At 43.6% G+C, this 67023-nt stretch overlaps 1 long non-coding RNA gene across 1 annotated transcript; it reads right to left on the bottom strand.

Moving 5' to 3' along the window:
• Positions 1 to 31564: 31564 nt before the first annotated feature.
• Positions 31565 to 47301, bottom strand: LOC116974211. The gene is made up of 3 exons (XR_004412313.1): positions 47291 to 47301; positions 38039 to 38046; positions 31565 to 31672 (listed from the first exon to the last, which is right to left on the bottom strand). It is a non-coding gene; the product is annotated as an uncharacterized LOC116974211 (long non-coding RNA).
• Positions 47302 to 67023: the final 19722 nt, after the last annotated feature.

The following is a 67023-nucleotide window of genomic DNA, read 5'->3' as shown; positions in this document are numbered from 1 at the left end:
CTTGCTACTGAGGGAGTGCAGCATAGGTTTACAAGGTTAATTCCCGAGATGGCGGGACTGTCATATGCTCAGAGGATTGAGCAGCTGGGCTTGTACACTCTGGAGTTTAGAAGGATGAGAGGGTATCTCATTGAAACATATAAGATTGTTAAGGGCTTGGACAGGCAGGAAACATGTTCCTGATGTTGGGGGAGTCCAGACCCAGGAGCCTCAGTTTAATAATAAGGAGTAAGCCATTTAGAACGGAGATGAGGAAGTACTTTTTCTCACAGAGTGTGGTGAGTCTGTGGAATTCTCTGCCTCAGAGGGCGGTGGAGGTAGGTTCTCTGGATGCTTTCCAGAGAGAGCTAGATAGGGCTCTTAAAAATAGCGGAGTCAGGGGATATGGGGAGAAGGCAGGAACGGGGTATTGATTGTGGATGATCAGCCATGATCACATTGAATGGCGGTGCTGACTCGAAGGGCCAAATGGCCTACTCCTGCATCTATTGTCTATTGTCTATTATCTATTGACTGTGTGGGTTTTCTCCGGGTGCTGTGGTTTCCTCCCACATTCCAAATATGTGCAGGTGTGTATGTTATTTGGCTTCTGGAAATTACCCATGGTGTGTAGGATTGTATAGTGGATAATTTAGAACTAGTGTACAGGTGATCGATGGTCGGTATGAACTCAGCGGGCTGAAGATCCTGTTTCCATGCTTATCTTTCAAACTAAAACTAAAACTACAGTGCCAGAGTGTCAGTCCAGATTATTGTACGCAGGGCTGTGAATGGGCCAGAGCTCTCTGGCCCAGCGGCAACAATGCTTCCACTGAATGACAACTAACACCACAAATCAACATGAGCAATGTATTCCTCTGGCTAAAAGATTTTGAGGGTTTGATTAATGATTTTTGGCCTGCTAATAAATGTTGTGATGAAAGGGAAGGTCGCTGGCATATTCATCAGTTAATAGTATACCTATCGACCTAACTTAGTTGTAAATGTGCAATTTTCCTGAAAAATTAATCAAGGGTAGATTCAAGGAATCAATTTCACAGACAAGTCTACGGCAGGATCGTTTCACCACTACAATGGAGTACTAAAAGCAAATTAGTGAGCAAGACCAGACTGCTGACATACAAACAAGACAGAAAGCATGCTGCTAGTGCAATTCTTCAGGGGAAACGGCAACATGATCAGAAAATACTGTGCACAATGTGACCCATCAGCATAATATGTAGATAGATAGATAGATAGATAGATAAATACTTTATTAATCCCCTTATTCAGGGGAAATTCTGATGTCCTTGCAGCACACTAATAAAAATACAACACAGTATTCATAAGGAAATTCAACACCAAAACATCCCCCCACAGTGATTCCCACTGTGGGGGAAGGCACAAAGTCCAGTCCCCATCCCCTTGTCCACCCATAGTCGGGCCTATTGAGGCCTCCACAGTCGCCGCCACGGCGCCCGATGTTCTCGCCGGGTGATGGTACTCCGGCGTCGGGAGAACCCCCAGCGGCTTGGGGTGCCAGGAACGGCCGCCTTCCCACCGGAGCCTGCGGCTTCCAAGCCAACAGACCACGCCAGACGGAGCTCCGCACACTGGTGATCTCGGCGAGATGAAGTTCAACGTCGCAGCTGGCCGCTCCGCAAAATCGCGGCTCCACGATGTTTTCCTCGGCGGTACCAAGCATACTGGAGTCCCAGCGCGGCGACCCAGGAAAGGCATCGCCCGCTCCGCAATAGCGCTCCAGCGCTGCGCTGCCACCAAAGCCGATGTTCTGCGCCGCCGCCGCCAACGCAGACGTTATGCTCCGCCGCCAAAGCCGATGTTCTGGCCAGGTCCCCTCTGGGAAACGTCGCTCCAGGACCCGCTGGTAGGCCGCGAGGACAGGTCGAAGACGCTGCTCGGAGGAAGGCAACCCCTCCGACCAGGTAGGGACTTAGAAAAGCAGTTTCCCCCTTCCCCCCCACCACCCCCCACACATAAAAGATTTAGACCCCCTGACTGTACACTAAACGAACTAAAAATAATAAAAACGAAGGGGAAAAAACGGACAGCTGCAGGACAGGCAGCCGTTCAGGACAGCGCCTCCTCCGGAACATGTATGTAGGAATGAAGGGAAAAAAACTGTGAGAAAGAAATATTAGAATCACACCAAACAATATTAATGAACTGTTGTCTTTTAATGTGACGTGGGAAATTATAGAGATATAGAAAATGTAGAAAAATAATTTTTATAGTGAATGATTTCCTTGGGAAAGGGCACCCTTTTTGAATCAGTCCACTACTCTCATGATCACAGGCTAAACATAAATCTTAATGGATGTCATATCAGAAAAATGATGGTAGGACCCAAATATAAAATAGTTAAGAGTTATGAGGAAGGAACTGAATTGAAAAGATCTGCTTTGAATGTAAAAATAGAAATACCCATTTGACAGAATTTCAAGCATTATCACCCTCACTTGAAATGGATTCAATCAGAAACACACATTGAAGAAGCTTCTGGTATAAAATGAAGATAAAGGAGATAAAGAAGCAAAGCGACTCTTTGCAGACATCAGCGTAGGAATCACCATGCATTCTGCAGTACTTTGTTCCTCCTGGGCTCCATTGGGATGAGGAGCTCAACAATATAATTGCACACCTTGGCAGATATAGTGTCAGACACAATAGGAGCTGATTTACACCACACGGGAAAATCTAAAGTGCAATGCCATGGAAAAATGGTAAGCAATGTGAAACAAGGAACACTGTGTTCACCAATGGCTGATATAAACAATTTGAGGGCTAATTCTATGTTGATGCACACCCAGCAAAATCAACGAATAACACAGTTATCTGTGTCATTGAATGAAGCACACATTGTGAATATAAATATTTTCCTTTTAAACATACATGCCAACATTGGCCACAATAACACTCTATTTAGCACTGACACATTCTAAAACTAGATAGTCCTTCCAAAAGAGTGATTCACACTCAATCAACACATTAAAACATCAACATAAACAAAAATTAGCACATTTTATATATTAATAATGAGATTATTTTATACATTAATTACCCTTCAATAAATCATTCACTTCTTCAAACTAAGCATATTAGAATGATTATTTGTTGAGAAAGTAAATAAAATGAAAAACATTTATTGAAACATGTATGAATATTTTAAAAATGTATTTACATGAGGACAACGGTATAACTGACATGGCAGCCTGTGACAATTGACAGTGGGAGCTCATAAATGAGGTGGACACACATGTTAAATGTTCAGCTGAAACACATTGTGCACAAATTTTTCTGGGAGGGGGCGGGTGAGGAACATGGTTCCATTCTAGGAGAAAAAAGGCACAAAGTGCTGGAGTATTTCAGCTGGTCAGGCAGCATTTCTGGAGAAAATAATAGGTGACGTTTCGGGACAGAAGCCTTAGAGTCATAGAGTGATACAGTGTGGTAACAGGCCCTTCGGCCCAACTTACCCACACCGGCCAACAATGTCCCACTATAGAAGTCCCACCTGCCTGCGTTTGGTCCATATCCCTCCAAACCTGTCTTAAACATGTACCTGTCAAACTGTTTCTTATATGTTGGGATAGTCTCAGCCTCAACTATCTCCTCTGACATCTTGTTCCATACACCCACCACACTTTGTGTGAAAACATTACCCCTCAGGTTCCTATTAAATATTTTCCCCTTCACCTTGAACTTATGTCCTTGGGCTCTTCACCTATGAACCTGCTATGTCCTTTCCCCTTCACCTATGAACCTGCTCCTTGGTTTCCTTCCTTACTCTGGGCAAGAGATTCTGTGCATCTACCTGAGTTATGGCAACATCCTCGGACTTATTGTAGGGGGTTGGGGGAATAAAGCTAGAGGAGAGGCAGGACAGTACAAAGTCTGGCAGTTAATAGGATGAATCTAATAGAAACATAGAAACATAGAAATTAGGTGCAGGAGTAGGCCATTCGGCCCTTCGAGCCTGCACCGCTATTCAATATGATCATGGCTGATCATCCAACTCAGTATCCCGTACCTGCCTTCTCTCCATACCCTCTGATCCCCTTAGCCACAAGGGCCACATCTAACTCCCTCTTAAATATAGCCAATGAACTGGCCTCGACTACCCTCTGTGGCAGAGAGTTCCAGAGATTCACCACTCTCTGTGTGAAAAAAGTTCTTCTCATCTCGGTTTTAAAGGATTTCCCCCTTATCCTTAAGCTGTGACCCCTTGTCCTGGACTTCCCCAACATTGGGAGCAATCTTCCTGCATCTAATGAAAGATTAACACCGCCATTAAGAATTTTTGTCATCCAGTCATTCCATATTTTGTACGTAGATACATAGACACATGGAAGGGGTGGAAGATTGCAACCTTCACGTGGTCCGCCCTGTTTCGACTAATGCAATCAACTCGACGTGCACAAATGGAAGATCAAATAGAACAAGTTGTCCAACAACTTTAGGCTGTGCACGCCACACGAAAGAAGAAGAAGAAGAAGACACATGGGAAATAGGTGCAGGAGTAGACCATTCGGCCCTTCGAGCCAGCACCGCCATTCAATGTGATCATGGCTGATCATCCACAATCAGTACCCCGTTCCTGCCTTCTCCCCATACCCCTTGATTCTGCTAGCAGTAAGAGCTAACTCTCTTTTGAAAGCATTCAGTGAATCGGCCTCCACTGCCTTCTGAGGCAGAGAATTCCACAAATTCACAACTCTCTGGGTGAAAACGTTTTTCCTCATCTCAGTTCTAAATGCCCTACCCCTTATTCTTAAACTGTGGCCGCTGGTTCTGGACTCCCCAACACCATATTTTAAGGAATTAGTGGGCATGAAAGTTGTCAAGTCCAATGGCAGGCATATAAAACATGCCCTAATCATTCACCTCAACAGGTTCAAGGAAGATTATAGACAATGATGTCCAATTAGAGTTCAAAGGAAGGAAAAGACAGAATTATTTTCCCCCACAATGCAGAAAAGTGTGAGGTATTGAATTTTGGGTAACCAGGGCAGAACCTTCACAATGAATGGTGGGCCCTGGGGATTGTCGTAGAACAGAGTGATGTAGGTGCAGGTACATAGTTCCTCGAAAAAGGCATCACAGGTAGACAGGATGCTCAAGAAGGCTTTTGGTACATTGGCCTTCTTCAGTCAAGGTATTGAGTATAAAATTTGGAATGTTATGGTACAGTTGTACAAGACATTGATGAGGCCGCATGTGGAGTATTGTGTTTGGGTTTGGTCACCCTGGTGTAGGAAAGATGTTCTTAAGCCCGAAAAAGCACAGAGAAGGTTTTTTACAAGGATGTTGCCAGGACATGATGGCTTGAACTATAGAGATAGGCTGGGCAAGCTAGGACTTTATTCCTTGGAACATAAGAGGAGGAAGGGTGATCTTATAGAGAGACCATGACAGGAATAGATAGAGTATAGAGATAAAGATAGAGCAGAGTGTATTACCCAAAGTAAGGGAATCAAGAAGCAAGGGACATAGGTTTAAGGGGAGAGAGGATAGATTTAATTGGAACCGGAGGGGGCAACCTTTTCACACAAAGAGTGGTGGGTATATGGAATGAGCCACCAGAAGTGGTTGGGGCAGGAATATAACAATATTTTAAAAACATTTGAACAGGTACTCTGGTGCACACAAGTGACTACTGGTGGGAGGATGGGGATCTGGGGGGAAGGGGATAATGCCATATTGTGCTGGTCCTTGTGAAAGGAGGCAGTCCCTTGGATGGCTTAGGCTGAAGGAGGCCCTGATTCCTTTTACAGCAGGATGTACCTGTGCACAGGGCCATTGATAGTAGCAGGGGGAGAGAATAAGTGCAAAGTGACTCGTCGTATGGTCCAGGAAGATGAACAACTGGCCTTCTTGTCCTGAGGCAATGGTGTAGAGCACATACTTCATCCAAAACTTCCGCTGCCCTCTTTGAGTCGGCAGCTTCCTGTGGCTTAGGAATCCTGACTGGAAAGAATACTACATGGAAAACCAACTATTTATAGGCTCAAAACCTCAATGGCTCAGAGTTTTTTTGTTAGTGGTAGCTTGGTATCCTAGTGGATGCTTGACCTGACTTTGTCCTGCCTATCGTGATGTTTCAGAGGCTTTTAGATGGGCACATCTCTCTATAAGATCACCCTTCCTCCTCTTATGTTCCAAGGAATATTTTCGATAGTGCTGTTTAAGAGGCTTTTAGATAGGCACTTTAGTGCATGGGATAGAGGGATATGGATCATGTACAGGCAGATGAGACCAGTTTAACTTGGCATCATGTTTTATGTTGTATGTTCTATGGTCTCTGCCTATCAAAAAAAAGGTTCCACTTGGTCCATGCCAATCTCCATTGACCAATTTGTTTCATGACCACCATTCCATCCTCACTGGCACAGTGCCCATGAGGGGATGTATACACCCTGACATATGGGAAAGCAGAACAGGGCCAGCTATCAGAAGTACTAACAAATAGAAAACATGCTGAGCCGCACCCCAAAGCCTAGCCAACTCTCAAACATGTCCAGCGCCATCATGTCATTAATATTGATTGTCTCTGAATGTTTTTCCACATTCAAAGTAATTTAACATCACTGACATAATTAAAACTATTTTAAAAGTTCCATGATTATATGAATGTGGCAGCCAGACTTACGCACAGCAGCCTGCAAGATTTGGTTCATTCTCTCTTGGGCATTGTTATTCTACAGGTATATCGTGGCTCACAACATCTCACATCCAGATCCATAATGAGGCCCCTGTCCTTGTAGATATTGTAGTGCTGCTGCTAGTGTTGGTTCCTGTTGAAAGGTATGCAGCTAAGTGATTGATGAAACAGAATCTCACTTAACTCCCTGATGAGGGAGCACAAAAATATGTGCATTGGCTGGCAAGGGTTCCTGTAAGAGGTTGCCAGAAGCAAAAGCATTGAGATCTTTGCTATCTTGATGCTGATATGTGGCTACTTATTTCATTCTTGGTGGTCCAGGTGGCATGCCTTAGCTGCGATTTCACTAGGTCTGCACATGCGATGCCTCTCTGAGATGACTAGCTTAGCACGCTTGTTGTACGGGCTGGTTCCTAACAAGACACTTACTTACATCCTCTGCACTGCGAAATCATCTTCTCCTGTGAGAATATGACTAGTCCATTTGCCCTCTCATCAAAAACACCAGCAATGTGTTTTTAAAAAACTACTTTCATAATTTATTCTGCTCTTCTGGCATGTGAAACCCACTCACACCACAACAGCCTTGGAGTTAACCATTCTTTACTTGCTCTCTCAGCTCTATAATTATGCACAAAAATCTTATGATTAATCTTCCATACAATCATTAAAAATTAGAAATGTATATTTTTTAGATGTTGGGTTCATGCTCATTTCAGTAAATGGGTTTGGCAATTAAGGACTGAAGAACATGGCACTGCAATTTGTTCATGTTTGTTCATTAGTTAGACTTAATGAGCACAGAAACCTGTAATCTATAAGCTTTAGTGTGAATTTAAGACCTCAAAGATGAGAAGCAGAGAAGTGATAAGTTTTACTCTGCTTGAATCCAGCGTGTATCATTGCAGGCTCTGGATCTTACGAAGCTGCAACGTGTGAGTAGCTGCAATGTGTGCCAGCCTTTTATTAATTATTTAAAAACAAAAAGTTCTGGAGCAACTCAGTGGGTTAGGCAGCATCTCCAGAGGACTTGGATCTGTGATGTTTTGGCTTGGGACCCTTCTACTGTCTGAAGAAGAGTCTTGATCCAAAACATTGCCTATCCAAACCCTCCATAGTTGCTGCCAAACCCGCTGAGTTACTCCAGCACTTTGTGTTCTACACAAGATTCCAGCAGCTCGACTTCCTTGTGTCTCTGATAATTATTTTATTTGTCTACCATTGTAGAAAAATCCCTATAGCATGCTAAGGTACGTTTGTGGAAAGGTTCCAACCCGAATTATCACCTATTCCTTTTCTCCAGAGATGCTGCCTGGCCCGCTGAGATACTCTAGCATTTTGTGGCTAACTTCAGTGTAAACCAGCATCAACAGTTCCTTCCTACAAGTGAGTGGTTTGATCTACTCTGAGATACTCCAAAGAATTTTCAGGACATTTCCTTAAGCAATACTACAAGGTTGGTTGGTACTTCATTGAGCTGCACCTGGAATTCATGCTTACTTCCCACTAAACCTGTCTCTTCTGCAGGCAGCACAGGACTTACAGATAAAAAAATCATCATAAAACAAGAGAAAGAGATCCAAGTCCCATACAAATTCCTTACCACTCCAGATTTAATCTGTTTAGCAACAGGAATGTGTGATCACTTAGCTCCAAGCTGATTTCTGTGCTCAACAATAAATTCCAGAAATGGTGGCTGTTCTCCAGAGACCAATGAAAAATGGATTTAGGTTTGGAAAGTTTAAACACAGAGAAACAGCAGCAAACAAATGACAAAAAGGGTTCATCATTACTGACAAGCCCAAATTACATTTTAGACAATAGACAATAGACAACAGGTGCAGGAGTAGACCATTTGGCCCTTCGAGCCAGCACCGCCATTCAATGTGATCATGGCTGATCATCCCCAATCAGTACCCTGTTCCTGCCTTCTTCCCATATCCCCTGACCCCGCTGTTTTTAAGAGCCCTATCTAGCTCTCTCCTGAAAGCATCCAGAGAACCTGCCTCCACCGCCCTCTGAGGCAGAGAATTCCACAGACTCACCACTCTCTGTGAGAAAAAGTGTTTCCTCATCTCCATTCTGAATGGCTTACTCCTTATTCTTAAACTGTGGCCCCTGGTTCTGGACTCCCCCAACATCAGGGACATGTTTCCTGCCTGTCCAAGCCCTTAACAATCTTATATGTTTCAATGAGATATCCTCTCATCCTTCTAAACTCCAGAGTGTACAAGCCCAGCTGCTCCATTCTCTCAGCATATGACAGTCCCGCCATCCCGGAAATTAACCTTGTAAACCTACGCTGCACTCCCTCAATAGCAAGAATGTCCTTCCTCAAAACTGCACACAATACTCCAGGTGTGGTCTCACTAGGGCTCTGTACAACTGCAGAAGGACCTCTTTGCTCCTATATTCGATTCCTCTTGTTATAAAGGCCAACATGCCATTTGTTTTCTTCACTGCCTGCTGTACCTGCATGCTTACTTTCATTTGCTTTGAATATGTTAACCTTAAAGTGAGATAGGAGTGGATGCTGTAAATATGCTCTACTTTGGGCATAATTCATTTGTGTGAAGGGCAAATGAAAAGCTGTGAAATATATTCAGAAATTATTACTTTAGTTAGCAGCTTCTGCTGTTGATGGATGCTGAAGGCCAGTGGCATTTTTCTTATTTTTGGCTTTGATGGGATGACAAGTCTGCAGAAAAATATCTCTATCCTATAAATCATTTAAAAAAAAATCAGAATCTCAGTAAATGAATTTGTTTTTATCTTGCGTCATTTTTTAAGGTAAAAGACCAAAAGATTCCAAGCCCGGAGGGAGCAATGATATTTTCCCCTTGCTGGGCATTTAATGTCTGGTGAGTTTATCCCAGACTTAAACTGAGTGCTGGGTGAAGTATTACAAGGCATCAGGCTGTTGCCACCCTGGAAGCTACAGGCTGTGGAACTGCAGATTGTAAAATTAAACCAGAAATCAGCCAAGGACAGGGTGGGGACGAGGCCCAGCCACTGCGGAAAAAAGAGTTTACTGTAAAGAGCAGAGTGGAGAGTAAACCAATGCTAAACACTGGAAGGAGTGATATACCTTTAATGACAAAATTGTCATAGTAATGCATCACTCATTTCCCATTTTCCTGCTGCACCCGTTTTCCTTTCCATGTTGTCCTTCAATCATTGCTAACCTCATATCTGTTTAATTCATCAAAGTCTATGTTTAGACCTGAAATGTGCTGAATATTACAATCAACTGTGCGCCCAATATGTTACAAATATTGTTTCTTTGATGAAGAAAGCTCGGCAAAGACCACAAAACATTAGACACATAAAGAGATTGTGCCCCAGATATTGCAGTGTGCGGGATAACATAATATATGATCATAGCATTGTGCACAAATGCTGCTTTGGTCCCCTTTACTTTACTTATTTCCTGTTGCTTGATAAAAAATGCACGGAGGAGAAATTGCCATTTGAAATCAAGGTTTGGGATTCAATTAGTACAAGTGTGGACGAGTGTGGATGATGGGTGATGTGGGGGAGAGGTTTGTTATTCAGTTCAACCACTCAAACATTAGAGCAAAGACGGCCATTGGAAGTTGGGAGTCAGGGGCCATTCGAGGGTTATGTAGGAAAGAACTGCAGATGCTGATTTAAATCAAAGATAGACACAAAATGTTGGAGTAACTCAGCGGGACAGGCAGCATCTCTGGAGAGAAGGAATGGGTGATGTTTCAGGTCAAGACCCTTCTTCAGTCTGAATTTTGTGTCACATTTTGTGTCTATCTGCCATTGGAGGGTTGATGCCAGTGAAGTCAAGGGGATGTGTTCAATAGGAAGTAATTTCCATGATAGACATGCACAAAGAATAGACAGTAAACTACTTACCACAATAGGGTCCCAATTTAGGTGGCAAAAACTGATTATTCTGGAAGTGATCAGGGAGTAACTCCAACCTGGAAAGACACAAAATGCTGGAGAAACATAACGGGTCAGGCAACGCCTTTGGAGAGAGTGGGTAGGTGACATTTTGGGTCGGGACCCTTCTTCAGACTGACTGTGGTCGGGGTAGGGGAAGAGAGCTGGAAGAGATGAAAGCAGGACAAAGCATGGGGAGTGATAGGTGGATACGGGTGATGGAGGGATGTTGATAGGCAGGTGGGGGGGCAGAAGACAAAAATGAAAAGAGAAAAGATGTTAGGGATAGATGTTTCAAATTGTGAAGCCAGAGGAAGGGATGTAGGAGGGATTGGGGGCAAGGAGAGGAAGGGGTGCTGGTCCAGGTGAGGCACAGAGAAGAAAAGGGGGGAAAACAGGAGGGGGGGGGGGGAAGTGCAGGGCGCACCCTGGCAATAGAGGAGGCCCTGGACAGAAAAGTCAGTATGAGAATGGGAATTAGAATGGTTAGCAACCGGAAGATCCTGTAAGCCTTGACAGACTAAGCACGTGTTTGGTGAAACAGTTGCCGATGTCTTCACTTGGTCTCAGTGATTTAAAGGAAGTCACATCGAGATCACTGGACGTAGAAGATGAAATTAGAAGAGGTGTATGTGAACCTCTATCTCACCTGGAATTAGTGCTGGGGTTCCTGGATTGATGTGAGGGAGGAGATGTAGGGACAGGTAGGGACAGGTGCCACAGAAGGCTGTGAAGGCCAATTCACTGCATATTTTTAAGGCAGAGACAGATAGATCCTTGATTTGTTTGGGTGTCAGGGGTTATGGGGAAAAGGCAGGAGAATGGGGTTAGGAGGGAGAGATAGATCAGCCATGATTGAATGGCAGACTAGACTTAATGGGCTGAATGGCCTAATTCTGCTCCAATACCTATGGCCTTATGACCTTATGACCCCTGCAGTTGCAAGGAAAAGTGCCCGGGGAGGGGATGTTTGGGTGGGAAAGGTTGAGTAAATCATGGAGTTGCAGAAAGAGCAGTCTCAGTGGAAGGGAGAAACTAGTGGGAATGGGAAGATGTGACTGGTGGTGAGATCATATTGGAAATGTTGTTGAATGCAGAGGCTGGTGGGCTGAAATGTGAGGACCAGGGATATTGGAAACATAGAAACATAGAAACATAGAAATTAGGTGCAGGAGTAGGCCATTCGGCCCTTCGAGCCGGCACCGCCATTCAATATGATCATGGCTGATCATCCAACTCAGTATCCCGTACCTGCCTTCTCTCCATACCCTCTGATCCCCTTAGCCACAAGGGCCACATCTAACTCCCTCTTAAATATAGCCAATGAACTGGCCTCAACTACCCTCTGTGGCAGAGAGTTCCAGAGATTCACCACTCTCTGTGTGAAAAATGTTTTTCTCATCTCGGTTTTAAAGGATTTCCCCCTTATCCTTAAACTGTGACCCCCTTGTCCTGGACTTCCCCAACATCGGGAACAATCTTCCTGCATCTAGCCTGTCCAACCCCTTAAGAATTTTGTAAATTTCTATAAGATCCCCTCTCAATCTCCTAAATTCTAGCGAGTATAAACCAAGTCTATCCAGTCTTTCTTCATAAGACCGTCCTGACATCCCAGGAATCAGTCTGGTGAATGTTCTCTGCACTTCCTCTATGGCACTAATGTCCTTCCTCAGATTTGGAGACCAAAACTGTACGCAATACTCCAGGTGTGGTCTCACCAAGACCCTGTACAACTGCAGTAGATCCTCCCTGCTCCTATACTCAAATCCTTTTGCTATGAAAGCTAACATCCTATTCGCTTTCTTCACTGCCTGCTGCACCTGCATGCCTATTTTCAATGACTGGTGTACCATGACACCCTTTTCCCCTTTTCCCCATTTCCTAATCAGCCACCATTTAGATAATAGTCTGCTTTCCTGTTTTTGCCACCAAAATGGATAACCTCACATTTATCCACTTTATACTGCATCTGCCAAACATTTGCCCACTCACCCAGCCTATCCAAGTCACCTTGCAGTCTCCTAGCATCCTCCTAACAGCTAACACTGCCCCCCAGCTTAGTGTCTTCCACAAACTTGGAGATATTGCCTTCAATTCCCTCATCCAGATCATTAATATATATTGTAAATAGCTGGGGTCCCAGCACTGAGCCTTGTGGTACCCCACTAGTCACTGCCCGCCATTGTGAAAAGGACCTGTTTACTCCTATTCTTTGCTTCCTGTTTGCCAGCCAGTTCTCTATCCACATCAATACTGAACTCCCCAATGCCGTGTGCTTTAGGTTTGTATACTAATCTCTTATGTGGGACCTTGTCGAAAGCCTTCTGGAAGTCCAGATACACCACATCCACTGGTTCTCCCCTATCCACGCTACTAGTTACATCCTCGAAAAATTCTATAAGATTCGTCAGACATGATTTACCTTTCGTAAATCCATGCTGACTTTGTCCAATGATTTCACCACTTTCCAAATGTGCTGCTATCCCATCTTTAATAACTGACTCTAGCAGTTTCCCCACTACCGATGTTAGACTAACTGGTCTGTAATTCCCCATTTTCTCTCTCCCTCCCTTCTTAAAAAGTGGGGTTACATTTGCTACCCGCCAATCCACAGGAACTACTCCAGAATCTAAAGAGTTCCGAAAGATTATTACTAATGCATCCACTATTTCTGGAGCTACTTCCTTAAGTACTCTGGGATGCAGCCTATCTGGCCCTGGGGATTTATCAGCCTTTAATCCATTCAATTTACCCAACACGACTTCCCAACTAACCTGGATTTCACTCAATTCCTCCAACTCCTTTGACCCGCGGTCCCCTGCTATTTCCGGCAGATTATTTATGTCTTCCTTAGTGAAGACGGAACCAAAGTAGTTATTCAATTGGTCCGCCATATCCTTGTTCCCCATGATCAACTCACCTGTTTCTGACTGCAAGGGACCTACATTTGTTTTAACTAATCTCTTTCTTTTCACATATCTGTCCTTGTTCTATCTGGGGGGAGAATGGATGAGAGCAGAACTATGGGAGGCAGATGAGATCTAGGTGAGGGATCCAGCTATGACTGCAGGGGGGAAACTACATTTACTAAAGAAAGAGGACGTCTCGGGTGTCCCACAAAACTCCAACATAGTCGACTTTTCCCAGCAAAATTGACATTATGTGATCTACATTGAAATAGTGATAACTGAATGAAAGCAACTCATAATTGGAAGTGCCTAGTCAAATTTTTTTTTGAGTGACCTGAAATGACCTGGATATGGATTGCAGTTTCATTTTCAATTTTTTTGCACAGAAATAAACAGAACCTGCATTATTGAATCTCTTGGCCTATGCGTAAGAAAGAATGTCTGATGAAGGGTCGCGACTCTAAACGCCACCCATTCCTTCTCAAGTGAAGGTAGTTCTGATTGTTTTGCTTCACCAACATGGTGGTGATAACTTATGTCCTTTAATCAATGAATGAAATGTCTTCAGGTTTTACGGGCAGCCGGGAGAGTGGAAAGAAGAACTTCCCACCCACCCAGCCACCCATAACCCCACCCTCCGCAATCCCATCTTGATCTCTATTTATCTTGGTAAAGTGCAACCAGATATATTTGTGAAAGTTAGCCCTGAGAATCATAGAATCATAAGGCACAGCCCACCTTATCTTCGATGTGCAGTTTGGACTTGCACTTTAGACTCTTACTGTTTTACTGTTCTTTTTTTAATATAAATCATGTTTCTCAGGGTATCTAAATTTTATCAGTAGTTTAAGTTATGACATCGGATGGAAGCTGCATACCAAATCTTGTTGCACCTATGTGCAATGACAATAAAATATATTATTATTATTATTATTATTATTATTATTATTATTATTATTATTATTATTATTATTATTATTATTATTATTATTATTATTATTATTATTATTATTATTATAATATTATGATGACCGCGATGCTCATCTACTCTAATCCCATTTGCCTGCATCAGGCCTGCAACCATTTATGTATTCTTTATCTGTCCAAATGCCTTTTAATTGTTGTAATTATACTTGCTTCCACCATCTCATCTGCCAGCTCTTTCCAGATAGCCACTACCCACTGTAGGAAAAACATATCTCTCTGATCACCGTTAAATGTCTCCCCTGTCACCTTAAACCTAGTTGCAAACTTCTCTGCTATAGGAAAAAAGGCTCAGACTATAGAAACATAGAAACATAGAAATTAGGTGCAGGAGTAGGCCATTCGGCCCTTCGAGCCTGCACCGCCATTCAATATGATCATGGCTGATCATCCAACTCAGTATCCCGTACCTGCCTTCTCTCCATACTATCTATGTTATCTGCACTCCTCATTATTTTATAAATGACCATAGAAACACTCTTTTGCCTCCTATTTTCCAGTTTAAACACTGCTCATCAAATTTCTCCTCATAATCACGCAATTGCTTTTGCTCCTATTGCTCCCACATTCTTCCTACAGTCATAGAATCATAGTGACACAGTGTGGAAACAGGCCCTTCGGTGCAACTTGCCCACAGCGGCCAACATGCACCAGCTACACTAGTCCCACCTGCCTGCGTTTGGTCCATATCCCTCCAAACCTGTCGTAACCATGTACCTCTCTAACTGTTTCTTCAACGTTGGGATAGTCCCAATCGTAACTACCTCCTCTGGCAGCTTGTTCCATACACCCACCAACCTTTGTGTGAAGAGGTTACCTCTCAGATTCCTATTAAATTTATTAAATTTTTCCACTTCACCTCTGGCCCTCTGATCAATTCCCCTACTCTAGGCAAGAGACTCTGTGCATCTACCCGATCTATACCTTTCATGAATACTATAATGTAACATAGAAACATAGAAAATAGGTGCAGGAGGAGGCCATTCGGCCCTTCGAGCCGGCACCGCCATTCATTGTGTTCATGGCTGATCATCCCCTATCAATAACCCGTGCCTGCCTTCTCCCCATATCCCTTGACTCCACTAGCCCCGAGAGCTCTATCTAACTCTCTCTTAAATCTATCCAGTGACTTGGCCTCCACTGCCCTCTGTGACAGGGAATTCCATAAATTCACAACTCTCTGGGTGAAAATGTTTTTTCTCACTTCAGTCTTAAATGTTCTCCCCTTTACTCTAAGACTGTGGCCCCTGGTTCTGCACTCGCCCCACTGTGCCTTCTAGCTTTAGAATATCCTCCTCCCTGGGAAAAAGACTGTGAACATTCACTTGTCGCTTCACACCTGCCTGAATTACATTCCATTTGCCATTGCTCCATCCAACTTGCCAGCTGATCCATGTTGACCTGTCGCATCATTAAACAAATGTTGTCGCTACTGCTCCACCAATTTTTGAGTCATTTGCAAATTTACTAATCAGACCACCTACTTTCTCATCCAAGACATGTATTTCTATTACAAACAACAAAGGTCAGAGCACCAATCATTTTAGTACAGATTTCTGGTCGGGTAAACATTAGCTGCCCTCCAATTTTCTGGCACCTTGCCCATGGCTATTAATTGCTGGCACCTTGGCAACCATGGCAATCAAAGATGTAAACATTTCTGTCCAAGCCCTGGAAATCTCCTTTCTTACTTCTTTTAGCATCCTGGAATAGATCATCAGGCTCCGCGGATTTATTCACCTTACTGTGTGCCAGTATTTCTAATACTTTGTCCTTTCTGAAACAGACATGTTCCCGAATATCAGCGTGTACTTTCTAACCTTCCCTGCTTCTTACCCTTGTAGGGACACTCAGACTGAACTTGGGGGCGCTGCAAGCCGGCGCCCTGTCAGCAGCGTGTCTGTTTTTTTCCAACTTTTTTTGTTTTTTTTAGTATGTTTTAAAGTATGTTTTTTGTGTTTCTTTGTGTGTCTTGTGTCGGGGGTGGTGTGGGGGGGGGTGAGGGGGAAACCGTTTCAATCGCCTCCTCCATGGAGAGGCGACTTTTTCCAGGTCGCCTCCCGCGTGGCCTAACAACGAGGATCGGGCGGCCTTTCCCGGAGACGCGCCCGGGGCTTCAGCGGCGGGCGCAGCGTGGACTCTCGGCGTGGAGCGGGCGAGCCCTCGCTGGGGCTTGCCAGAGGGGAGCGCTCTGTTTCGCTGGCCCGCGGCAGCCGGCAGCCTGAAGTCTGCAGAGTTTCAGCTGGCGTGGCGTCCGCAGCCCGGGATCCCTCGTGGGGGACCCGGGAGAAGAAGGAGCTTCCACCGCCAGCCCGCGGCCAACTTCTACTGCGGACCCGGCGTGGACTTATCATCACCCCTAGAGGGGAGCTTCGACCGCTGGCCCGGCGGTCTGCGGTGCTTCTGGCTGCGGCGGGGACTTTAAATCTTCGATACCGGCCTGTGGCCTACACCAACCTAAAGCCGCGGTCTCCGGTGAGGAAGAGCTGATCCTGGACTGATTCTGGACTCTGGTCCCGACCACAGGGGGAAATGGAGGAAGACTGGCCAAATTTTGTGCCTTCCACCACAGTGATGAATGCTGTGGTGGATGTTTGTGTTAAATTTTTATTGTGTATTGTGTGCTCTTTATCATTGTACCGCTGCTGACAAATTCATTTCACTTGCACTTTATGTGCAATGTGATGAATAAAACTGATTGTATTGTATTGTATTGTAACTCTTACTCTCTTGCTTTTGCCTCCCACTCATTGGATGTTGTTTTACCCTCCAGCATCTGATCCCAATCCACTTTTGCCAGGATATGTTTTGATTGATTGAAGGATACCTGTGAAAACAGGCTCGTCAGCCCACCAAGTCCATGTTGACCATTGATCACCCATTCACACTAGTTCTGTTATGCCACTTTCCCATCCACTTTCCACACGTTACGGGCAACTATAGAGGCCAATTAACCTATAACTCGCACATCTTTGTGATTTAGGAGGGCCATTCTTTGGAAAATGAACTAATAGAAACATAGAAACATAGAAATTAGGTGCAGGAGTAGGCCATTCGGCCCTTCGAGCCTGCACCGCCATTCAATATGATCATGGCTGATTATCCAACTCAGTATCCCGTACCTGCCTTCTCTCCATACCCTCTGATCCCCTTAGCCACAAGGGCAACATCTAACTCCCTCTTAAATATAGCCAATGAACTGGCCTCGACTACCCTCTGTGGCAGAGAGTTCCAGAGATTCACCACTCTCTGTGTGAAAAAGTTCTTCTCATCTCGGTTTTAAAGGATTTCCCCCTTATCCTTAAGCTGTGACCCCTTGTCCTGGACTTCCCCAACATCGGGAGCAATCTTCCTGCATCTAGCCTGTCCAACCCCTTAAGAATTTTGTAAGTTTCTATAAGATCCCCTCTCAATCTCCTAAATTCTAGAGAGTATAAACCAAGTCTATCCAGTCTTTCTTCATAAGACAGTCCTGACATCCCAGGAATCAGTCTGGTGAACCTTCTCTGCACTCCCTCTATGGCAATAATGTCCTTCCTCAGATTTGGAGACCAAAACTGTACGCAATACTCCAGGTGTGGTCTCACCAAGACCCTGTACAACTGCAGTAGAACCTCCCTGCTCCTATACTCAAATCCTTTTGCTATGAAAGCTAACATACCATTCGCTTTCTTCACTGCCTGCTGCACCTGCATGCCTACTTTCAATGACTGGTGTACCATGACACCCAGGTCTCGCTGCATCTCCCCTTTTCCTAGTCGGCCACCATTTAGGTAATAGTCTGCTTTCCTGTTTTTGCCACCAAAATGGATAACCTCACATTTATCCACTTTATACTGCATCTGCCAAACATTTGCCCACTCACCCAGCCTATCTAAGTCACCTTGCAGTCTCCTAGCATCCTCCTCACAGCTAACACTGCCCCCCAGCTTAGTGTCATCCGCAAACTTGGAGATATTGCCTTCAATTCCCTCATCCAGATCATTAATATATATTGTAAATATCTGGGGTCCCAGCACTGAGCCTTGCGGTACCACACTAGTCACTGCCTGCCATTGTGAAAAGGACCCGTTTACTCCTACTCTTTGCTTCCTGTTTGCCAGCCAGTTCTATATACACATCAATACTGAACCCCCAATGCCGTGTGCTTTAAGTTTGTATACTAATCTCTTATGTGGGACCTTGTCGAAAGCCTTCTGGAAGTCCAGATACACCACATCCACTGGTTCTCCCCTATCCACGCTACCAGTTACATCAATATGCCACGCACGTGACCAGATGGCATCACATAAATTAATACATTTAAAATTATTGTAAGAGATTAACCTTATTCATTGCTATTTTCCTACCTACAGAACTATAATGCATGACTGCTAAAGATATGAACATTCTAGCATTTTAAAATTGACAGTTTGTAAGATAAAACTGAGTTATGAGAAAAAAGCTTCCGTGAGGTCACACACGTGTGATGTTTGACCTCTGACCCTAAACAAATATTATCCACCGGGTGGCGACAGCAATGGCTGCCTCGCCAGCAGTCTGTCATGACCCAGCTCTGTTTTTTATTATTGTAAGTATGTTTAAATGTGTGTTTCAATGTTTCTTGGTTAGCTTATGTATTATGTGTTGGGGGGGAGGGGGATAGGGGGAAGCTTTTATCAGTCACTTACCTCCCTCTCCACCCCCCCCCCCCCCCCATGGCCTAACAACTGGATTGTTGCGGCCTTTCCTGGAGACCGGCCTGGAGGTTCAAACCACAGGCCCGGCACGGAACATCGCGGAGCGGCAATCCTTTGCCGAGGATCGCCAGAAGAAGTGCCCGGACCGCGGACCCCTGTGGACTTTTAACACCGTGAAGCTGCAGTCTCCGGTAAGAAGTGGCCGACTTGGGATATCCATGTCGCGGAGTGTTCCAATCGGTCCCGACGTTGGAGTTTTGATCAACCCGATGAGAGGGCCTCAACATCGGACCGTCCGTAGCGGTGAACAGCCGAGGGTTCAAAGGCCCCAACCACAGGTGAATAAAGGGCCTATCCCACTTGGGCCGACACTTACGCGACAGGCCGGTAGTGATGGTCACGCGACGGTCCCGCGAGAGTCGCGTGCGTCATCATGCACCCGCACAGCCGTCTGGAGTGCATAACGTCATTTGAAGATGGACACAAAATGCAGGAATAACTCAGCGGGACCGGCAGCATCTCTGGAGAGAAGGAATGGATGTTTCGGGTCGAGACTATTCTTCAGTCTGAAAGAAGGGTCTTGACCTGAAACGTCATCCATTCCTTCTCTCCAGAGATGCTGCCGGTCCCGCTGAGTTGCTCCTGCATTTTGTGTCCATCTTCAATCTTCTTGGCCCCGCTCTGGGAGTAGGAGTAAGAGTGGGGGCGGATCCGGATCGGCAATGGCCGTGAGCCCCAGGCCGAGCTTGACGATCGTTTGCCTGCTTCTGCTGCTGTTGGAGGTGAGACGTTGCGTCGCGTCAGGGTCTTGGGCCTGTCCCACTTTGGCCGTCAGTTACGCGACAGGCTGGTGGCGCGAGAAGATTTAGTGCAGGACGAAGTCCACACTCCTCCATGCCACTCCACACTCCTCCACACCACTCCATGCGCCCGTCCCCGCGCTACCCACACGCTACCCACATGCTACCCACATGCTAGCAGGTCGCGTAAATGGCGCACGAAAGACAGCCAAGTGGGACAGGCCCTTAATGGAGGAAGATGACTGAAATTTATTGCAGTGAGGAATGTTGATTCCCCTGTGGTGGATGTTTATGTTACTTTTTATTTTATGTGTGTATAGTGTTCTTTTCACTTAGTATGGCTATATGGTGACTCAAAGTTCACTGTACATTTATGTGAACTTGAACTTGAACTTGAACATTATCTGCATAACATAAAAATTTTACTTGATAAACTTCGAAAAAAATATGAGTCATATGTATAGTACAACACAATATACCTGTAATGCTTTCAGAATTAGAAGAGATGTATTCAACAATTTTCCATATTTTTGGTCGCACACGTGACAAATAATGGGCCAGGAAGAAGCCAGAGCATCCAGAGAAAAATCCACGCGGTCACAGGAGAACATGCAAACTCTACAGGAACAGCACCAGGATTGAACTTTGGTATTTTGCACTGTGAGAAAGCAAATCAATCAGCTGTTCTGCTCTGGGTTCATACACAATTAAAACCAGCCAAATCAAATAATGATATAACATTGTTTTATGACCTAGCTGTTTCATGTCTGTTACCCAAATGTGTTCTTCTTGCTTTTTGCCAATCCATTATTTTGATTATTTTCTCCATTCAAAATTAATTCCTTTCAACAGGGTATCTGTATTATGAAGAGGAATAAAAACAACTTTTGAGCAAAATGGTAATTGACGCAAGTGGACCATTCTCATCTCAGCAATAATGTAAGTCACGTTCTTAAAGTGTATGAAAGCACACACACATACATATATATATGTATATATTAAATATATCGTTCAAATTTTCTACATTAAAGATGTTACATAAATACACAGTCTGGCTTTAGTTTATGTTAAATCTCCAGCTGGGATATTTACTATTACAATAGCAGTAGTAAAATGAGTCATTTGTGAAGGGATTCATTTTGAGGGTTGATATTCATTGCTTATTCATTATTCCATACTTAATCGTATTCAATATGTTTGCTGCAGAACCAGAATCATTCTTTTAAATTGTCTACTTTTATGATCTAATAATGTTTTGTACATCCATCCAGTCACTTTTCTAAATGTTTCAATGCTAGAGGTAAAGTACTACTCAGAAAGATTTTAATTTTCTCCCGGTCATTTACATAGCAGCCTTCTGGCATTCTCTGGTTATTATATTTTTCTTTCCATTGAGAATGCTCTCGGTTGTATTTTACTGCCGGGTGAATGGTCTGAATTGTCCAAATCAGTTCCCTTAAACATGGCTGCGTATAATGTAATAGAACCAATAAAAATGTGGTCCCCACTTTCTTTTAGACCACTATCACCCTGATGTCAAACAAGGTAGCGTGCTCTAATGACTACGATCCCGTGTCACTGGCATTCACCATCATGAAGTGCGTCAAGAGGCTGGTCATAGTGCACATCATCACAACTCTCCCAGACAGCCATCTTCTTGGTTCTACACTCATCACTGGACCATCTGGATAACAAGGACACCAACAATATATTCCTATTTGTTGACTATTGCTCTGGTTTCAACGCCTTAATTCCAACCAACCAAATCCTGGACCTAGGACTCAGCACCCTTCTCTGTCCTTGACTTCCTAACCCAAAGTCTGCAATCAGAGTTGAAAGGCAACAGAACATCCTCTATGATCATTTCCACACCGGTTCTCTCAACACCAGCAACCAAGGAACTGATTGTGGACTTTGGAAGGAGTAGGATGGGGACCCACAGCCCCGTTTATATCAACGGGTCGATGGTTGAAAGGGTCAAGAGCTTCAAATTCCTGAGCGTGCACATCTCTGAAGATCTTTCCTGGTCCGAGAACACTGATGCAATTAGTAAGAAAGCACATCAGCGCCTCTACTTCCTGAGAAAATTACGGAGTGTTGGTTTGTCAAGGAGGACTCTCTCTAACTTCTACAGGTGCACAGTAGAGAGCTGTACGCAATACTCCAGGTGTGGTCTCACCAAGACCCTGTACAACTGCAGTAGAACCTCCCTGCTCCTATATTCAAATCCTTTTGCTATGAATGCTAACATACCATTCGCCTTCTTCACTGCCTGCTGCACCTGCATGCCTACTTTTAATGACTGGTGTACCATGACACCCAGGTCTTGTTGCATCTCCCCCTTTCCTAATCGGCCACCATTCAGATAATAGTCTACTTTCCTGTTTTTGCCACCAAAGTGGATAACCTCACATTTATCCACATTAAACTGCATCTGCCATGCATTTTCCCACTCACCCAGCCTATCCAAATCACCTTGCAGCCTCCTAGCATCCTCCTCACAGGTAACACTGCCCCCCAGCTTCGTGTCATCCGCAAACTTGGAGATGTCGCATTCAATTCCCTCATCCAAATCATTAATATATGTCGTAAATAGCTGGGGTCCCAGAACTGAGCCTTGCGGTACCCCACTAGTCACTGCCTGCCATTCTGAAAAGGACCCGTTTACTCCTACTCTTTGCTTCCTGTCTGCCAGCCAGTTCTCTATCCACATCAATACTGAACCCCCAATACCGTGTGCTTTAAGTTTGTATCACGGCCATTGCATTTTTTTTAATCTGCATTTTCTCTGTAGCTGTAACACTATATTTCCATTTAACTTCATTTATATTTCTAAACTATGGTTTCTGAAGTTGGTTTCAAGATTCACACAGTCTGGCAATCAATCTGTTTCTTCGTGATTAGACAAAAATGCTGGGGAAACTCAGCAGGTGAGGTAGCACCCTTGATGCTGCCTCGCCCGCTGAGTTTCTCCAACATTTTTGTGTACCTTCGATTTTCCAGCATCTGCAGTTCCTTCTTAAACATTTTGTCTACTCCACTGCAAAATCTCCTCAAGGTATGCCTACTTTGAAGAAGTTCTCCTCCTCTCTCCGATGCTGCCAAACCCGCTGAGTTTCTCCAGCATTTTGTCTACCGATTTTTCAGCATCTGCAGTTTCTTCTTAAACAAATGTTTCTTCGTGATGGTAACCATCTTGCTAATGGTTGCTTTTAAGGTGATTACCTTCCCTCTTTCAAACCCACTTTCCCACACATTTGGCCTATATTCCCGTATCCACGTACCTGTCCAAGTGTCTTTTAAATGCTGTCATATTACTCTCTCAACTACCTCCTCTGGAGGCTTGTTCCATATACCCATGACCCTCTGAGTGAAAAAGTTGCCCCTCAGTTCCTATTAAATCTTGCTCTTCAAACCTTAAATATATGTCCTCTGGTTTTTGGTTCCACTCCTCTGGGTAAAGGACTGTGCATTCACGCTATGTACTCCCCTCATTATTTTATACACTTCTATCAGATTACCCTTCAACCTCCTGCATTTCAAGAAAAAAAGTAATCCAAGAAAGTATTCATATCCAACATTTCTGGTGGAGATATTTGCGAGGATATGGTTAATTTTATGTTGTTGTTCAGTAACTTGCCCAAGAGGACACTAAATCCTGATTAAACAGAATATGAAATCTCAGAAAAGCTGCCAGAATTGTCTCATCCTGGCCCTGCTTCAGAAATATCATCTGAGCTAACACAATGGTGTAAAATGTTCAACATCAGCTTGGCTGCCCATTTAAACAGCTCTTCTGATGCCTTGGCTTCTGAAGTTAATGGTGCTGAAAATTTATAATACTGCTAAATGGTTGGATAAACAATGGACAAGCCAATTTTACATATTTGACACTATTGCCTAAAGGCAAAATTGCCTTCAATATCTATGCGTCTAAATTGCTGGTGATGCTTGTTAAATGGTGATCAAAAGCCTTGGCTGATTTTCTCTTTCAAGATTAAAGAACATTTGAAGAGCACTACTTCCATTTGTAACTTTGAATAACCTGTTCTAAATGTAACAATACCTAAGTGGCTGGAGTAATCAAATCATTTCCTTTGTTTTGTATCTGAGGAAGAAAATAAAAACAAGACAGGAGAAGAATGGTTAATTGAGGAAGGTAAGTCCTGGACTAGAATTCAACTAATAAAGGAAGGCCATCATATGCAGAATGTCTGCGGTGAAACTAGGTCATATTAAACATATGCCACATCCCTACAAGGCAGAAAGATATATATATATTGCTCTCATTTACTTCACTCTTCAAGCTTTAATATGTGAGAATGCATTTTATGAAAATTATTTATATATATATAAATATTACATCAGGGACTGCTATAAACAGATCCATTAAAATGCCTTAGTGAGTTCGATAATTTCTTTTGTCAGAAGTCTGGCTAAATGTTGAGTGCAAAAATCATTAAGGGACAATTATTGCAAATGAATTCATTAGTAAAGCTTCTTAATTCCAAAAAGAAATTCCATTCTCAGGCATAAAGACCAGAAGAAAAAACCCCACAAAAGATAACATGAAGGTGCTTGTACTGAAAGGCACCTTGAAGTAAATGTAGACAATGTATTTATTGGAGGATTGCACATACAATGCTGCATGGTTTAAGTATTTCCCACTACAATATTATTTTAATTGCTACCTTCGGAAATGCAAGTTCTTTTTAATCCTTTGTTTGAATTTATTTCAGAAACTAATGGTTCTGCTTCAGAGGTTTTTAATATAAAATGTACCAATGAGGTTCAACCATGTTTTAAATCCTACTTCCATTCAGGAAGCCAAAATTGCATGTAAATGAATAACGCAGAAATGTAATTCCTTCTCGAAGCAGGATTGGGACGAAAATTCAAAAAAATCCATAAGATATGCGAAAACTCTAAATTAACAGACTAGATGTTGCAAATTAGAGAGAAGTAGAGGGACAGTAGGTGGAGTGGGGGAATAATGTGGTGGTTTGTATGTGGGATAATAAGGATATGATTGGAAATGTTATCCTTTGAGGAGAATCAGAATGTTGCTCAAAAATGTCTGGAATGATAACGATACGATAAACTTTATTCATCCCCAGGGGGAAATTGGTCTGCCGACAGTCACAACACACAACAAGGTACACAGAAACTTAAAATTAAAAGTGAAAACAAGAAAAAGACAAGTGCCATCGAGGCTCAAGCTGCCGCTGAGGCTCCCATCACCGCTGCCACTGAGGCTTCTTCAGCCCAGTCAGGCCTCGCCACACGGCTTCTCCGCAGTTCACTGGGAGGCCTGTGGGGCGAGTCAGGCCTACAAGGGCGCGTTTCGGTCGTCGCTCCGGTCATTGGTGCCGTTGTTGGTCGGGCGAGTGGATCGGGCCCATGCGGCTCCCCCGGACACACCCGCCACGCGCGTGTCTCCCCGGGGCACCCCCGTCATGCGTACAGCTCCCCGGAACTTGTACAGGTGTAAAGTGGAGAGCATACCGACTGGTAGCATCAAAGCCTAGTTTAGTAACTCGAAGCCCCAAGAGCGTAGGAGGTTACAAAAAGTAGTGAACAGGATGGCACGGTGGCACAGTGACAGTGTTGCTGACAGTGTGGCAGAGCCAGACACCCGGGTTCGATCACAATTACGGGTACTGTACGGAGTTTGTACGTTCTCCCCGTGACCACGTGGGTTTTCACCGAGATCTTTGGTTTCCTCCCACACTCCAAAGATGTACATGTTTGTACGTTAATTGACGTTTGCAGGTTAATTGGCTTGGGATAAGTGTAAATTGTCCCTAGTGTGTGTAGGATAGTGTTAATGTGCAGGTATCGCTGGTCGGTCATGCTCGGTGGGCAGAAGGGCCTTTTGCACACTTTAACTCTAAACTAAACTAAACTAAATTGCCTGGTTCATCACAGGTATTAAGCTCACATGAGAAAATAACCTCACAGACCCATACCATCCTGGCCATGCTCTTATCACACTCCTACATTCTGGAAGAAAGTACAGGAGCCTGAGAACTGTTAGAACCTCCAGGTTCAAGAATAGAAACATAGAAACATAGAAACATAGAAATTAGGTGCAGGAGTAGGCCATTCGGCCCTTCGAGCCTGCACCGCCATTCAATATGATCATGGCTGATCATCCAACTCAGTATCCCGTACCTGCCTTCTCTCCATACCCTCTGATCCCCTTAGCCACAAGGGCCACATCTAACTCCCTCTTAAATATAGCCAATGAACTGGCCTCGACTACCCTCTGTGGCAGAGAGTTCCAGAGATTCACCACTCTCTGTGTGAAAAAAGTTCTTCTCATCTCGGTTTTAAAGGATTTCCCCCTTATCCTTAAGCTGTGACCCCTTGTCCTGGACTTCCCCAACATCGGGAGCAATCTTCCTGCATCTAGCCTGTCCAACCCCTTAAGAATTTTATAAGTTTCTATAAGATCCCCTCTCAATCTCCTAAATTCTAGAGAGTATAAACCAAGTCTATCCAGTCTTTCTTCATAAGACAGTCCTGACATCCCAGGAATCAGTCTGGTGAACCTTCTCTGCACTCCCACTATGGCAATAATGTCCTTCCTCAGATTTGGAGACCAAAACTGTACGCAATACTCCAGGTGTGGTCTCACCAAGACCCTGTACAACTGCAGTAGAACCTCCCTGCTCCTATACTCAAATCCTTTTGCTATGAAAGCTAACATACCATTCGCTTTCTTCACTGCCTGCTGCACCTGCATGCCTACTTTCAATGACTGGTGTACCATGACACCCAGGCCTCGCTGCATCTCCCCTTTTCCTAGTCGGCCACCAATAGTTTCTTCCCATCAACCCGCAGGATCTTAAATCACACCGCACAACCCAAACCATAACCCTCAATAACAAACTACTATAGACTTTGTATAAGGGTTGCCCTACATTGTTCATCTTGCACGATTATGTCTGCTTACCTGGTCCAACTGATAATTTAATTTTGACCCAGAAAAAAACTCACACAGATCATGGGTAGACCGTACAAACTCTGTACAACCAGGATCCGTAGTCAGGATTGAACCCATGTCTCTGGCTCTGTGAGGCAGCAACTCTACCGCTATGTCACTGTGCTGCCCAGATCAGTTTAATATTCAGCAAAAACAGCTATAAAACACAGAAACCAGGAAGGTGCCCCTGTCTATTTTATCACCAAGCTCTTTGGAAGTTAAAAAAACTTACTGCAAATAAGTTGGCTTTCAGTGGTGGGAAATTGAATGGGTTGTTTGGCAATTATATTCAAATGATGCCAGACCAGTAAAATGATGTATGTCTTTCACTGAATCCACCAGAATGAAAGCTCACTCATCTTAACCGGCTGAATATGCAAACTGCAGGAGGAATGAGAATCCAAGCCAGAAAACTTTTGGAGAAAGTTATAATTTTACCTTGAAATGGTTTATTTAGAAAATGGTTGCACTTTTACATCGAGCCTCTTTATCAATTGAAAATGTCTTATTAAAATGAAAGTCTCTGTGAATTTATAATATGGCAAAGTTCCCCTTGGGGATGCCCATTTCATGATTTCTTTGTTAAGGGACGAGGAAGTGAAGGAGAAAAATTTGCACAGGATGACAAGAGACTTTGTTGTGATTGGTGACATCTGCCACATTCCTGAAAGAAGCAATGCAGTGCACTCATGTGGCTCTGATACTCTGTATGCGATTGTCTTTTCATGCCAGGGCCAATTAGATTGTCATCAAATATCCCAGCAGCCAGACACTCACATACCCCGAGCTTTTACTCAAGTGCTCAGCCTGCACCTCCAGTCCCTGCTGCACTGCTTCCGACCAGACGTTTGACACAATTCCAAGCCCTTCAATTCCATCTTCCAGCTGTTTCATAGGAATAACATTAAACATCCGATTTTTTGGGCAATTTCCATCAAAGGAACTAAGTTTGTCAGGACACAGAAACAAGTGCAGGAGTCACCATAGGTTACTCGTCGGCATCCATTGATTTTAGTAGCAGGCTAATTTAATGGAGTTCGTTCAGGTTAAGGACTTTAGCTCCCAAATAACACCGACCACAATGCTGACTGGCAGGATGGGTGAGCTGTGGGCCAACATTCTGAATGGCTAGCTCCTGCTAAAGTTGATTGCACTTTTTAGAATCAAGTTGCAATGGGGCTAGAGCAGTTGTTAGTAGTTCCGCATGAAGCGAATTTGACCCAGGCAGCACCGACAATGGCAGAGAGTGGTTGAGAGCAGGATTCAGCATCTGTGGTAATTGCATTGGCAGCTTCCTGGATCTTGTGCCAAGAGGAAAAGGTGCCAGTTTTTAACCCACTTCATTCCCATCTCCTGAGCAACTCACAGATGAACCTTCCTCTCTCTTGTGAAACAAGTTTTGGGAGCAGCTCTTACCAATATGTTCACATGCCCAGTGCCAATGAGAAGATGGCACTGCCCATGACAGCACTGGTGATAGCTAAAGGCATTGTTAATATTCCCGACCTCGTCACACATCTATTTCTCTCTCTCCCCTCTCCACCTACATTCCTTCCTCTGGGTTCACAATTCTCAACTCTTTAAGAATTTTGCCTTCTGTCTTTTCAACTCTGGACTTTGTCCAACCATCTGCTATCCCAACCTGAAACATAACCTGTCCATGTTCTCCAGAGATGTAGCCGATCCACTGAGTTGCTCCAACACTTTGTGTCCTGAAATCATTAAAAGCGATTTACGTAATGGCATGTAATTGCCATTCTCACTTCCCATTTCTCTCTCTTCTAATCTAATCTAGAGTTTGTATGTTCTCCCTGTGAGTGTGTGAGTTTTCTATGGGTGCTCCAGTTTCTTCCCACACTCCAATGATGCACTGGTTTGTAGGTAATTGGCTTTGGTAAAATTGTGGTAAAATTGTGAATTGGCCCTAGTGTTGGTATCTCGAACAAAAAGTAAAGTAGAGCCTGGTACCTCCTGAATTCGAAACACCCAAGAACAACAACCTGGCCAGAAGGTGGAGAGGAAAATAGTGATGAATGTGGAGAAAGGACAGTGATGATGATGTAGCATCGCTCAAGGTAACAGCTAACCTCGGACACCAAAACTGTGCATCATTTAGTGGACTTTGTAAAGCCAAGATCTGCAGATTTCAAGACACTTAGACTGCACGGCCGGGTGAGCTAGTGGTGATGGACAGGTACCATCCTGCTGCTTGGTGGTGTACCCTGCTGTCCCGCAAAACACCTCTACACAGAATGCTAAAACCCACCCCATCATACGATACAATACGATACGATAGAACTTTATTTATCCCAGGAGGGAAATTGGTCTGTCAACAGTCATAAACCGTAACAAGATACATGAAATGTGAAATTAAAGTGACGAGTGGAAAGTTCAGGATTGAGGATGTGAAAAGATTGGGGAGGAGGGGGAAGGGGAGTCAGTCTACCCCACGACAGAAGGGGGAGGAGTTGTACAGTTTGATAGCCACAGGGAAAAAGGATCTCCTGTGGCATTCTGTGCTGCATCCTATAAAAAAAACCCTAAATATTATTTTCATACAAAATGTATAAAATAAATTAATATGTCTGAATTTCATTATCTGGTAGTTTCAAACCATATGCAACATTCTGCACCATTAGCATTTCAAATATAACTGCTTTGCAATTATGTTCCAGGATTTTTTTGAGAAAAATGAGCAGAAACCTTACCTGCCAAGACCAATTCACAGTTGATGGAATTTTTATGGTTGACTTAGAATAGTTGGCCAATCAGCTTCTGCCTGCAAGTTCTTTATAAGCTGGCAAGTAATGTAAAGCTCTACTAATCAGTCTGTCCTCAGCTTGCATGTAGGCTTTTGTTGACTGAACACTTATACCACCCATGTCTGTAACTGTCGTCTCCCATTCTCGGCAGGATCTTCAGCCGCTTGTTAGCTGTGAAAGCTCGAAGAAAAGATCTCATCCTCTATTAAAAGTTGTTTTAGCCAGTTCCATAGTTCAACACGATGTATCCCTCTTGCGATCACATCACCACAGGCCCGAACAAAGCTTATCAAAAAGGGGGGTGGCATGACAGGATTACAAAAAATGTATGTGAAATAATGTGCACGCAGCACACATCACGAGCGCAAAGCTTGAAGCCCACTTAAGGGTCCTGGAATTTCTGGGGTTTTAGATGCTCTCTGGTGCATTCTGAGCCTTATTTTGGAGCATTTCTGCACCAGATTTATGCCCAATATTTCAGAAATAATTTTGGTTGAGTCAAGAGTAATGAGTGGGTGGAATGGAATGATTGGGGTCATTGTTGTATACATTTTTTTAAATCAAGAATTGAAGTTGTCCTTGTTTTAATAATCAAGTTGTACTGTTGTAAAATGTTATGTAAAATGTTATAAATGAGCATGCAAAAATTACACTTAAAATACTGTATGTTTTTGCAGTAAAGAAAACCTTTATTTAGAAAATGTTTTGTGGGTTGATTTGATTTCCTGTTACTGTTCGGCTGTGTTAGTGTGTGCAGTGCACCTTTAATGGTCCTCCTGATCTAACAACTTCACATCACATCAATTTCAACATGGAATAGTAATGTGAATACAACATTTAGTTCGACTTCAATTCCCATCATGAAAATTGAAGAAACTAAATGGTGCATTTACATTACTATGGTTGCTTTCAAACTAACCTATTTTACAGTCATACTATTATAACAAATTCTAGTTCCATGATGACTCATAAACAAGACCACAAATCACATTTTGAATTCTCAAACATAATGTGATTGTGAATTGCAGAGCTGCCAAGTTTCACCGGGCATTTCCGTATTTTGACGGCTGAAAATCAGTATTTCGTTGAGGAAATTGGTATTTTTCACATAAATGAAATAGAAATTACTACACAGGAACTGGATATTTGATAATTAGTATTTTGCATGAAACCTCATGTATTTTCAAATATCAGTATGGAATACTGAAAATCAGTACTACTGAATTGTGAAACTATTTTTGAAATGTGAATTTATAATTCTTGATTTTGATTCCTTATAACTATAAAACTCTGGTTTGATTTGATTTGATTTGATTTATTGTCATTGTCTTCAAGAGACAATGGAATTCATTTTCCCTTAGTCATACAAATAATTAAAAAAACACAAAAACACAGAACACAGTAGTCCACAACACAAACATCCTCACAGCAGCACCAAAGTTCCCCACTGTGAGGGAAGGAACCAAAGTCCAGCCAACCTCCTCACTGATGTTCCCCAATGTTCACCCGTGGTCGGGGCCTCCCGAGCACCCTACAGTCGCCGCTACGGGTGACCCGATGTTCATGCCCTCTCGCCGGGAACAATGGAAGCCCGACGACGAATGGGAGAACATCCTCAGCGGCCTGGACCTCCGAACCAGCTGCCCTCCACCAGAGTACGCGTCCACAGGCCGTGCTCGGCGGAGATTTGCACTGGCGACCCTCAGCAAAGGGTCCGCACCCACAGCCCCACGATGTTGGAGCGGCGACCCAACACTCCAGAGCTCCAAGCGGCGATCCCAGGTAAGGCCTCGCCCACTCCGCGATGTTTCCAGTGCCTCACCGCCATTGCTGAAGCTCTGGTCCGGTCCGGCAGGGAAGGCCGTACCAATCCAGTTAATAGGACGTGATGAGGGGGTGCGAGGGCACGACTCAGATAACAGTCGCGTCCTCGTCAGGAAGTGACTGAAGGAAGGTTCCCCCTTATCATACCCTCTTCCCCCACTTAAGATACTGAAAAAAACTAAAAAGAACATACTTTAAATATTTTTTTTAAAAATTAAAAAAAAGACAACCAGACTGTGGGCGGAGGCAGCTAGCAACAGCACACTGGATGTCATCATATCCATATAACTATAAATCATATCCATATAACTATAAAACTCTGATCTTGGATGTGTGTGTGTATTTATTTATTTGCTTGTGTGGTTTCACATCTTCTCGAAAAACGACGCACGAACGGGAACATTTTAAAATATTCTGGTAGAGATTTAACCCCTGGAGTCCGAAATCGGCTTACCTGAAAATGTTGTGCTTTATTTCTTGCTTTATTTCTCCCCCTCCCTCCCTCCTCTCTCTCCCCTCTCTCACCCCCTCTCTCTCCCCTTCCTCTCTCCCCCTCTCTCCCCCCTCTCTTTCTCCCCCCTCTTTTTCCCCTTCTTTCTCTCCCGCCCCTCTCTTCCCCCCTCTCTCGCCCCTCCCCTCTCTCACTCTCTTCCTCTATCCCCCATCTCCCTCCGCCAACCCCCCCTCTCTCCCCCCTCTCTAGCCCCCCCTCTCTCCCCCTCCTCCCCCCCTCGGCTCGGCCCGTTCCTCCCCTCCTCTCTCTCCCCCCCTCTCTCTCTCCCCCTCTCTCCCCCCCTCTCTCTCCCCCCTCTCTCCCCCCCTCTCTCCCCACCACTCTCTCCCCCGCCTCGCTCTCCCCCCTCTCTCTCTCCCCCCTCTCTCCTCCCACCTCTCTCTGCCCTCTCTCCCCCTCCCACTGCCCCCCTCCTCCCCTCTCTCTCCCCTTTCTCCTCTCCCCTCTCTCTCCCCCTCTCTCCCCCCATCTCTCCCCCTCTCTCTACCCCATCTCTACCTCCGCTCTCTTCCCCCCCCTCTCTCTTCCCCCCCTCTCTCTTCCCCCCTCTCTCCCCTCTGTCTCCCCCCTCTCTCCCCCCACTCCCTCACTCCTCCACCCTTGGCTCGGGCTTTCCCCCTCTCTCTCCACCCCTCTCTTTCCCCCCTCACGCTTCCACCCTCTCCCCCTCCCCTCCCCTCCCTCCCCCCCTCTCTCTCCCCCCTCTCGTTAGTCATGAAAATATTCTAAAATCGAACAAATGTTGAGGTCTGCGCCATCTTGCTCTTGCTGCAAGTGTCGTCACCCCTCCATCCTCCACTCCCCGCTGCTCCTCTCCCCCATCCTCCCTTCCCCTCCCCTCCTCCCCTCTCCTCCTCTCCCCTCCCCTCCTCTCCTCTAGCCCACCCTCATCTGCCCCCACTCCTCCCCCTCCCCTCCTCTCTCCTCTCAACCCCCCTCCTCCCTCCTCTCTCCCCCCACCCCCTCCTCTCCCCCCCAGTCGCCACGCCAGCAGCACCCCGAGAAGCAGCAGCAGGTCGCCTCAAGGAGCTGCTCAAGCGGCGGGTTGGTGAAGGTGGATTGTGCCACTCGCACTCCGACCTCAGCTGTCGCTTTCCCCGAGCCTGCTCTGGCTTGGACAGTTTCGTCAATCACTGCGAACTCGAGCCCTAGGTGATCGAAAATCTGACCAGGGAGAACTTTGCCGCCGACGCCGCTTTCGAAAGCTTTGCCCTCAAGTTTTGCAGCGTGAGCTGCCCAGACTCGGAGAGCGAACGGTCCTGGCACAGCAGCAGCGATAGCGGCAACAAGCCACTCCGGGGGAAGAACAAGCCTCTGCCCTCTCAGTCATCGAGCGCAGCGCCAGAGTCATCCAGTGGCTGTACAGCTGCAAGATGGCCAAGGAGCCCAAAGGCAAGGCTCCCTCTGTCCTGGTGTAGAATAACAAAATATTGCACCCCAATATTTTTTTTCACTCTGGATTTATTTTTACTCTGGAAAAAAAGGGGGGTGCGACCACACCCAGGACACCCCCTCTTCGGATGGCCATGCATCACCAAGCCCACAATTGGCCTATCAGTAATCTGCTCTGCCTGAGGTCATCTTTCGTCAGCCCTGATTTGTCCTGGTCTTTCCTTGCTTCCAGTTCCCCTTCCCTCCACTCACCCACAATCAGTCTGAAAAAGGGTCCCGACCCGAAATGTCACCTATCGATTTCCTCCAGAGATGCTGCCTGACCCGCTGTTAATCCAGTATTTTGTGTTTATTTTATGAAGGATCCCAACTTGTATTGAGCTCAATAGACTTGGATGGAGTTGACATTTGTGCCCTTGAGCTAATAAAGGGAAAAACAAATCAGCTGAATTACTACCTGCTGATCACATTCCAGTACCTCATATTGCATGTGCAAGCACCTTTGCAAGGTTGAGGTAGAGTTCTAATGTCTCGTGTTATTCAATAGTTAGATGGCAGTTACAATAATCACCAATGTAGAATAGCTGCCTGGGTGAGTCTCAAGATTGAAGGGTCACCCTCCCTGCAACTTGTAACTGAATTTCTCTATCTTTCCCAGTTTTAAAATGTTTAGTTTAGTTTAGTTTAGTTTAGTTGTGAGATACAGCGCGGAAACAGACCCTTCAGCCAACAGTGTCTGCGCCGACCAGTGATCTCTGCACACTCACAATATTCTAGACACACTAGGGACAATCTATAATTTTACCAAACCAATTATTCTAAAAACAGTGGGGAGGAAACAGCAGCTCATGCAGAACCCATGCAGAAACCCTGGTCTCTACCGCTGGAAGGCAACCTTCTCCGTGGATTGTCACCTTGTCTTGGTGGAGAAGCTTGTGCGGTCCTGAGATCCTGAGAGCGATGCCGTCTGGAGCTATGCTCCTGGTAGGGCCACACATGGCGGTAAGGTCGAAGGGGAGGTCTCTGACAAAGAGCAGTCCAACCAAGACCTCAACGGTGAAACAGGCGGAGGATGATGGCACACTTTAGTGGAGCGTCACAACGGCTGGGAAAGCGGATGAAGGCTGCAGCAGAAAAATGTCTCTGGTCGTCTTGGACTCCATGCCACTGGATCCTGACCCAGATCTGTCAAGGACCGTGTGGCGGCTGTCTGTGCACCAGTCTCCCCACATTAAACAAGTCACGCACAGGCATCCTCCGTACAGGGAATCTACCCTAACACCCTGGATTAAGTCCTATGGTGATCAGCAAGTGGTGATGGGGGCAGGATTGTGAGAGCTGGAAGTCCCTTGTCATGAGCTGGCACATCAGGCAGTGGGTGCCAGATTCAGTCGCCCCTATGGAGAGGAGAGGACAATCATATTTGTTTCGAGTGACCGCCGATGATGATGATGATGGAAGGCTGTGCCACCATGCCGCCCATGTGTGTTTAACATGTTTCTCCATTCACCGATACTGCCTGACCTGTTAATTATTTCAACCTTTTTTCTGCATGTTTTCTCTCCTAATCCATTCAAGTCGAATAAGGCACTCATTTTGGGCTTTGAATCATTTCTCAGTGGAAGCGGTAATATGCCAAATTTCTTCTATTGTAAAAACAAATTGAGGAGAAATTGGTTATTTTCCAAGGACGTAATGCATTGAAAGGCAAAATTGATGTAAATCTAAAGAGGCGATTTGATTTGGACTGAAGGCATAAAACTAGAGGACATGACAATGTAATTAAGAATCTTCAAGCAAGACCCGCAATGAGAAGTTCTACCTTCCCTGCTGAGAGCTTTGGATATTTTATTCTGTGCAGCATCTTGTTATTTCTGTCCCAATTTATTTCCACACCCTTCAATATCAATCCTAATCAGATCGACATCCATTTTTTTCTGAAAAAAATAAATAACATCATTAACTACAAGACTCTCTGTGGATACATTTTACTTTGTATGTAACAGCTCAAAGTGGGTTGGGAACTCACACCTCAAGATACTTATTTCCATTGACTTCAAAGTAAAAAAGAATGGAAAAAACCGTGTTGCTAATCTGCTTCAGTCAGAAATTGCTTTTATAAAGTCTCCTTAATAAAAGGCATTTAAAAGTTTTTCTTTCATAGGAATGATTATCATTAAAGAATTGTCACTGAGCTACATAAAGAACTATTGGCAATTGACCAAAAGCTTGCTTGAAGTGGAAGCTTGAAGGGTTCGTGGGGCAGGGAGATTCAAAGCCAGATGAATGCTTGGCGGATGGTGGAGCAAACCAAAGTGCAGCTGGGGGTCGCAGAGATGGAGAGAGGCAAGACTAACAAGGGACATGGAAACAAGAACGAGGATATACATTGTGAGCCAGCAAGTACAGGTTTGATGGGCGAGCATATCTTGGTGCAACTGATGAGAAAAGCAACAGAGTTTTTGACATTCTATCAACTGTGCGGATTAGGCAGTCAGATTTGACAACATCTAAAAATAACATGGGCAAGGAAAATATACAAATCAGTCACAGAAGTAACCCATATTCCACCCATCACCCCCCCCAACCCCTGCCAGCAACAAAATACATAATATTAATCTCAATCCCAACCATAGATAATCAATGATCTGATACTGTACGTCAGGGTAGGCAAGGTAGGCACTGCCTACCCTGACTAAAATTATAAAATGGTAATAACTAAATATAACTAGTAAAGGCATGGGAGAATTATCTAAGAGATCAATCTCTTAGATAGGCATAATTCTCTGTGCCTTTCATCCGCAGCGCTTGTGACCCTTGAAGGTCCGTGCAGCCCACGTGCCGTCAGCGCTGCTGGATCCGTCAATGACAAGCGGGGCTGAAGGCAGCAGAAATTCAGCCCTTGCAGCCTACTGCACATGCACCGCGCTAGTTTCTTGGCGGGGTTTTCAAATATTGATTGGCATTATTTTAAGTGTACCTTAGGAAACAGAGAGAGAAGAATGGAGTTTGTGTATCGATAATGTGGTAAGTACATTTCTTGGTGATGTTTTTAAATACCGTATTTCCCGGGGTGTGGGGGTGGGGGGAGATCTCCTTTCAGAGCTCCCTCACTCATGTCCCGCAAATCCTTAAATTCCGACAGCGCGATTGAGGTTACTCGGCTGTGGGAATTTAAGGATTTGCAGGAAGTGGCTGACATGAGCGAGCGGCAGGTGAGAGGTGTTCAGACGGAGAGCACTGCCAGAGGTGAGCGGGCCAGCAGAAGGTGCTGAAGTGGCGGCCTGTTCTGCTGTGGGGTCCCCTAGCTGCTTCTATCCCCGGCTACAATGCGGTGGCTTCGCGCCCGGAGAGCTGCAGTAGCGGTGAGTGAGTGAGTTACTGGCATTATCCCCGACCCCCTCCTTGTCAGCACTCCTGCCCTCCCCGCAACTTTACCCCTGGCACAGACTCTCCACACGCTGTGAAAAGAACTCTCCCCCAATTGGTCCCTTGAACAAGTATAGTCATTCAATAAGATGACAACTGATTCAACTTTTCCCTGTACTCCCGTTTTCCCCACCATCTCTCCACCTGCCATCACCCTTCACCACCCCCCCCCCCCCCCTCAACCATTCAGTAATTAAGAATAAAGGAGACTAGGAAGCCTTGAGAAAATTGAATTGTTAGTGTTTTTATTTTTATTTTACATTTTTAAAGAGAGAACAATCTGCGCATGCGCGGTTTAATTTTTTTTTTAAAGCCAACTGACTGCCTACCCTGAGTAATTACTCACGGCACGTGCCTGCTCCTGGTATTGTTCCCTTTTCCAAAGGAGATTAGATGGTTGTGCCATTCTCGTTGCTACTTTACTCATAACATTTTGAATGATACTACCACCAGTACCCTCTTCATCTATTAGTATTTCTTCTTTACATGTTGCAGTAACCTTTGATTTCTGAACACTCACAAATGATCCTTTCAATATCCCCACTAAGGTTTCTGTCTCAATGTGATTTCCTTTCAGATCTCGTGGACGCAGTGTTTATGTAGGTAGAACAGTTAGGTTTTTTGTCAATGGTGACCATACCTTCACAAAGTAATGTGAGGATTGTTGATGGAGATAGTTGGTCATCAGTGGTAAAGCCATCGAATGTCAAGGGGGTAAGTAAGGCATTCTCATGTTTGAGATTGCCTGGCCCATGCAGAACAAGTGTTATTTCCCACTTATCAACCCATGATTACATGTTGCATGGAAGAATGGGACATCTCATCTGAAGATCCGCCAATGGCATTGAGTAGCAACAAACACTTTTGAGATATAAACTGATGAAGGAATGAGGGCGATTGCTGAAGCAGCTGTATGTGCCTGAGGAACTCCTCCATAGATGGAGATACAAGGAACTGCAGATGCTATTTTACAAAAGAAGACACAGAGTGCTGGAATCGCTCAGTGGGTCAGGCAGTATTTCAAGAGAACACGGATGGGTGACATTTCGGGTTGCGACTTTTTTTCAGACTGAAACTGATGAGAATGATCGACCGATTGAATGGTGCCAGAACAACTTTATTCTCAACATCAGTGAAATCAAGAAACTGATTGATGGCTTTAGAAAAAGAAAGCTGAGGACCCACAAACCTGTCTTCATCAGGTCGGTGATGGAGAGAGTCAATAACTTCAGGTTCCTAGCGTGCATATCTCTGAAGATGGATGCAATCATAAGGAAAGCCCATCAATGGCTCTATGTCCGCAGAAGGTTGAAGAGATTTAGTATGTCGACAAATACTCTCTTGAACTTCTAACTAGCTGAGGACAGGGAATCAACTTTTCCGACCTTTTATTTGTCAGACGGTCCTCTTGCTGTGTGTGAGGAAATTAAATACTTAGGTCATGTCATATCCGATGACTGGACGGATGACAAAGACCTCTACCGACAGCGCCGTAAAATTTATCTTCAAGCGAACATGCTTATAAGGAAGTTTTATATGTGCTCTGACTCTGTGAAGTGTTCCCTGTTCAGAACCTACATCACACCGTTGTATACAGCCCAATTGTGGTCGAAGTATAAGAAAAAGAGTATGCAGAGGCTCAAGGTAGCATACAATGATGCAATGAGGTTGCTACTTCGTGTCCCTAGGTGGCATAGTGCCAGTCAATTATTTGTGTCCACTAGAGTGCCAACCTGTGAGGCACTCTTACGACAGCTGATGTTTAGTTTTATGTGTCGTCTGGACAAGTCAGAGAACCATATAATTGAAGCCCTAGTCAGCCCTCTGAAAAGCTGCTATAGATTCACTTCTAGGCTAAGACTGCATTGGTGCAATAGCTTGTATATTTTATAGGCTAATATGCAATTTTTTTAATGTATTTTTGTAACTTCTTTTTTTTCTCTTTTTTTCTTCTGTTTGATGTGTTATATGGACCTGTGTCTGTAATAAAGCTTTAATAACTGGTTTCCAGTAGAGAGCATATTGACTGGTTGCATTATAGCCTGCTTCAGCAACTCAGATGCCCAGGAACAAATGAGATCACAAAAAATGGTGTACACTGCCAAGTCCATCACGGGTACTGACCTCCCCACTAAAGGAGGCGCTGTCCCAAAAATGCAGCCAGCATCAGCCAGGACCCGCACCATCCTGGCCACACCCTCATTTCTCTCCTGCCACTGGGAAAAGGGTAAAGGAGTCTGAAAACTGTAACATCCAGATTCAGGAAGAGCTTATTCCCAACAACCAACTATACACCAAATTCCAAACTGCTTTGATTGCATTAAGGACTCTGGCCTTGTTTGTTTTTTGCACTATGTTTTTTGTCTATGTATAGAAGTGTATTTTTATGGTTCTTTATTATATGATCCATTGAGTACTGTGTTTAACCTGTTGTGATGCTGCAGGTAAGAATTTCATTGTTCCATGTTGGTACATATGACAAGAAAACATTCCTGACTCTTAACTCTTGAAGTGCAGCATCGTGGCGCAGCAATAGAATTGCTGCGTTAGAGCCCCAATGACCCGGGTTCGATCCTGACTACGGATCCTGTGTATGGATTTTGTACATTCTCCCTGTGATCACATGGGTTTTCTCTGGGTGCTCTGGTTTCCTCCCACACTCCATAGACATACAAGTTTGTAGGTTAATTGGCTTTGGTACATTGTTAAATTGTCCCTAATATGTAGGATAGTGTAGTGTATGGGGTGATTGTTGTTTGGTGTATACTCGGTGGGCTGATGGGCCTGTTTCAGGCGCTGTATCTCTCAGACCTAAAGTCTCTCTTGAGTCTTGAATAATAAATCCCCCTCCTGCACAATAAAAGATTTGAGCTGCCTGATGTAGGCGATGCCCATACTAGCCTTTCTCCTACCTAGATTACTTATTCACACTGCAGATTCCTTCTCTGTCTTTACATTTGTAATTTGAACAGTGGCACTGTCTCAGCATTTGGCTATATGTAAAATACAACAGCATTGCCTCTTGAATTTAAATATTTTCTTTCTCTTCCTCGTCTTACTGAGAAAGTGTAGTTCTCACCCACTTAGGTTTAGTTTTACACCCACCACCCTTTGAAAAAGTCATCCCTGAAATTCCTATTATCTTTTCCCCTTCACATTAAATCTATGTCCTCTCGTCCTCGATTCACCTACTGTGGGCAAAATACTTTGTGCATCTACCCGATCTATTCTCATAATTTTATACACCTCTATAAGATCATCCCTCTTCCCTCTAGGAAGTAAGAATATCCATGATGTGACAATACACTCGTAAATGGAACAATTGCCTCTAATTATTCATCATACATGTGCCAAGACCCTCACAGAGAGAAAATGTATTAATTTGTATTGGCAAGATAAGCATGTTGCAACTTGCTATTACGAAGATAATCACTCATTGCTGAAATTAAATCATCAAAAGCACAATAAAATAATCGCTGGAAATATTTGGCAATCCAGGCAGCATCATCCGGAACTGAAACATGGAATTTGTCTCTACCGACACTAATGCTGCCTTACCTGCCGTAATAGAAACATAGAAATATAGAAAATAGGTGCAGGAGTAGGCCATTCGGCCCTTCGAGCCTGCACCGCCATTCAATATGATCATGGCTGATCGTCCAACTCAGTATCCTGTACCTGCCTTCTTTACATACCCTCTGATACCTTTAGCCACAAGGGCCACATCTAACTCCCTCTTAAATATAGCCAATGAACTGGCCTCAACTACCTTATGTGGCAGAGAATTCCAGAGATTCACCACTCTCTGTGTGAAAAATGATTTTCTCATCTCAGTCCTAAAAGATTTCCCCCTTATCCTTAAACTGTGACCCCTTGTTCTGGACTTCCCCAACATTGGGAACAATCTTCCTGTATCTAGCCTGTCCAACCCCTTAAGAATTTTGTAAGTTTCTATAAGATCCCCCCTCAATCTTCTAAATTCTAGCGAGTACAAGCCGAGTCTATCCAGTCTTTCTTCATATGAAAGTCCTGACATCCCAGGAATCAGTCTGGTGAACCTTCTCTGTACTCCCTCTATGGCAATAATGTATTTCCTCAGATTAGGAGATCAAAACTGAACGCAATACTCCAGGTGTGGTCTCACCAAGACCCTGTACAACTGCAGTAGAACCTCCCTGCTCCTATACTCAAATCCGTTTGCTATGAATGCTAACATACCATTTGCTTTCTTCACTGCCTGCTGCACCTGCATGCCTACTTTCAATGACTGATGTACCATGACCCCCAGGTCTCGTTGCATATCCCCTTTTCCTCATCGGCCACCATTCAGATAATAGTCTACTTTCCTGTTTTTGCCACCAAAGTGGATAACCTCACATTTATCCACATTATACTGCATCTGCCATGCATTTGCCCACTCACCCAGCCTATCCATGTCACCTTGCAGCCACCTAGCATCCTCCTCACAGCTAACACTGTCCCCCAGCTTTGTGTCATCCACAAACTTGGAGATGTTGCCTTCAATTCCCTCGTCCAAATCATTAATATATATTGTAAATAGCTGGGGTCCCAGCACTGAGCCTTGCGGTACCCCACTAGTCACTGCCTGCCATTGTGAAAAGGACCCGTTTACTCCTACTCTTTGCTTCCTGTCTGCCAGCCAGTTCTCTATCCACATCAATACTGAACTCCCAATACCGTGTGCTTTAAGTTTGTATACTAATCTCTAATGTGGGACCTTGTCGAAAGCCTTCTGAAAGTCCAGATATAACACATCCACTGGTTCTCCCTTATCCACTCTACTAGTTACATCCTTGAAAAATTCTATAAGATTCATCAGACATGATTTACCTTTCATAAATCCATGCTGACTTTGTGCAATGATTTCACCACTTTCCAAATGTGCTGCTATCCCATCTTTAATAGCTGACTAGCAGTTTCCCCACTACCGATGTTAGACTAACTGGTCTGTCATTCCTCATTTTCTCTCTCCCTCCCTTTTTAAAAAGTGGGGTTACATTAGCTACCCTCCAATCCTCAGGAACTACTCCAGAATCTAAAGAGTTTTGAAAAATTATCACTAATGCATGCACTATTTCTGAGGCTACTTCCTTAAGTACTCTGGGTTGCAGCCTATCTGGCCTTGGGGATTTATCGGCCTTTAATCCATTCAATTTACCTAACATCACTTCCCGGCTAACCTGGATTTCACTCAGTTCCTCCATCTCATTTGACCCCCGGTCCCCTGCTATTTCCGGCAGATTATTTATGTCTCCCTTAGTGAAGACAGACCCAAAGTAGTTATTCAATTGGTCTGCCATGTCCTTGTTCCCCATGATCAATTCACCTATTTCTGACTGCAAGGGACCTACATTTGTTTTAACTAATCTGATGACTAAGAGTTGATCTAATCAGCTGTCAGTCCTCCCAATAAGCCAAATATAAGCAGATGTTGGACTTGGGAATGCTAAGGAAATGCTACACCTAAGATGTGTTTTATTATCCTGACCCCATTGTTACACTTTGTCTTAATTTGGTTCATACACAAATTCAATCAAATTCAATTTTTTTGAAATGCCCCTTTGATTATCGGGCTTGAGGGTCCCTCATCATGTCCACCACCGTGAAGGTAATCAGGTAGTTATGTCAAACAGCCATTACCTTCCCAAAGACGTGTGGGTTTGTAGATCAATTGGTTGCTGTAAATTGCCCCTAATATGGGGCATGGGTGCGGATGTGGAATAACATAAAAGTAGTGTGAAGGGGTGATCGATGGTCAACGTGGACTTAGTGGGACGAAGGACCTGTCTCCATGCTGTATTTCTAAACTTATGTGTTTCACGTACACTCTAGGTTTCTCTCCTTCAATGTCTTCCCCACCCAGCTAGCCTCAGAATAAATTACCTGGCACTTACCATCTGATGTACATTGCCATATCTTTCAACTTCATTTTGAACATAATTTCAAAATTTCTGACCATCTGGAGTGTTCTTCTTGATGGAGCACCTGCAATATATTTTTTGGCAATTTTCTGCTTTGTGTGGGGGATTGTTCTCATCACAACTTGTCATTATTCCAAATATAATTTTATTCAAAAGATACATCAATTTTCTTTTGCTTCACAATATTTCATTGGCCTAATTTAGTGTCTGCAATCATGTTAAAACATACACCATTGCCATTTAATAATGCATCAGTAATTTTGCCTCATATACTTTATTATCAAAACTGTATTTTAGTGCTACCTGTCTGACAATAGATGATCAAGAGTAAGGACAGTCAAGAGTGTTTTATCGTCATATGTCTTGGCTCCTCTACCTTCTTCCCGATGGCAGGAGATTACTATCTAAATGGCGTCTGGTTGGGAAAAGGGGAAGTATAACGGGATCTGGGGGTCCTTGTACAACAGTCTATGAAAGTAAGCATGCAGGTACAGCAGGCAGTGAAGAAAGCGAATGGCATGTTGCCCTTTATAACAAGAGGAATCTAATATAGGAGCAAAGAGGTCCTTCTGCAGTTGTACAGAGCCCTAGTGAGACCACACCTGGAATATTGTGTGCAGTTTTGGTCCCCTAATTTGACGAAGGACATTCTTGCTATTGAGGGAGTGCAGTGTAGGTTTACAAGGTTAATTCCTGGGATGGCGGGACTGTCATATGCTGAGAGAATGGAGCAGCTGGGCTTGTACATTCTGGAGTTTAGAAGGATGAGAGGGCATCTCATTTTATTATTAAAGCTTTATTACAGACACAGGTCCATATAACACATCAAACAGAAAAAAAAAAGAGAAAAAAAAGAAGATACAAAAATACATTAAAAAAATTGCATGTTAGCCTATAAAATATACAAGCTATTGCACCAATGCAGTCTTAGCCTAGAAGTGAATCTATGGCAGCTTTTCAGAGGGCTGACTAGGGCTTCAATTATGTGGTTCTCTGACTTGTCCAGTCGACACATAAAACTAAACATCAGCTGTCTTAAGAGTGCGTCACAGGTTGGCACTCTAGTGGACACGAACAATTGACTGGCACTATGCCACCTAGGGACACAAAGCAGCAACCTCATTGCATCATTGTATGCTACCTTGAGTCTTTGCATACTCTTTTTCTTATACTTCGACCACAATTGGGCTGTATAGAACGGTGTGATGTAGGTTCTGAACAGGGAACACTTCACAGAGTCAGAGCACATATAAAACTTCCTTATAAGCATGTTCGCTTGAAGATAGGTTTTACAGCGCTGTCGGTAAAGGTCTTTGTCATCCGTCCAGTCATCGGATATGACATGACCTAAGTATTTAATTTCCTCACACACAGCAAGAGGACCGTCTGACAAATAAAAGGTCGGAAAAGTTGATTCCCTGTCCTCAGCGCTCCTAACTACAATTATGCGGCTTTTCTTAGTGTTATAATTAATGTCATAATCAAGGCCATACTGAGAGCACACCTTCAACATCTGCTGCATCCCAGCACTATATGGACAGAGCAGGATCATTGAAACATATAAAATTGTTAAGGGCTTGGACACGTTAGAGGCAGGAAACATGTTCCCGATGTTGGGGGAGTCCAGAACCAGGGGCCACAGTTTAAGAATAAGGAGTAAGCCATTTAGAACGGAGACGAGGAAACACTTTTTCTCACAGTGTTGTGAGTCTATGGAATTCTTTGCCTCAGAGGGTGGTGGAGGCAGGTTCTCTGGATGCTTTCAAGAGAGAGCTAGATAGGGCTCTTAAAAATAGCGGAGTCAGGGGATATGGGGAGAAGGCAGGAACGGGGTACTGATTGGGGTTGATCAGCCATGATCACATTGAATGGCGGTGCTGGCTCGAAGGGCCAAATGGCCTACTCCTGCACCTATTGTCTATTGTCTATTGAAATGAAAGTGTGGTCAGGGTGGTGTGGGTCATATATTTATTGAGTACATATCAACAGGATGATGTTGATGTAATTAATCCCAAGAAGGTTAAAACAGTAATTGTTACTGCAGTCATTAAGAGACTATTTAGGGTTGACAGTCAGAATCCTTTTCCCAGGGTGGAAATGTCAAAAACTAGAGGGTATAGTTTTTAAGTAAGAGGGCGAAGTTTAAAGGAGATGTGTTGGGCAAGCTTTTTGCACAGAGTGGTGAGTTCCTGGAATGGGTTAAGGGGTCAACCAAGATACAATAATGGCATTTGAGGCTTTGAGGTAGGCAGATGCACACACAGGGAATGGAGGGATACATGCAGGCAGAGAAAATTAGTTCAACTTGCTATCATAATAATAATAATAATAATAATATATTTTATTGTCATTGCACATAAGCGCAACGAGATTTGTGTATGCAGCTTCCATCCGATGTCATAACATAAATAACTAATAACATTTAGATTTAGATATCCCGAGAACATGGTTTGTAAAAGAACAGTAAAATAGTCAGACTAAAGTGCAGATGTGTCTGTGCAACGTGACCATCCGAGGGAGACAGTCCGGGGGGGGTGGGGGGCACTCAGCAGGGCCGTTTCAGAGCCGCTATAGCTCTGGGAATGAAGCTGTTCCTGAGTCTGGAGGTTCGGGTGTAGAAGGCCTTGTAATGTCTGCCGGAGGGAAGTAGTTCGAACAGTCCATTACAAGGGTGTGAGGAGTCTTTATGGTTGCTGACGGCCTTCCTGAGGAACTTCCGGATGCCCTCCAAGGCTGGTAGCTGTGTCCCAATAATCCTCGGTGCTCAGTGGATGACGCGCTGAAGAGCTCTCCTCTCCGCCTCCGTGCAGCTGAGATACTACACAGAGATGCCATACGTTCATATGCTCTCTGTGGTGCAGCGGTAGAAGGTTGTCAGCAGCTGTTGGGGCAGACCAGTCTTTTTTAATGTCCTCAGGAAGAACAGTCGTTGCTGTGCCTTCTTGACCAGCGCAGCGGTGTTGGTGGACCATGTGAGGTCCTCTGAAATGTGAGCGCCCAGAAACTTAAAGCTGGACACTCTCTCCACACTGTCCCCGTAGATGGAGGTTGGGGCGTATTCTCCATTATGTGACCTCCTGAAGTCAATAATCTGCTCCTTGGTCTTGGAGGTGTTTAGTGACAAGTTGTTACGTGCGCACCAGTCCACCAGGTTCTGCACCTCCGCTCTGTATTTTGTTTCATCACCGTTGGTGATCAGCCCAATCACTGTTGTGGCGTCTGCAAACTTCACAATGGTGTTGGTGTCGAATGCTGGAACACAGTCATGTGTGAAGAGGGAGTAGAGCATGGGGCTCAATACACAGCCCTGTGGTGTGCCGGTGCTCAGGGTGATAGTGGAGGACAGGTGCGGGGATGTTCAACAGGGATATTGTGGGCAGAAGGGCCTGCTTCTGTGCTGTACTTTACTATGTTCCATTCATTGGTGGTGTCATAAAGCACCTTCACTCTTGTCTTTCACTGTGATATGTCATCAAATTTCCTATTGAATGTTGAACGCTAATGATGTTGCTAGCGACATTCCATTTGATGCAAAATTAATAAAGGAAAGTCGTGGAGACACAAGGAACTGCAGTTGTTGGAATATAGCGGGAATACACAAGGTGCTTAAGGATCTCAGTGGGCCAGGCAGTATTTGTGGAGGGAGTGGAGAGGCAATATTCTGACCTGAAATGTTGACTGTTCATTCCCTCCACAGTTCCCAGGACTTGAGGATCTGAGCTATCGGGAAAGGTTGGGCAGGCTAGAACTTCATTTGTTGGAGCATAGGAAGAGGAAGGGTGATCTTATGGAAGTGTATAAGATCATGCAGGGAATAGATCAGGTAGATGCACAGTCTTTTATCCAGAGGAGGGAAAACTATAGGACCTAGGTTTAAGGTGAGGGGGGAAAGATTTAATGGGAACCTGAGGGGAAACATTGCGGTGGAGATATAGAACAAGCTGCCAGAGGGGGATAGTTGAGGCAGGTAATAATAATAATAAATTTTATTTATGGGCGCCTTTCAAGATACTATAACATCATTCAAAAGACATATGCATAGGTACATGGGTAGTAAATGTTTCGAGGGATTTGGGTTAAAAGCGGGCAGGTGGGTCTAGTGCAGATGGAGCATCTTGGTCGGCATGGGCAAGTTGGGCCGATGGGCCAGTTACTATGCTGTATGACTCTATGAGACTCTATGACTGTACATGCTGCCTGACATTCTGAGTTCCTCCAGCACTTTGTATGTTGCTCAAGGAAAGTCATATCTTTATTTAGTGGCTTCAAAACTTAATGAAGAACATTTTTAAAGAATTGTCTTTATCTGATTGCAGGAACAAATAGCAGCCTGTTTATTCATAACAAGGTGTCACGAGCAGGAATATAACAGAATATCTGTTTTTGTAGAATTGTTTAGGGATAGGGAATCAGATATAACTTCCACATCTTTATGAATGCTACACTGAAGTGGTAACCCAGACCTTTGTGACCAAGTCTCTGGAGTGTGACAACCCTGCAAATCCTCCGACTTTAAGACAACACTGACCATGGCTGAGTTGAGGATAAACTATTGCCAAATTAATAACAAAATTGTACATTTTTTCTGAGTATCATAAACTATGGATTGGATTGTTTTCTCTAGAACGTCGAAGGTTGAGGAGAGACTTGGTAGAAATAAAACAAATTATGAGAGGCATAGATAGGGCAAATTGTCAGAACCTTTTCACCATGGTGGAAATGTCAAAGACTAGAAACCATAGCTTTAAGGTGAGCGAGGCAAAGTGGGCAAGATTTTTTTTTTACACAGAGTGTGGTGGGTGCCTGAAACATGCTGCTGGGCAGATACAATAGTGGTGTTCAAGAGGCTTTTAGATAGGCACCTAGTTATGCAGGAAATGGAGGGGTTTGGATCATGTGCAGACAGATCAGGTTAGTTTAACTTGGCATTATGTTCAGCACAAATATTGTGGGCTGAAAGGTCTGTTCCTGTACTGTACTATTATATGTTATTTTCTATGTAAACAGTGTATAATCCCTGAATATGGAGCCCTGAAAGGAACTAAAGTGCTCCTTTTGAAGTCATGGCCACACAATACAATTGTTGGTCCTTAATCATCCCCTTTCAATTGTCTCACTCGCCCATCTTGCTCAGCAGTTCTGTCTCTCCCTTTCACTGCTTCCAAACATTCCCTCTCCTTTCCCAGAACCATCTGCCGGATGTTGCCAGGGTGACAGTCGGTCCAGCTTTGCTTTTTGTGGAAGCAGGGAGCTGCCTCAAGGACTATTAACCCTCACGGCTCACCAGCGATACACCACTGTTGGTTGGGTTCCAGTACCAGGTGAGCCCTCACCTTTTGTGTATTCACTCGGTTCACCAAATATTTCAAGCTCAAAAATGTACAAAACTAATTTCCTCCCCCAAGTCAGTTATATAGTCAGTTACATTTTTTTTAAATAATGGAGAAACACGGCAAGAGGAAATAAATGCTAAGCAGAAAAAAATACTGCTCTTATCTACAGCAGCAGAGCTGTTTATCCTTCCTGTAGAAAGTCAGGCTTCTGGCAATATTTTTTCCATTCTAAAGCAGATGCCTTTTAAATTATATGATGTTGCTCTGTGAAATTTGAGGGGCCTGATTTAAGTAACTTAATTGCTTCAGTTTGATTCTTTGAAGAGGAAATTTGAGTACATTGGTTATTTTGAAATAGCATTCATGTAAAATCTCCCTTTTAAAAATAGAACAGTACTGGAATATTTCCTAATGATGAAGTGCATGCACCTTATTAAATCACACTTTGAAGAAAGGTCTTGCCAGTTTTAAAACAAAACATCTGTTATGGAGCTTCAGCTTTAGGATATTATATGCAGAATAGGAATGGTGGTTCGGTAGTACAAACCAAGGTCAAGATGTCATGCATTTGAACCCCAACACAGTACAACCTCCATGGGCAAAACACAAAATACTGGGGTAACTCAACAGGTCAAGCAGCATCTCTGGAGAGCATGAATAGGTGATCCTTCTTCAGACAGATTGTAGTTGGGGGGAGAAAGCTGGAAGGGGGTGGGGGGGGGGGGGCAGGAAAAAGCATGGCAAGTAATAGGTAGATACAGGTGAGGGAGGTTTTGATTTGTGGATGATTGGAAACAGTATTTAATTTTCTGTGGCCTTTAAATAAGATTGCTCTAGTAAAAGTGGTTAAGTTCCTATCTCATTCTAGAATAGAAATACCACAATAAATAAATCTGCACCAGCTTACAACAGATCAACGTACTTTGTATGAAGGCCTGAAAATGTGGCTCCATGACATGGGTTTTTAGGCAAATCAAAATGGAGTCTGTGGTATATTTGTAGTAAGTCCCATCCCTGCCATATTGATGAGGGCAATAACATCTGCACAACTGAAGCCTACCTTGATGTTGCACTGCTAATGAGGCAAAATAAAATAATTTACTTTCACAGCCAAGTCTTAAATATTCCGCAGGAATCATATGAAAATCAGGAATGTTTGTCATATGGTCAACCTAAAGGGCCTGTCCCACTTACGCGACTTTATCGGCGACTGCCATCACCCGTCATAGGTCATTACAAGTCGTCGAAAATTTTCAACATGTTGAAAATCCAGCGGCGACCAGAACAAGGTACAACTCTTTGGGCGACTACTCATGACCATATAGGCTTCATCATGTCGTCAGGGTGTCACCTGTATGGTCGTGAGTAGTCTCCTGGTTACCCAAAGAGTCATAGCGTATTTCTGGTCGCCGCTGAATTTTCAAGATGTTGACATTTTTCAGCGACCTATGATGGATGCCGGCAGTCGCTGAAAAAGTCGTGTAAGTGGGACAGGCCCTTAAGTGCCTTATGTCCTGGAAAAAGGGATTATAGGAAATTAAGGCATCCTAGTGATGGTAGTTTAACAGTTATGTTAGAAGAGACAGTACAACAATTAGAGGAGAGAACAGCTTAGACTGCAATGGCTGAGTTAATTAGAACAAATGTACTCCTATGTTATTGGAGTTAGAATAGACGATTGTGCATAGAAAAGCCAGGATATAAAATATGTTAAACGATGATAATGACAAAAGAACGGGCATACAAATCTTTCTGTACATACAGAATGCCAAAGGAAGAATCGCTATCTGCAAGAAGAATGGAGGAACCATTGTCAGGCCAGTCTAGCATATCAATATATCAATAACTAATTATCGCAATCCACAAACAACAAAAAATAAAACCTTTTATGGTTGGTGATTTATTGTGAAATTTGGAATCCACATGCAACCATTGTAACGCGTGCAATTAATTGCTGGAATTTCTTTGGGTCAATGAAGCATCTTTGAACCCCCACTAAGGTGCTAATCAGTGTACACTGCAGGTAGGACCAGAGGAAATTGACTTATTGGAGAACCTCACCACATGTTTGTATTCAGTGCCGTCTTGGTCAGAGCCATTATAAAGAGGGTGACTGGTCCCCACTTGAAAGCCAGACCTTGAGTGTGTGAAAACACACACATTTCCCCCAACACAGGCTTTGCACATTCAGCTTAGAAGCTCTGTACCTTTGGATACACTCCTGCAATATTAGCTTCTCAGTGCTGGTTACAGAGTCAAGGAAAGAGCGTTCACGTCGCGGCCCTATTTCCACCAATCGTTCCACTACCATTCACAATAAGCTCAAGAAGCGACAAGACAGACGCCATTGTATGCAGATGCAGAGAAGTGTGTTCAGCTCTGGCTGAACAACTTCTAATCTTGTGTGTGGACTCGACAAGCAGAAGAAGAGCTGATGACTATCAGTTTGCCTCGGTACTGGCCTATGGTTTAGTTTAGGGATACAACTTGAAAAACGCCTGCCGGGCCATAGACTCCACTTCAAATATCATTCACCTTTTCACATTAGTACTATGTCTGAGTATGTTTTGGCAGAATGGAAACCACTTAAAAATAGTGTAATGTATCTTTTTACCAGCATTCTTCACCTACACATCTCTGCACTTGTGCATATGTCAATAAACTCGACTTGACGGTTAGGATTCTGTTTGGTATTCTGAAATATCATTAACAATTTAAAACTGTGATTACAGAATTTATTCAACTTTATTAAACAATTCTTTAAGAATAGTAGTCAGGGAGATATCAGGGACTCAATAGCATTCTAATTTTAAAGATTTAAAATGTCATAAAGTAGAGGGGGAGAGGGTAAGGGAGGGTGAGGGGGTAGAGAGGGAGGGTGAGGGGGTAGAGAGGGAGGGTGAGGGGGTAGAGAGGGAGGGTGAGGGGTAGAGAGGGAGGGTGAGGGGTAGAGAGGGAGGGTGAGGGGTAGAGAGGGAGGGTGAGGGGGTAGAGAGGGAGGGTGAGGGGGTAGAGAGGGAGGGGAGGGTGTAGAGATGGAGGGGGAGGTTGTAGAGAGGAACGGGGAGGCTGTAGAGAGGGAGGGCAGGGGGTGTGAATAACCTGGGGCGGGGGGGGGCGGGAAGTGTATCATATCAAAGGGGTGGCCTACAGACCCGTCCAGCAACATGACATCGGAGGGGAGGGGGAGGAGAGGGGGGAGATGGGGGAGAGGATGGGAGCAGGAGGAGAGAGGGGGGCGAGGGGTAAGATGGGGAGAGAGTGGGGAGGGGGAGGAGAGGGTAGGGAAGGGGGAGGGGGGGGAGAGAGAGGAGGACGAGGATGGGGGAGGGGAGGAGAGCGTGGAGGGTGAAGGGGGAGACAGGGGTAGATGGGGAGAGGGGGAGATGGAGAGGAGGAGGAGAGAGGGGTGATGAGAGAGGGGTGAGGAGAGTGGGGTGGGGAGAGTGGGGTGAGGAGAGAGGGGTGAGGAGGGAGGGGGAGAGAGGAGTGAGGAGAGAGGCGTGAGGAGAGAGGGATGAGGAGAGAGGGGTGAGGAGAGAGGGGTGAGGAGAGAGGGTTGAGGGGAATAGGGAATGGGGGAGAGAGGGTGAAGGAGAGAGGGGCGAGGAGAGAGGGGGAGGGGAGAGGGGGGTGGGGAGAGGGGGGTGGGGAGAGGGGGGTGGGGAGAGGGGAGAGAGGAGCGAGGAGAGAGGGGTGAGGGGTGAGGAGAGAGGGGTGAGGAGAGAGGGGGAAGGAGAGAGGGGCGAGAGGAGAGAGGGGAGAGAGGAGTGAGGGGTGAGGAGAGGGGTGATCACGCGCTTCGACGCAGGTGGGGCTGGGGCTGGAGCAAAGGCATATGTAAATGAGATCCATTGTGACTGGCCATCTGTGAGGGAAGGCATTGTGACATCACACAATGGAACGTGCAGCGACATCAGACGGGGGGGGGGGGGGGCGGGGCTGGAGCAAAGGCATATGTAAATGAGATCCATTCCGATTGGACATCTGTGAGCATTAGGCATTGTGACATCACACGATGGAACTTTCAGCAACGTTCCATGGGTGAGATGCAGTTTGATTTTTTTAACATTTTGAATTTGTTTATGTTTTTTACCGAATAAGCAGGGTGTCAGAACTGAACGAGGAGGAGGACACAAATGCAGGCTCAGACACAGGGTAGATCAGTCTTCGGCGTTTAATCGGTCCAAGTCAGTACACAGGTAGGCAAAACAGAGGCAACAGTACCATATAGGAGCAGGCAAGAACCAGTGGTCGAAAATACAGGCAAAGGTCGAGATCACAAGGTCACAAGATTTCGAGAGCTGGAACGAGGTGATACCAAGTAGCATACACCACGAACTGGCAATGGGAACTAAAACACAAAAGGCTTAAATACAGACTAGCAGGGGATAACGAGACACAGGTGAAACACATCAGGGCGTGGCCAACAATCACATGAGGGTAAACGACCTGACAGGAAATGGGACCTGAAACAAGAGGAGATGTGAGACCAAAATAAAACAAGAATGCAAACTCTAATACTAAAAACCAATAAGAAACAGAAACTAGATCAAACGCGAGACCTGACACAGGGATAGGTTGTTCTATCCGAATGTTCTAATTTTACAATCATAAAGAGGAGGAGGAAAACCCCTATCGAATTATGAAAAAAATGGTGTAGTTCTTCATTAAAGCCCATTTAAATTTCATTATCTTCTAAAAAACAAATATTCATATGAAACTAAGTGCACACCCCCTACATAATCTTTCTCTGAAGTTTGGGCATTGAGGAATGAGGACTCTCTTGGAGGGCTGACTAATACTCTGTTTGTACACATACCTATCCAGCCAATCCACTGGAAGCTTTGTAGTGCAGAAAGTGCAGTTGAATTAAGTGAAAAGGAAATTAAATAAAATCTTCCCTTATATTTGTTCGAAGGAACTGCAGATGCCAGTTTATACTGAAGATAGACACAAAATGCTGAATTAACAGTGGGTCCGGCAGAATCTCTGGAGAACAGGAATAGGTGACATTTTGGGTCGGAACCCTACTTCAGACATTCTGACCCAAAACGTCACCTATTCCTTTTCTCCAGAGATGCTGGCTGACCCGCTATGTTACTCCAGCATTTTATGTCTCTTTCCTTATATTTGATTGGACCACCCAGAAGAAAGAAAGGATGACTGTTAATACCACAATATGTGTTGAAAACTGAAAATTAATTCTAGAATTGATTTCCAATGTAGCCGTGACAAAATGACCCTCAGACATAATAGCAACACTGATAATAGCGATGTTACAAAACTTACCTTCAGCGGCGCTGCAGTTCTGCCACTGGCCGTGTGCTCGACTTTGGCGCTGTTTTCTCCTGCTTATCGGAGGCGGCATTTCTCGGGCTGCTAAGCCGCTGAAGAACAATCGATCGGACTTCCATTCCCGATTTTTTAATTTATTTAATCGCGAGACAATTCAATAATTACATTAAAATAAAAAGTGACTTCTAACGCCCTCAATGCCTACAATGGGACGGATCACATGAAGGGGACAAAACATAATGTAAGTCGTTTATTTTACATATAAACTTGTTCCTCGGGATGGCTTTAATCTAATTTTCATTCGCGAAAATGTGATTTGCACCCCATACGAACCGGCAGTGTTTTTCCTGCCGATATGGGGTTCAAATTCACCGCAAATGCAATGTTCCAATCGATCACGTTCCAGAAAACCCCACTCGCAAGATGATTTATGCTCTTTTTTTTGGACAAATGTCATAAGAGCATCTAAATCGTCTATATTTTGTGTTATTGTCTACCCATAGTCATTATTTTTAGACTAAATATCAGTTTTAGTCCCATGTATTGTGCAAAAAAAGAATAATTTAAATTATATTGAGTGGAAGTTTCTAGATTAATTTATAGGAATTAAACATTAAATTCCTTCCATCTGGGATAGAAATTCATGACAGTGAGATTTAAAAATCATGTTAGGAGATTGAGAGGGGATCTTATAGAAACTTACAAAATTCTTAAGGGGTTGGACAGGCTAGATGCAGGAAGATTGCTCCCGATGTTGGGGAAGTCCAGGACAAGGGGTCACAGCTTAAGGATAAGGGGGAAATCCTTTAAAACCGAGATGAGAAGAACTTTTTTCACACAGAGAGTGGTGAATCTCTGGAACTCCCTGCCACAGAGGGTAGTCGAGGCCAGTTCATTGGCTATATTTAAGAGGGAGTTAGATGTGGCCCTTGTGGCTAAGGGGATCAGAGGGTATGGAGAGAAGGCAGGTACGGGATACTGAGTTGGATGATCAGCCATGATCATATTGAATGGCGGTGCAGGCTCGAAGGGCCGAATGGCCTACTCCTGCACCTAATTTCTATGTTTCTATGTTTCTATGTTATATTGTGAATTCTTGTGTGAATGGGATTAGTTTATTATTTGGATACTTAAGCTATTTAAAAAAAATTATCCTTCTCTTAAGAAATGGAATCTACAGGACATTGTTAATGGGAAAGTAGTGGGCAGAAAGGCATGTCATGTGTGGTTTGAAGAGCAAAAACTTGTTGTTTACAATGCCAAAATTGAAAAGTTGAGGAAAAAGAAGGTGGACAGAGTTGCTTAATGGTTACAATCTGAGGAGTATGATGATGCTACTGATTATGATATGTAAATGTACCAACTAGCAACTGATCTTCTCCATAAAGACTTGGTCTATTGCTAGAAATTGTAATTTATTTACCTATCTGTTACGGATTTACAGCACATAATACAATAATATTAAAGTTCTGATCTTGAGAATATCACATTTTTGAATTTTCAAGGCACTCTGGGTGTTTATTACTATTTCCATCACAACGGTCAATTTTGTGATTAACTACAATTAGGTAATTAACTAATTATATGCTTTAATTTCATTAAGGTCATCCAAGTTTTATATTTGTTTCAGAATGCTTCACTGAAAATTAACTGAAAATGTCATTCAGTTCTCTTGATTTTTAAGAAAGTTATGGGCTTTTGACTGTCCTCGATCACAGCTTTTGTGTTAAGTCAATGGAAAATCAATAGGGAACAAGATGCTAATTTCCAAGTATGAAAATGGCCATAACTTTTTTTAATACTGAAGATATGAAAGTGAATTAGGTGTCAAATTAAACTTCTTTTTATGATTTATCTGATGGGATAAATTGCAGACTTGATTTTTTAAATCTCAAAATTTATAACATTGCTACTGATAACTTTTTTTAGAAGCATTTTTATTTGGCTTAATTTCTTCTCTTCTCTTCATGTTCTCCATATGCCTCTTCCCATTTAGCCAATGTCGCTATTTGAAGTGTATATGGTATTACCATTAGGATAAGCAAGATTGATGTTGCTCTTCTTTTGCTCAGCAATTGTTTTTTTATGTTTTTTAAATGTTTTTTTAAAATATTTTTTCTGAAACACATCAAATGAAAATGTCACCCCAGATTCACAAATTGAATTTCTGCTCCAATGCCATTTTATGTGGCAGATTCTCCACTCAATTTCCATTTGCTAGATCGTCTTGGATGGGATATGGAGATAGAGTAACAGAGACATGCTGCATAGAAACAGTCCCTTCGGCCGACCAAGTTCATGCAAACTGTCAACCATCGATTTACACTAATCCTAACTTAGTCTCAATTTTTATTCTGCCCACATTCTCATCAACTCTCCTAAAATTTCCCAACATACTAGAAGCAATTTACAATGGCCAATTGACCAAATAATTCACATATCTTTGGATGAGAGAAGAAGATGGAGCACCCAGAAGTAAACCTCATGGTCATAGAGTCATAGAGTGATACAGTGTGGAAAAGACCCTTCAGCCCAACGTGCCCACATTGGCCAACATGTCCCAGCTATACTAGTCCCACCTGCCAGCATTTGGTCCATATCCCTCCAAGCCTGTTTGATACATGTACCTGTCTCTTTCTTAAATGTTGGGATCGATCCTGCCTCAACTACCTCCTCTGGCAGCTTGTTCCATACATCCACCACTCTTTGTGTGAAAACGTTACCCCTCAGATTCCTATTACATCTTTCCCCTTCACCTTAAACTTATGTCCTCTGATCCTCGATTCACCTATTCTGGGCAAGAGACCCTACCCAATTAATTCCTCTCATAATGTTATACACCTCTATAAGATCACCCCTCATCCTCCTGCGCTCCAAGGAATCGAGTCCCAGCCTACTCAACCTCTGCATTTAGCTCAGACCCTCTAGTCCTGGCAACATCCTCGTAAATCAGGGATCATCATAGGGAGAACATGCAAGCCTCACACAGACTGTCCCTGAAGTTGCGATTGAACCCAGGCCTCTGGTATGGTAAGGCATCGACTCCACTAGATGTGTCACTATGCTGCCCAATAGGCAGGTGCAACTGAGATAGAAGGAAAGCCGATAAACTTTTGAATACTGACAATCCACAATCAGTTTAGATTCAGCAGTTCCCGACAAAAAAACATTGACCTACATGAAGACTTTACTAAAAAACTAAAGATGATGACTTGAGTTAAGAATTATTGCCACATGCTGACAGTGTTAAAAACCACACCATTATCTCTAAAAGTATAACATAGAAATGAAAGCCAATTACTCTAGTCAGCAACGTGGTTTGGAAACCTGCTTGACTATGGGACAGTTAAAAAAAGTACTGAAATTGAAGAAATGTGTCAAAATGATGAATGAGATGAAGCATGAAAAAGGTACTTTACAAAGTTACAATTGATGTCAATCTATAGGCAAGAAATGAGGGCTCTTGCTCCCTTAGTACAATTGTGTGTACTGTTCTGGTATTGAATCCAATATATGACTTCAAGATGGTGGCGCTGCCTTAGCAGCTGCGGCTCGCCTGCAGTCGTTTGTTTTGGGTTTTTTTTGTTTGTTCTTTTGTCCTGTTTTAGTTAATTTTTGGTTTTATTTTTATTTTATTATGTTGTGTATGGGTGTGGGAGAGGGGGGGTGGTGGGGGGGAGAAACGTGATTTTGGTCTCTTCCTTCGGAGGGATGCGACTTCTCTTGTCGTATCCCCCATGTCTGTCTCTGTCTGCGCCGAGGCCTAATGGCGGAGCTGGCGGCCTCGGAGCTGGGGCAGCGTTCCAGCGGCAACATCGGAGCTGTGGCGTTCCGGCGGCAGCGGAGCCCAGACAACGGAGCTGTGGCATTACGGCGGCAGCGGCGACCCGACAACGGAGCTGTGGTGTTCCGGCGGCAGCGGCGACCCGACAACGGAGGATCGGCCACGGGCCCGGTGGACGACAGCGTCGGGAGCTCACAGGTCGCCTCGGAGCAGAGGGAGAACAAGGAGGGAAGAGACAAGGACTTTAAGATTTTTGCCTTCCATCACAGTGAGGAGGTGCCTGGTGAACTCACTGTGGTGGATGTTAAATTTGTGTTTATTGTGTGTTTTTGTCATTTTTATTATATGTATGACTGCAAGGCAACGAATTTTCGTTCAGTCTGAATGACAATAAAGGCTACTTTACTTTACTTTACTGAATGTCTTTTTTTGAGGATCCATGTGGCAGGCCAAAAAGAATCATCTTAACAGTTGCAGCAGGGAAAGTGTGAAGACTGCTGTTATTGTTCTTGTAGGCGACTAAGAATTACAACAAACGTAAATAGAAGGTTAAACATTGATGTAGACGGTTTGGATCGTATGGCACTTTTGTGTGACTTTAACAATGAACCAGACATTTCATTCTTGAGCTGGCCTTGCAAATCTTACATGTTTTCCTCGCCAAGGATGTAAGTTGGGGATGTCATTCCTCAAGCAGTGCTCATGAGATTTATCTTGTTTTCCTGCCTGCCATGGGGAACTTAGTTTAGTTTAGTTTAGTTTAGTTTAGTTTAGTTTAGTTTAGTTTAGTTTAGTTTAGTTTAGTTTAGTTTAGTTTAGTTTAGTTTAGTTTAGTTTAGTTTAATTTAGTTTAGTTTAGAGATACAGCTCAGAAACAGAACCTTCGACCCACTGAGTCCACGTTTACCAGTGATACACGTACACTAACACTTTCCTGCATACTTGGGACAATTTACAATTTTTACCCAAGCCAATTAACCGACCAACTAGTACTTCTTTGAAATGTGGGAGGAAACCGGAGCACCCGGGGAAAACCCATGCATTCAAGGGGAGAACGTGCAAACTCCGTACAGACAGCACCCGTAGTCAGGATCAAACCTGTGTCTCTGGCATTGTAAGGCAGCAAGCAACTTTACCGTTGCACCACCATGCCACCCAAAACCAGAAAACAGAAATCAAGTTTTCCAGAAAACTCTTGGATTATATCCTGTTATGACAGATCACGGTATCCACGGTCTGAAGAAGGGTCTCGCTGTATCACGGTCTGAAGAAGGGTCTTGACCCGAAACGTTGCCTATTCCTTCACTCCATAGACACTGCTTCACCCTCTGAGTTTCTCCAGCATTTCTGTCTACCGTCGATTTTTCCAGCATCTGCAGTTCTTTCTTAAACATGATATCCACAGATCGGTGGCAAACTTTCAAAAAGATGTTGCCAGTCCATTTCCCTGGCAAATAAAGGATCACCAACACCACTGACCGTTCACCTGCCCCCAACCTCCAATGTTAGTCAGAAATGAGAGGCTCAGGCCAGGAAATTAATTTAGAAATCTGCTTAACCTGTTCAATGCCACCCCAGAGTATGCTCGGGTCATGGCCAATAGTGAAAAAAAACTTGGCAGTGAACAGGTAACTCCGAGAATGTCAAATAGGTTCTTAGTTACTTTCAAGAGAGAGCTAGATAGGGCTCTTAAAGATAGCGGAGTCAGGGCATATGGGGAGAAGGCAGGAACGGGGTACTGATTGGGGATGATCAGCCATGATCACATTGAATGGCGGTACTGGCTCGAAGGGCCGAATGGCCTACTCCTGCACCTATTGTCTATTGTCTATTGTCTATGGTTTGAAGAAACACATCAAAATGATAAATGAGATAAAAATATAAAAACGTGTAGCTTGCTATTTCTATAGGTTACAATTGATATCAACCCATGGGCAAGAAATGAGGCTCCTAGCTTTCCTGCATTCCCACTATGTATCTCTCATCATGCTAATCACATTCTTCCCAAATCCTCTAAATACTGTGATCCAACCTTGACAATGCTGCAATCCACCACCTTCCTTCTCCATTCTTCACATCAGGTCCAACCTCAACCCAGCCACCCATGTTGTGTTTGACCATCAGCTTCCTAACCGCCTCCTCCCCCACAACCATCCTCCATCCACCCCTGACCTCAAACACATGGTTGTTTGTAACCATCTTGGTTGTAACTGAAATTTGATGAGCTGCTACAGGGCTGCTAAGTTAATCATTGTTCCAATGCATTCATGTTATACCAGCACAACTTCTGAGGAGGCAGTAGCATTTACATCCAGAGAGCAGTGCTGAACTACTATCTACCTCATTCGTGGCCCTTGGACTATCCATGTTCGGACTTTGCTGGCTTTACCTTGCACTTACGTTATTCACTTATCATGTATCTATACACTGTAAATGGGTTTATCGTAATCATGTATTGTCTTTCCGCTGACTGGATAGCACGCAACAAAAGCTTTTCATTGTACTTTTCACGTGACAATAAACTAAACTGATCTAAACTGAAGGCATCAGTAAGTACTCTGTAATACTGTGCGCTGTAAGATCATAAAATAATCTAAAGCATAAAGCATCCAGTCATCCATTTGATATTTTTCTCACTGCACAAAACAGAAGCATGCCATAATGCACACGGAGTGCAGTCAGCCAGCCAAAGCATGTGTCTTTGTTAAAGTTAAGATGGAAGATGGCAGCCAATATATAAACAGGCTGTGCTTACACACTACTCCAGTGCCTACAACAAGCAGGTAAACACAATGAAATCTCATGTTAAATATATCTTCCCTTTCTTTCTCTGTAAAGTGACAAAATAAAATCTTTATAAAATGTGAAGTCATAGTCATTAGTTGAAATTTTGAAATAAGAGAAATTTTGAAATGAAACAGCAGTAACGTCTCATTGCTGTTAAACAAAGCAATACTTCTGCATTCTCTTTGCACTCTCCCGTTACTGGTTCTTATCTCTAAACAAACATATGTCTCAGCCATTGTTCGAGGCTTTTTGACAATATTTTTCCACAGATGTGAAAAAAGACATTATTTCTACAGTCTTTGTAAATTCCATTGTACTGTTTAAAATAAGGGACAGAGAGTACATTTGCTGAATGTGCTGTCTGGAACTCATTTCCCAAAGGCTAAAAGTTGAACAATTCAGTAGTTTGGTGGGTAATCAAAGTGCCTGGCATGTTGGGGAAGCCTGTGGCCTTTATCTGTAAAGGGAGAGATAAAAAGATAGACGGGTGATACGGCAGCACAGTTCATTATATGAGAACTGAGAGGGTCATCATGCAGGAAAAGATGTCAGAAGTAGATTAAGATATCTTGAAGCAACAATGGAGCAGCAACAGCCATATATTAGCGTTGATATCTGCCTCTCCCTTGGCAGCAGAAAAGTGGTTGGTTACATTTTGAAAACACCTACGGCTGAATGATCAAATCGTCAGCTGTCAGATGACAGCACCCATTTAATATGATAATTAGAAGCTTGTGATGTGAATGGGAAGTCATGTTAGAGGATGTTAGAGGATGATCTGGAAAGATCTGCCAAAGGTAAATGTTGACTTACTTGTGTTTCCCAGAGGAGCAGAAATGTTTCTACTGGACCATTATTGACCAAGAACTGGCACAGTGGCAGCTGGTAAAGATGCTGTCTCACAGAACCAGGGTTCGATCCTGACCTTGTGTGCTGCCTATGTGGAGTTTGCACGTTCTTCCTGGGATTAGGGTACTCTGGTTTCCTCCCACATACTAAAGACATGTGGGTTTGTAGGTTAATTAGGCCTTTGTAAATTGCCCCTGGCGTGCAGGGAGTGGATGAGAAAGTGGGATAATATAGAACTAGTGTTAGGGTTGGGGTGATTGATGCTTGCTGTGAACACAGTGGGTCTGTTTCCATGCTGTATCTCAACTCTGCATAAATTGTTTTCGAAACGCTATATTCCAAATGTAATGAGTTTATGGCCACAAAAATGATTGAAGTCTCTTTAATTTCTCAAAGAAGGTCTAGTGGACTATGTCAGTTGGTCAGAATAGTCCTCGTCTTGTTTAAGTCAGTGACACTTTGCTATAAGAAGGCATTGCATATTCTTCTTTTAACATCATTGCACAGACAACTAAAATGGACAAATGCTCTATGTGTTCAGTGTATGAAATCAATCAACTGGTCTCTGCAAATTGACATTCATGCAAAAGATTGATTTTCTAGTCAAGGTCACAAAACAATGCTTTATTCTATCATGGAATTAGTTAAACCTTATAAATAACGTCCTTAACATTTGTCTCTAGTTTCTTGCACTAAACGCACAGTAGACAGGTAACTGTACATTATACTCCACTTCCAAACAAGTTTATTGAAATCAATAGAATTAAAAGATGGAAACGAAGAACAAATTACAGCGTCGATAAAAAAGTTATATGTTTAGGGCAAGCCACAATTTCAATTTCTACTCAAAGTCGTATTGAACTGCTAAATTTTGCTTGTGAGTCAAATTTTCTTTATCAATTGTTCTTTACCAGTGACTTAAATCACCACATGGCCTGCCCCACTTTCTTCATAAAGATCTATTTTATTTCTCTTCGTTGTTGGGTCTAATTTATTGATCGCCAAGATAAAGTCTGAGGTCTTATGAGGTAAGAAACAATAATTGAATGATTGAATGGTAGAGATAGAAACATAGAAAATAGGTGCAGGAGTAGGCCATTCGGCCCCTAGAGACTGTACCGCCATTCAATATGATCATGGCTGATCATCCAACTCAGTATCCTGTACCTGCCTTCTCTCCATACCCTCTGATCCCTTTAGCCACAAGGGCCACATCTAACTCCCTCTTAAATATAGCCAATGAACTGGCCTCAACTACCTTCTGTGGCAGAGAATTCCAGAGATTCACCACTCTCTGTGTGAAAAATGTTTTTCTCATCTCGGTCCTAAAAGATTTCCTCCTTATCCTTTAAACTGTGATCCCTTGTTCTGGACGTCCCCAACATCGGGAACAATCTTCCTGCATCTAGCCTGTCCAACCCCTTAAGAATGTTGTATGTTTCTATAAGATCCCCCCTCAATCTTCTAAATTCTAGTGCATGATAATGGGGGTAGGGTATTGACATGCATAGAGAATTGGTTGGCAGACAGGAAGCAAAGAGTAGGAATTAATAGGTCCTTTTCAGAATGGCAGGCAGTGACTAGTGGGTGCCGCGAGGCTCGGTGCTGGGACCCCAGTTATTTACAATATATATTAATGATTTTAGACGGGGAAATGACACAAAGCTGGATGGCAGTGTGAGCTGCGAGGAGGATGCTCAGAGACTGCAGTATGACTTGGATTACTTGCAGGGTGAGTGAGCAGATGCATGACAGATTCAGTATAATGTGGATAAATATGAGGTCATCTACTTTGGTGGCAAGAACAGGAGGGCAGATTATTATCTGAATGGTATCAGATGAGGAAAAGGGGAGGTGCAACGAGCCCTGGGTGTGCTTGTATATCAGTCACTGAAAGTAAGCATACAGGTACAGCAGGCAGTAAAGAAAGCTAATGGCATGTTAGCCTTCATTGCAAGAAGATTTGAATTTAGGAGCAAGGAAGTCCTACTGCAGTTGTACAGGGCCCTGGTGAGACCGCATCTGGAGTATTGCGTGCAAGTTTGGTCTCCTAATTTGAGGATGGACATTATTGCTATTGAGGGAGGAAGATTTACCAGCATAGGTTCATCAGGTTAATTCCCAGGGATGGCGGGATTGACATATGATGAAAGAATGGGTCGACTGGGCTTGTATTCGCTGGAATTTAGAAGGATGAGAGGAGATCTAATAGAAACATATAAAATTCTTAAAAGATTGGACTGGCTAGATGCAGCACAAATGTTCCCGATGTTGGGGGAGTCCAGAGCCAGAGGTCACAGTTTAAGAATAAGGGGTAGGCCATTTAGGACTGAGATGAGGAAAAACTTTTTCACCCAGAGATTTGTGAAACTGTGGAATTCTCTACCACAAAAGGCTGTGGAGGTTAATTCAATTGGATGTTAGATTTAACTCTTGGGGCTAAAGGAACCAAGGGATATGGGGAAAAAGCAGGAACGGGGTACTGAATTTTAGATGATCAGCCATGATCATATTGAATGGTGGTGCTGGTTCAAAGGGCCGAATGGCCTACTCTTACACCTGTTTTTATATTTTTTCTATGTCTCCATTTCACCTCTAGGCTTTGTTACTATCTCCCGCCATCTGCCAATAACCTCTCCTCACCTGAATCCACTTATCACTTGCTGTTTTTTTCAGCTAATCATTCACCCCACTTCTCTTTTCCAGCTTTCTTCCCTCAGTTCCATCGGTCTGAAGAAGGGTCTCGACTCAAAACGTTAACTATCTATTACCCTTCACAGATGCTGCCTGACTTGCTGAATTCCTCCAGCACTTCATCTTTTACTCAAGATTCCAACATCTGCAGTCTCTTGTGTCCGCAAAAAAAGTATGTTTAGAGCAGATTATGCTGTTATGTTAAAATATTTGCAAACATACAAAATTATTATCATTGAACCAAATTAATACAAACTTACATTAAAAACAAACTACTCTCAGCTGATCGATAGCATATGTTTAGTTTAGTTTAGAGATACAGCACGGAAGCAGGCCCGTCGGCCCACTGGGTCCGCGCTGACCAGTGATCCCCACACATTAATGCCATCCTACACCCACTAGTGACAGTTTTTACATTTACCAAGGCAATTAACCTACTAACTTGTATGTCTTTGGAAAGTGGGAGGAAACTGAAAACCCACGCAGGTCACGGGGAAAATGTACAAATTCCGTATAGACAGCACCCGTAGTCAGGATCGAACCCGGGACCCCAGCGCTGCATTCGCTGTAAGGCAGCAACTCTACCGCTGCGCCACCGTGATTACCCGTGTAGGAGTGAATTCATAATTAATGTTGAGGAATGAATTCTTGCATGTCAGGCATACAGTGTGTGTTACGTTTGAAGTTCAGAGGAAATACACATGTGGATGTGAGTTTTAAGGGGATATTATGAGCATTTATGGGGATCTTTTCTTCCTGCCCAGTCAAGAGCAATTTTAAGATGTTGAAGATTTTCTTTCATCTTTATGAATTGTATGGCCTTCTGTAGGAGAGATCATTTTTTATTTAATTGTACTAAGAACATTCATTATTTTCAGTGAGAGATCTCAGAGCTCCTTGAAGAACAGAAAGCTGCAGTGATGCAAATATAATGAGGAGATGAAGGAAAGATGGGCAGAGGTAGAAGATAACATTATTTTTAAGGGCTTTAAAGAAGAGACGCAAAATTAATGCCACTGCAAGCAATGTAATGGATGGCAACATACTGTCTCACCCTGAACACAACAAAGACTAAAGAGATGGTGGTTAACTTTGGCAGGTCCAAGCTCCCCCTTCAGACGGTCAACGCTGCAGGGGCTGACATTGAGGTGGTGCAGACATATAAATACCTTGGAGTGCACCTTGACAACAAACTGGACTGGTCTGTCAACTCTGACTCCCTCTACAAAAAAGGCCAGAGCAGACTCTTTTTCCTCAGAAGGCTCAAATCCTTCAATGTGTGTAAGGATATGCTGCACATGTTTTACAACACAGTGGTCGCAAGCGTTATTTTCTACGCTGTTGTCTGCTGGGGCAACAGCATTAGTGCAAAAAACAATAGGAAGCTGGTCAAACTGGTTAAACGAGCTAGCTCAGTGCTGGAGGGGAGAGTAGACTCTGGGATGGATGTGCTTGAGAGGCGTATGAGGCACAAGGTGCAGGTCATCCTGAAAAACCCCGGGCATCCCCTCCATATAATTCTGGAGAGTCAAAAGAGCACTCGGAACAACAACCGGCTCCTCTCCCTGCCCTGTAGAACGGAGCGGTTCAGGAGATCCTTCACCCCTGCAGCCATTAGATTTTATAATTCGGACCGCTAGGCTGTAGGGGGATGCATTTTGCAATTATTAATTTTTAACTGTTAATTATTGGTCTTTTTAAGTATTTATTGCTCTCAGGTAGTGTCCACATTGTATTCTATGTATTTTCTGTCTGCGTTCGTTTTGAATCTGTGGGTTTGTTGGTTGGGAGCTTCTGGACATCTGAATTTCCCTGAGGGGATCAATAAAGTATTTATTATTATTATTATTATTACTACTAATGGGCGTGGGCAGACTGATAAAATGCAAACACATGTCTTATAAAATTCAAAGAAAAGAAGCAGGGATGATTTATTTTGGGAAAATTGACAAAATAAGAGTAAATTATAGTCAAGCTATATGGTAATGGGACAATTTTCAAGAGGATGTGTGAACGGTGAGATGTAAGTATATGAACCGATATCTTCGGTCAAATGAGAAGTCTTTAAAAAACAAGTCCATGGGATCCTTGGTACTATCAATAGAATCATGGAACAGAAGTTATGTTGAGCCAATGTAATTCACTGCTTTGGCCTCAGCTGGAGTTCAATTCTAAACACTACACTCTAGGAAGGATGCCAATAGCTTTGAAGGCGTACAGAGATGAAAGAACACTGTTATGTAGAAAGATTAAGAAAGTGGCTGCTGCTCTCCTCAGAGTAGTAAATGTGGATGAACAGATTTGCTTGAAATGCTCAAATTCATAAATGTTTTGATAGAGCAGAGAAGGGACAATTGATCTCAGTGTAGAAGGGTTAACAACAAGGGAGCACAGATGGAAAGTGATTGGCAAAATGAGGAGAGGCAACATGCGGAAAATATTTTATGCAGACTGTTTTGGTGAAGTACATTACAGTGCTATTAATGGTGGCAAAGCAGATTCAATATAAATTCCCAAAATAAATTTGATTAGAATTTGCTTGTGGATATGCATAATGTGTTTTCAGATGCTGTGTGACTCCCATAGACTCTCTACTTTAGCATGGGAAATAACACTGAGGCATTTATTTGACCTTTTCGCAAAACATCATCAAGCATTCCTGAATTTAAGAAAGAAGTAAAAGAGCACTGGTGTGTTGTGCATTAAAGCAGGCCCAGCTTTGTAGGTTAATATCTTAGATTTCAAGCACAACATATCAGCAGGCCATTCACTTGACTGCTACAGCTTTTGATAAAAAGTTTCAACTGTTCAGGAAACAATTGCATTAAAAATGTTTTGTATCCACGCCAATTGTGAAGTGTTTGAGAATCTATCAAACTTGAAATGTGAGCAAGACATTAAAAGAAGGAGAAGCCAGAAATTGACTAGTTTCAATCAAGATTTGCTGTCTCTGCAAAAAAAGTCATCTAAAAGAAACATTGCTTTTGACATCTTTCACTGCCAATACTGACTGTGGGAATAACTCCTTGTCATTAGAATTGATTTAACTTCAAAACAGCTAAGATCTCTTAGATCAGAAAGACAATTTGTTGGATTTCTTCACGTTGCTGCCTGCAAACAACTCCCATAGCCTGAAATCTCATACCTTCCATGTGTTTCGGTAATTTGAAAGCACTCTCATGCATGAACAGGCATTCTTACTAATCAAGCTGAGCACAACCTACAAGTGCAAAACTGTCATTGGGAATATCCTCCCTAATTGAAAGATGGCAACAACTTCACGAATGTGGGAGAGATTATAGTAAACTAGTGCAAATTTTCTTTAAATTTATTCTTTTAAAAATGAATTACAAAAAAAGCAAGGTGGTGGAATTTAAGAATCAGTTTGCATTAGTTATGGCGCCAGCAAGTGGCTGCCTCGCCAACAGTCTGTCTGTACTTTCTTCTGTTTTTGTTATTCTAAGTACGTGTTAGAGTAT

This window comes from Amblyraja radiata, chromosome 1 (genome assembly GCF_010909765.2).
Source record: "Amblyraja radiata isolate CabotCenter1 chromosome 1, sAmbRad1.1.pri, whole genome shotgun sequence".
Lineage (NCBI taxonomy): Eukaryota > Metazoa > Chordata > Chondrichthyes > Rajiformes > Rajidae > Amblyraja > Amblyraja radiata.
The sequence above is the reverse complement of the archived record's forward strand: the minus strand, read 5'-3'. Positions and strand labels throughout refer to the sequence as shown.